This window comes from Pavona decussata, unplaced genomic scaffold, assembly GCF_977016875.1.
Source record: "Pavona decussata unplaced genomic scaffold, jaPavDecu1.1 SCAFFOLD_47, whole genome shotgun sequence".
NCBI classification, from domain to species: domain Eukaryota; kingdom Metazoa; phylum Cnidaria; class Anthozoa; order Scleractinia; family Agariciidae; genus Pavona; species Pavona decussata.
The window spans coordinates 1,938,644-2,005,000 of NW_028145469.1; the positions used below are offsets into that span (position 1 = coordinate 1,938,644).

A 66,357-nucleotide genomic window follows, 5' to 3' on the forward strand; every position below is an offset into this window, starting at 1 on the left:
TTTTTCAGGCTGGAGGTATATAAAAGGGTAGGGACTTCACGAGCTGAAGTATAGAAAAGAGTCGGGAAAAGTGTCATTTAGGTATTTTAAAGGGGGTTTCAAAGTATCTCGAACGGAACAGACCCAAACAGAAAAAGGTAGTAAGAGTGTTTCTACTGTAGGTATGTGAAAGGTACCATTTCCTATGGAAATGTATGAAAGGGTCACCTTTCCTGTCAAAAATGGAAAATAAAAGGTAGGGGGGACCTCGGGGTGGAGCCTGCCCATAAAAAAACTTTCTTGAGTACCTAAGACTTAAGACATACCCTTTCTTGGGGTGTGTGGATGGGTGGGAAGGTGGTAGGGGTTCAAGGCTGAAGAATTGGTATGTGTGAACCCAGATCATTTGGCAAGAAAAGTAAAATCGGTCGATCAGTCGGTTGGTCACCATGTCAAACACCAGAGCTCGAAACAGGTGTTTTGCCATTCCTGGCAAAGAACACAAGTTTGTCAATAAAGAGAAAAGTAGACTTCCGTTTGCTGGCTTGGACGCTCACGATGTCAAAGGACTCGTCGTTTCCGTAATATGGTAGCATTTAAATTGGCCAGCGGGCTTAGAAATTCATTTGCCGCTTTGATCAAAACTTTCATCCTGCATTGCGCATTCATGAATAGGCCTTATCACGGTTTTCGACGCCATTTTGACAATTCGATGTCAAATAATTTCCATTAAACATCGCTTCTGAAAAATTCATGAATTGCAAACTTTTGGCACCAGGAAAAGGATTTTAAGAAAAAAAAAATTGGAGGGATGTAGCTGTGCCAGAAAGCGTCCAGTCGTGTTTTGAACTTTCCATACATTTCCCTGTTTTTTTTCCCCGCGAACTATTTTTAGTAGCAGTTCACGGCTGGTTCGCTATACAGACAAATGTATGAAAAGTTCAAAACACGACTGGACGCTTTCTGGCACAGCTACATCCCTCCAATTTAAAAGTTTCCAATTCCTGAATTTTTCAGAAGCGATGTTTTATGAAAATTATTTGACATCGGATTTCCATACAAACACTGTCATTTCAAGACGCGTTTGCCCACTTGTCAAAAAGGCGTCGAAAACCGTGATAAGGCCTATTGACATTTAACTAATTTTTGTTCAAAGGAAATTAATCGTCAAACCCAGCCTAATGAACTGGCGTTGGCTTCGTTACAACGACGTGAAAGAACCGCTGGCCCTGACCGACATGGCCCGGCTCAAGGGCGCCCAGGAACCACAGTCCATGCCAGACGGGAAGTACTGGGCACTACAATTGGAGTTTACATTGCCCACATCAACGTACGCTACAATGGCTCTACGAGAGGTTTTGAGGTGTGACACGTCATCAGCTTACCAGGCTTCTCTCAACCAAGACTAAGGCCTGGTCACGTGTGTTTTGCACTCTCTGGTCTGAAGAAGGTTTATTTTATCTCAGTTGTGAACTGTGAAACCAGTACATGATACAACATTCAAAAGCGATTGGATTTTGATTGTTAACCACATTTCGTAACCAAATGACCCATTGCTTTGCTGTTTGATAAACTGCCTGATTGTCTTGGTTCTTCAGTCACATTGTATTCGTTTTGTTTTCTTCGTTTCCTGTTGTCGTTGAGTGTTCTGCATAACAGAAAACGAATAAAACTTAGAGGTAACGTGCCGCATGCCCGATAAATTTCCCTTGTAAAAGTGGGTTGTTGGCTCTTTAGCTGATCGCTGAGTTTGCAAAGATGCCAACAAAAAATCAGTCTGCAGCTAGAACGACCTTTGGAGATCACCTTGACAACCCGAGGGGAAGTCGACATTAGAGTCGTAACACTAGCGTCTGATGTTAAAGTGTATACCACATATAACTTTCGCCTTTTGAAATCAGTAACAGAAAGGCCGACTGAAAAAACTTATGCAGCTTTTGTCCTAACATGGTCCGTGAATTGTTTAATCAATCTCAATATGATGTACATGTTGTGGTTGAAAATGTTTTGGGTTTTAAACATTTTCAAACCAGTTTGATTTTTACTTCCCTGCCTCTGATTTTGGTAATGAATACTGCGCAAAGGAAAATAAAAATTAAACTGGTTTGAAAAATTTTAAACCACAACATAGACATTCGAGCTAAGGAGTTAAGTTGGACCTCGACTACGTGTTAAAAAGATCTAAGTCTGACATAATATTGCAGTTGTATTTTTAATACATTTTACAATTGTTTGTACATGTTTTAGATCAAGTTAATTCCTGCGAAATGGTTTGAATAACAAGTACCAGTCGGAAAACTAAGCTTTCATACCTTGTGGCACCTTTCCAGTGTAACACAGTTTGGAGTATAACCTTAAAGTACAAGTCTCATACGTTTCCATGTTCAACAGGCACCCGGGCTCTCAAACCCATTACCTCTTTGTAGGCGCCAATGTAAAGAATCTCACAAGTTTTCTTAAATTTTCGTTAAAACAAAAACAAAAACAAAAAACATAACTTACATGAGACGGGGTTACGATTTTAAGACCCAAAGGCGTTAGCAAAAGCCGGAATTCACATGAATTCAGAGTAATTCCCTGAAGTCTTATTGGTTTGTTTTGATCAGCAGGCGAGGAGCTTACGCCATTTAAAGGCACCTTCACGCAACAAGTTTACAAACTCGTGTTGATTATTCATTTGGCGCGTCTTAATGGGGTAACAAGTGTTGGCAACTTGTTGTGAAAGTGTAGGCTCGAAATAGAAATTTTCTCTTATCTCGTCAACTTTCTCAACCTTTTTTTCTTTGGGGGGGGGGGGGTGGGGAATTGGGGGTTTGACATTTTGAAATTTGGTTGAACATGTGGGTTCAGTTATTAAAAGACAATTTAGACGGTGTTTAACAAAACCACGTTCTAAGCCGTTTTTAATTTTGCCACCAATCATATCTAAACATTGTCTGCTGCTAACGGTAACAAGAACGCTTGCATCCCAGACAAGAAATTTATTTATCTACTTAAAGCACTTATAAACATTTGGAGGCCCACTGCTTGTCTTAAGCCACAGCCTAAGTTAGACTGTTCAAATAACTGACCCGTTATGTTTATTTCAAACGCCAGAGAGAAGGATATAGAGGAATTGCCATCTCGGAATTAAGCAATAAATTAAAAAGTTTTTTTAGGGTTTTTGTATAAAAGCACGGTTTGGCCAAGTAAATAGAGTTTAGCAAAACGGATTTGCTAGCTTGAAAATAAACCTTCGGAAGGTTGACTGCGCGAATTAGAAAACCGTGAACATATTGATTCTACTTTATTTGACATGTCAATTATATAAGCAATGAATTCCGAAATCAAATTACGAGAAAAGTAAATTCAGACCCAAAATGCAAACGAAAGTTCGTTTTTTCCGACTGTAACGCCTTTCAATTATTTTATAATCAAGTGTTCCGTTAGTTCTCATTCGCTTAGTAAATGCCGCGCAAATTTCACGATTTCTTCAATTCTATATCTAACCATAACCTTCAAGGTTGTTCCTTTTGCTGGTCTTCCAATTGTACGTAACTCTCTATCAATTGTAAAACAAAGCTTAAAGGGACTATGTCACACCAGGCGCATGCGCGCGTTTATAAGAAGCACTTTGTGCTACCGTCGGAGACTTCAGGAAGCTGTTTAAATCGCGTTCATCTTCGGAAAGTTAGCGGCTGATTTTTTTATTTACAAACGGTCTTTAGAATCGCATGCAGGAACTGTTTGTTGCGGTATTTTTGAAAGCTTTTGCAATGGTGGAAAACATGAGCGATTTGGAAAAACATTTTATCGAAAAGTTAAACGCCAAAAAATTCTTTAAAAACATTTTAAAAACTCTACAAAGCGGACGACGTTTCGGCGTAACTGTACGCATTATCAAGTCAAAACGGTAAGAGTTAAAACAAGAATAAAAAAGACGTAAAACAATGAAATATTTGTGTGTCCTATGGGTATAATACCCAAAGTATAACAAAACGAACCAATAGAAAAATAAACGAAAGTGTCAAGTGAAAAGTTTGGCGCGAATTGAGCGCGAATTCTCGTGGACAAAGCCTTCGAGGAAGACGCACAGTATGCAACTTCAAAAGCATCAACTAACAGAGTTACAGAAAATGGCGGAAAAGCAAACATCCTGGGACGAGTTGTATGCAAATCGGTCTCGACCGGACTCTACTGCGCATGTGCCCCAGCCGACAGTGCATAGTCCCTTTAATTAAAACAAAAAATACTTAAGACTTACATATACTGTATGCTCCTTGTTCGGCCCTGAGTAACTCGGTTCTTATATCAAAACGGGTCATTATAATATTATGCAGTGTTTCGTTTGAATTGCTCCAGCCTTGAGATTGCCACGGACAAGTCCCGCAGTAGCGAGGCAATCAGTCCGGCTTCAAGTTCACTGAATATGGCGTGAGAACGCCATTAAAGAATGTTGCCTTCTTGAAGACAAAATGAGATTTTAGCGTTCATTTGACCATGTCAGTCGCCTTTAATGTTTTCTCCTTGTGTATTGGTCAACTGATATGGTACTCAACTATGGGGGTCACCAAGACAATACACGTTCTTTCTAAACGGAACTACCAATTTCGTTGGACTGAGATAAATATCAAATAAGCCAAGTGCATGCGTGGAATCGATTTTCCTACATTGTGCACACTGCGCATGTTAGTTCCCAGTCCTGCTTGTAGCGCGGACATGGTAACACGCCACACTTTCCCTGTACTGAAGTGAGTAAAGCCTTGCCAGACTGACTTTTCCTATTAGTCACACTGACTCCAGTCGCGTCTGCGTCCACACATATGTATTCTGGTCTCGTGCTGTTTGAGACGTCAGTCATAAGATACCCGTGATACTCGCGGGTCCACTGACGGGACGGGCAAACATTACGGGCCGGGATCATCAGTAAGGAACCTCTTTTCTCCACTCGACACATAGCGCAGGGTACTCCTAGGTAGTTTATCTGTTTCCCCTGACCAGGGATAGCGAAAAGGTCCTCCACTTGGCCATACTCCACACCAAAGAGGGACGCTTTGGAATAGTCTCCTGGTGTAGGGGGCTTGGAGTACATGGGGGTCAGGGGCATACACAGATAATTGGCTCCTCCTCCGTGGTGCTTGGGTCGCCATCCTGCTACACGACCTAGCACGATCAAAAATGATTTAAAAGTAGTTTTCGTTGGGAGAGACTCTGTCGATAGAGAATTCTTAATAACCCTGGTGCATAGAGGATCAAAGTAGGGGAATACACCCACCGCATGTCTTATTTCAACAATAATCCGTCTTAATTGACTTTTAGCCAGCAGGTGTTAGCTATTAAGTCACTAACGTGGGTATTGATAAACTACCTCAACCCGATGTAATGCTTTTAATTTACTGTCTGCCGCAGGTTACATGTTGTGATTTTGTTAAATGTCCATCGTGGCATTTCAAGACGAGCTCAAACGAAACTTTCTTGAAAGTTCTGTTACTGGCAGATTTAATGCATTCAAATTCATTATCAAATAACTCATTTCTGCGGCCCTGCTAACCTGAGCCAGTACCTCACAAGCCCTCATATTTACTCGCCTTCGTACACGAGAACAGTTCCTCTGTCAGCGGGGCAAACTCTGCTCCCCCATCGAATGAACACAGTGCTCCCAGATGTCTCCTCTTTAGCCGCTGTAGTTGGAGGTTCCTTATGGCACGTGACTGGATCCCCTGGGGGCCCCTTCGGACCTGGTTTTCCCCTGTGACCTCTATGGCCTTTTTCACCTTTCGGGCCTGTAGCACCATCTCTACCTTAAACAAAACAAAACCTGCTAGAGTACCAACTTTACTATTAATGAGGTAAAAGCTCACGCCTCCTTTTGAATTCTATCTTTCCTCCTTCGTGCCTGCCAGCTAGGCTGATTTCACGGTCAGAGAAATATATCTTTCCAGTATTTCGAAAGGCACGGTCTTTCTTCTTCAGGGTATTTTTGAAACTGACCCTGTGGCAAAAGACGTTAAAATTTAAAACAGTTACAATAGATAACATACTAACATAGGCTTAAGCAGGGTCATGGGCTCCTGGCTTAAGTTACAAAAACAAAAACGTTACAAGGGAGTGTGTATTATTTATGGGAAGGGGGGGCTGGCGAATGGGAGGGGGGGCAAGCAAAGTTTACTCCCCTATTTAGGGGGGGGGGGGGGTCAGAAAGGTTTTACTCTGGATCTGGGAAGAGGGGAAGACATTTAATGTACTTGTACCACAGTAAATCAAACCATAATCTCACACCAATAGTTTACACAGCAAATGGGTTCCATTCAATGGATTTGCTAGTTAGATATGTTTGGATTTCACTGGCTGCACCAACAGATAGGCCGCCCTCAGAAATAACTTGATCTAGGTCTTTCACTAGAACGGTTGGGTGAAGGCTGTCTGTGGTTTGCAGGTAGATCATGTCATCTGACAGTGGCAATATAACTTCTTCTGCACTTTGCCCAGTCAAGGACTCCACAACTGCAGCTTGGCACAGTCTTTTTCTCTTTTCTTTCCTCTGTTTTGCCTTTCTCTTGGCCTCACTCCACTTTTTTTTTTTTGAGTGTCTGCCAGTTGCACAAACACCCTCTTTAGCTGCCTTGTGGTATTTTCCAGACTAGTGATTACACTCTGTATCACTTCAACCTGTACATTAACATACGTAATAGTTTCTTATACTGCTAGTGGAGCAAGCAAAAGGCAGGCGAGTAAAGCGCTAAGTGGAGGATGAGAGTATGGTTTGATAATAAATGCATCATTCGGGGGGGGGGGAGGTCAAAAACGTTTACATGCTCTAGTTGCGGGGGGGGGGGGGGCAAAAAAAGTTATCCTTCATCATTGAGGTGGGTACAAAAAGTTCCAAACGTTCCCTTTCCCCATTTGCCAGCCCCCCCCCCCCCCCACCCCTCCGCATAAATAATGAACACTCCCCAATTTAAACTGATTTGAAAATACGACTTGCCAATAGGCATGAGCAAAACAGCAACCGTCACAGGGTAGAAACCAAAAACCAAAAACGCAACAATAAGAAATTTGAGAAAGCAACATAACATAGGAGGATGAAAGACGGGAAAATTTTTCATGTCTCATCTCTCCTATTTATTTAATTAATTAATTAATTAATTAATATATTTATTTATTTATTTATTTATTTATTTATTTATTTATTTGTTTGTTCGTTTATTATTTCTTCATTCCTTCCTGTTTGTTTGGAATCCTGTTGTTTGTGTGTGTCCATCCGGTCGATCATCCGGTGGGGAATATGGAAAGCGTACTTACCCGGTAATCCCTGTCTCCCTGGCATTCCATTTATCCCTGGTATTCCATTGCGTCCATCAGTACCATCTCTTCCTGCACTAATAAACACGAACACTGTGTCATGCGCAGTTCAGACTTCAAACACAGCTGCAGAGTCAACTTTACTGACTCTCAGCTCATAGAAGACTGAGGAAAGTAGCACTACTCTTTCAGTGCTGTGTGCTACGAGCTTTAATGCCAACACAAAACTATTCAGTTTCACTGAGAAACTGAAATTAGCCAGCGGCGAATGTAGGGGCGCGTTTTTTTATTCACAATTCTGGAATGAGAATGGACAGAATGTAAAATGCGCGCGTATTTCTATTCCGCATTCCTATTCCGGAATGGACAAAATGCCATTCCATCCATTCTGCTCCCAGGGGCAGAATGAACAGAATGTTGCGAATGAAAATCCAAGAGGGCGGACGGCGAGATGAGCGCTGAGGATTCAAATACGTCCCTACAAAGGAAAAAATCTGGTTATACTTTTGGACAAAATGAAACATTGCTTCTAATTTCATTGTACCAAAAGTACAAGGAAAATTGCTGCGATAACGGCTGCAATGGCAGCCTCTTTGTCGGCCGCCATATTTGTTACGCAATGTTTACTCGGCCAGGACCGACGGAGGTTTTTTTTATGCAGACAATCCAAATTATTCCTAGCATTCCGTACCAACCATTCTTTTTCCAGAATTGTGGATAAAAAACGCGCCCTAGGATATATATGGTCACGTGGTCATTTCTATCGTTTGCCATTTGCTTTAAGGTGACTCGACCCAGTTATTTTTTGGTGGTACCACCCTACTTTGAAGCTCTCTGGTATCCCCACCTTTGCTTTTATCATAAGTTTAACACACAGAATGTATAACATATAGGTCATTCTACAATATAGCAAAAAAATTTCGGCGATTGGAGTAAATGTCACGTGGTTATAGTGCCACGCCCCTTTGAGGTCTGAGTCGAAATTCTGCTGTTGCCGGCTTTTTTTCGTGAGAATCTCTCAGCTACACATAGTGCACATTAGCGCCTTGCGCTGAACAAAGCTTCAACAAAATCGCAAAGACCCAATTCGAGAAATTTAGCGCTTTCCAAATTTAGGTCATAATTTATGTAAAAATGGTAAGCAAACTTTACACGATTATATGTAATAAACTATGAGATTTATTCCTTTATTTTGGGGATCTTTATAACAGATGGGTCCTTGCAAATCAGCAAAAAGCTTTAGAGCCTTGTAAATACGCCCGATTTCAAGCAATGCAAACATATAGAAATTATAGTTTTAGCTACTTGTTGACGCTTGTCCGCGTTTCAGAGTCCTTCTCACAAAAAAAAGCATTTTCTTAAAAATTCGTAGTTTTTTTTCCTTCAAATTTTTTCAGGGCCACAATTGATTTACTAACTACCTGGATTATGAATTCCATGGTCATTGAAAAACTGTGACATTATTTTCTATAAGCCCAAACTTGAGTAAACATTGAGATTTTTAGCGTTTTGGTTGAGTTTGTGTTTTGGGAGTTTTCTATTGTTTCGAATCTGTCACGATACAGCATTCTTGTCAAGCACGTTTTCAATGTCCAATGAGTACATTCGGAAGTCAGGCAAACGTAGTCATTGCACGCGTGCTGAACAAGAATGCTGTACCATGACAGACTCGAAACAATAGAAAACTCCCAAAGCATAATCTCAGCCAAAACGCTAAAAATCTTCAATGTTTACTCAAGTTTGGGCTTATAGAAGATAATGTCACAATTTTTCAATGACCATGAAATTCGAAATCCGGGTAGTTAGTTAATCAATTGTAGCCCTGAAGAAATTTGAAGGAAAAAAACTACGAATTTTCAAGAAAATGCCTTTTTTGTGAGGAGGACTCTAAAACGTTGACAAGCGTCAACAAATAGCTAAATCTATAATTTCTACATGTTTGCATTGCTCGAAATCGGGCGTATTTACAAGACCCTAAAGCTTTCTGCTGACGTGCAAGGGTCCACCTGTTATAAAGATCCCCACAATAAAGGAATAAATCTCATAGTTTATTAGATATAATCATTTAAAGTTTGCTTATCATTTTTACATAAATTATGACCTAAATTTGGAAAGCGCTAAATTTCTCGAATTGGGTCTTTGTGATTTTGTTGAAACTTTGTTCGGCGCAAAGGAGGAGAAACCAAGCGCCCCATTATGCTTTGCGCTTAAAATTTCACCCGTCTCATGGCTTCAGTCGGTCGAGAAGTGCTTCCAACGAGCTTTTTCAATCGCCGAATTGACAGTGATCAAACTGCGTAAAGGTTAGCTTTTTAGCTTTCTGTGAATCTTTATTGTTTTATTCCCATAAAACGTCTGTCTCTAGCTCAAAAAACAATATTTCTGTCCTTCTTTCAGTTCAATTTTTCGGACCTCATTTTGATTGCAAATTGCGTGATGGCTGAATGACCCCGAACAATCGTGGTAAGTGAACGTTGTTTTCGAAATCTTTTGGCCCATAGATAATAGGAATAGCAAAATGAGATAATTTTGAAGATATTTCGAGTTTGGAACCTCGAAGTACCTCACGATTTCAGTGTGTTTTATCGCCGCAAAGTTTGGTATTTTTCGGCATCAGCATGTGCTCTCGAGGTGTGTTTGTGCCTTGTTGCCGCGGCTTCGCCACGGTTCTCTTTCTCTCTCGCGAAGAAAATAACCTCTGGCACCCCGAGTAACGCCAATAATGCAACCCTGCTCTAAATCTTTACGAGTTTTTCATTTCATCGTTCGTTTTCGAGACGTTCTTATCAGATATTTGGTTAGATCTTTTTATCACCTTTCTTCTCTTATTTTTCTAGATCAATTCATTATGGATGAACGAGAGAAACGTCCATATGTTTGCGAGTGGTAGTACCCCGAACAAAGGCCTTGTGAAGTTGACCTTTGCTGGAACCAGAAAGCGAGGAAAGACCTCCGCGAAGAACGTTGGCTTTTCAGGGAAAAGGAAGCCCTTTGCAAAAGGTACTGTATTTACTTAAACTCATGCATGGGATGTGGCAACTGTTTTGTGCGGTCCTTACTGATGGGCACTGCTTATTGGAGGGAGGGCGTCCATGTATATAACAATATATACCTGTTTAAAATAACATGTTATAGAAAAACGAAATATCTTGTTAGTGAGAGGCCCTGTACTTAAGAGAGTGCTTTTTAATATTCCGGTTGTTTACTGCCGCACTTCTTCAATGCCTCTAGTTATAATTTTAGGGGCAACACTTATTTGAGTGACTGCCATATTTATTTTGTCAATAATTGAATTATCACTATTCTTCTAACCGCAAGTGCAGGTACATATCTGGAGTGCTAATTTTTTTGTCATTTTGTTAATCACTTACTCCACATTGCAGGGAATTTTGCTAAAGGATGGACACAGATTTACCATTTTTTTTAATTGGACTCTGAATGAATGCTGCTCTGAAGAGGCATATTCTTCATTTGATGCAAGACCTGAATTTGAGATGGCAATGATACACATAATCACCGTTTATGTCTCCATGGGCTGTGACTGAATCAGAGGGAAGACAGTTCCATCTTCGTAGTTGGAAGGACCCACTGCCCTGCTTACCACAGGCATACCATCTGTCAGTCATTGTCTTGGAAACTACCTTGCCCCAACCCCCCTGATTTTTTTCCCATGCTAACTGTGTAGATGCTGTGGCTTTATCTCTTTCTGATTTGAGTTTTTCTTTTTTAAAGTTTTTTGAAATATTTTTGTCAAATTGTGGTAACCTACTTTAACAAGTTTTTGTTGTTTAAATAGTATCTAGGAAAATTCAAATAAGAAATTAATCAATAAAAGATAAATAAAATCACAACACATACATCTGGTATGTACTTGCGATCTAGTTTGGATTTGGAAATCCAAGTTCTTACACTTGATACCACTATTTGCACTGAAGTGACTAATAAATTATTATTACAAAGACTTGGTTGTACAAGGTTTATACCTAACAATGGAGTACGTTACACTATTGATGGGAGCTTGCTAATGTAACAAACATGAATAAGTTACTGGAATGAAAACCATCTCTTGATGATGTGAGGATTAAGAGTAACATAAATACCAAACAAGGAAATTATCACTGCATACATGATGTAACACATTTTCACTTTGTTTCTTAATGCAGTTACCCTTCCCAGGTAAGATGTAACCTGATTCAGACATGCTTTGTACACTTTGTTTTGGTTTTAATCCAAAAGCAACGAAAAGTGGAAATATGGCCACTGTCATGAGGTTCTTAACCATCTCAGTTGTCAACACCTCATGTCCCATTAAACATGATTCAATTAAAATCATGGAATATAAAAAATCACCAAAAAAATACATGAACCTGAATGTTGATTCTCATTTGAAAATTCAAATGACTGCCTGTAAGACCAAAATGGGATCTATACCAAATGCAAACAATGCAATCAAACAGAATTCAAGATGATGATAATGTTAAGCATGGGAGCATTTTTCTTCTTAACCAAACACAAAGCAAATGGGGAAATAGTTACCTGAATATCACAAACCAAAGATTTTGTCATTTTTGTTATATGGACAAAACTGAAAATACAACATGAGGCAAACTGTTAAACACTCCACATAACTGAATTTATTGTTATGGAAATAAATATTACAGTGAACTCTAAAGGTGGACACCTCTCTAAGACAGAAAATGATGGTACCCAGCTAGATTTTTTTTTGATAAAGTTGGTGACTAAGTTCTCTAGAAGGTGGCAAACTCTCTCAGGGAGCCAGCTACAAATTTGTGGGTCCCAGAGGACCCAGAGCTGTTCAACATAGTGTTGACATTATTTGCAGTTATTCGAATGGCTTTCGATTTTAAAAGCTTATTTTAATCATAGGTTTAAAAATCTGTGCCATGAAACTATTAAAACGATTGCACTGAATGTTGCTGAATAGCAGAACTGCTCAGCTGTGGTGAACAACACAACCATTCGCCGCTCCGAAAGAGATCCACGGAAACTCACACGTCCAAACACACATTTAGCTTAAGAAAAGGTAAACTAAACACTATGAGTACGGAAATATACTCGGTATCGACGAAATACGAATAAAACATCTTTGATTTCCGAAACATTGGTGCTTGCCGTGCTTGTTCCTCCATCGAGTCCCTTTTGAAATGAAGAGATCATGTGACATCGACACTTTGATAATATAGTTGGAAGCGATGCATTGTGGGCTATGTGGTTTCTCCTCCTTTGTTCAGCGCAAGGCACTAATGCGCACAATGTGTAGCCGAGAGATTCTCACGAAAAAAAGCCGGCAACAGCAGAATTTCGACTCAGACCTCAAAGGGGCGTGGCACTATAACCACGTGACATTTACTCCGATCGCCAAACTTTTTTTGCTATATTGTCAGGAGCCCATGGGCTCCTGATATTGTAGATTGATCTATATGTTATACATTCTATGTGTTAAACTTACGATAAAAGTAAAGGTGGGGATACCAGAGAGCTTCAAAGTAGGGTGGTACCACCAAAAAATAACTGGGTCGAGTCACCTTAGTGTAATATTAAATCTCTCTAGTATCAAAGGTCTTGTCCTCCGATTGGGTGATTACAATTTCGAAGAAAGATACCTAACATCCAAAGTAAAGGATTGGTTTTTGAAAGAGAGTACAACAACAATAGCTGACTGCTCACCGTCTCTTCCTAACAATCCATCCTTCCCATCACGCCCCGGTATCCCATTTTTACCCGGCATGCCATTCGTCCCCTGTGGTCCCTGAACACAGAATGCTCCGCGGTCAACCATGGTCACGTTACCTGAAGCTGCAATGCTGTCAAGCAATAAGTGAAGTTAATTAAACTTTTCACCAGGGGAAACTAAACTGGATAATAGGTAAGGGCTTTTAAATGATTGTTACACTTCTGATCATGCATGAAAATTCAACTGATTGTCTCTGGTTGTAGATAGCTAGGGAGGAAATACTGTGAGTTCCATCTTGAGAAAGTCGGTTCAATCATTCTCTTTCCTTTTTGTGTTTGGTTTAAACTTTTAAAACGTAATTTACTTTTATCTGAGCATTTATTATTCTCGTTTTTATTTCTGATTACTGATTCATATTTTTATACATATATTTATTTTTTAATGAAATGGAATAGAAAAAATAAAATTTGCAGTCATGTGTTTGCCTTGGTGAAACACTGTGCTTCTCCCAATAGACCATATTCGTATCTTTTTATACGTGCAAATACTTTTTATTATTAAAAACGTGATCATTGGATTATAATACAGTTTCAGAGGTTTGATTGGCTCAGCAGCCATGGTATATATCAGCCATCATACCATGCCAGAGAAATAGCGACTATTACATTGTTTTCCGTGGTTGTTATTGCAAAGCGAAATTAGCAAGATCTGGCAATATTTCTTGGTTGTTTTTAATAAAAAAGTTATTCCAATCGCGTTTGTTGGATATGGTATGATTATGGCCCAAATCCAAGGCGCGCCCATGGAATAATTGTTAAATATACTCTCCGGCAAGAGCCTCCATTACAACCTAGATTTAGTTTTATTCCGAGAATACGAGCCAGTCTATTTTAGCACAGGTTTACCGGAAACAACAAGGCAACCCCGTTGAAACCTTTGAGAGTAGCGTCATTCAAACATGATTGGTAAACATTTTCCATGCTATAGTACATAGTATATATAGTATCCTGAAGGGCACAACGCTCGCTACTAGAGAAAATATAGTTGTCACTAAGAAAGGCTCATAACTTATATTTAAATGCGGATCGACATTTTGACACTTTTGGTTCCAATCGTTGGAGACTTTGGGCCGATCTTTGATAAGTTCATTTGACTTTCTCCAAAGTGTGGTAAAAACATTGTGAGATTTTAGAATCATTATTTAACCGTTTGAACTAATATGTCAGTGGGTATATCATTGGATTGAAAAGAACAAAAAGATCTAAGGAATGATAACGCGTATACTTCACAGGCTTTTAATTAACTGTCGAAATTAATTTATGATTTGGTTCTCTTTGGCTTTGATTAACCGCACTTTTTCAACCAGTTGGAAGTAAACCACAAATTGCTATTATTATCTGTTGACAAATTACTTTCAACTATTATCAAACTGTAACTCAATCTCTGGAACTCACGAGGCTCTGTTCTGAAACTCTATAGAATAGTAACAACTTTACAAGAAAGCCTTCATTTAAAACGTAAACGCTTTGGTCTTGAAATCTTGACAATGCAACGTAAATATTTTGTTCATGCGGAGTGTAATTCAGTGATTATTATGATCTTTTTTTTTTATCTGTTGATTTGTTTTTAATCATATCCTGTATTATCCTTGAAAAGCCGGCTTGAGGGGAAAGATATTAACCAGTGTGTTTGTAATTACAACCCACTTCCACGTGTTTTCCCGCTTCTTCGCCCCCATCATGCACACATATGACACAATTGCTACAAGTTTTGATGAATTCATTGTGTTGTTCGATCACGTTCGATTATTTTGAGTTTGGCTTCTTGACAATCACTCTAATCTGTTAAACATGTTTGGGAAAATAATATCTTAAACACGAGCTCATTACAAATACCTAACCACATGGGAGGACTGGGTTACTCCTTAGAACAACGAAGTCGTGCATAGCCCCTCATATGATTGACAGAAAACACTCGATAGACAATTTGCCAATTAAATGTAAGATTATTAGTCCGACTAGCAATTAAATATCACTGGCTTTTTTTATTATTTATAAACGAGATTGTAGTTAAGTCACGTATCCTCCTCAACGATGGGGGGCATGGGACCGCAAAACTAAGATAAGGTTAGCTATGTAGCTAATTCTTTGGGCACTGACATGTCTTTGGAACCGTTCCAGTTTTGCTTAACCTAGTCAGTTACGTTCTACAGGCATGCTGCCCGTGAGGAAGGCAGAATACTAGATCGCAGAGGTAGATACCGCCTTTATTGAGACTCGGAAGTCGGAAATGTCATTGAGAAATCAGCGTACATTCAAACCACCAATGAAGCATTGAACTGTGTCAAGCGTTTTATTAAAGAACAGCCGTTATGGCTTATACACATTCTCTTATATAACTATAAACAAAAATTCTTACTCGTGGGCGGAACACAGTTTATGCTTTTGAGTGAATAGAGTGGTTTACTAAAGATATCAAGTACTCGATTAAAAAAAATCATCACGCGATTAAACTTCTGGAAAATGCGAAAACTTTAAAAGCATTCTTTTAGATATGTCAGTTATGAAAAACTTGCATATGATTCACATCATACTTTATTAACTTTATTATTTTTTAATTAAAACGGGCTATGATTTTGATAAGTCGGCTGAGGAAAATGAGTCAGGATAAGTAGTCATTAGCAATTGCGCTATATTAATTAACAACAGCACCCTCTATTGAGCAGTATACTACGTGCTCTGACATCATATTTACTCGCCAAATGCAGACCTTGTTAACACATGCGCACAAAATAGCAACATCACGCACGGGTTTGTTGGTATATCTGCTTACTCAGTATTCTGTTTACATATCACAACAAGGCAAGGATCATTAATAGCATAATCAGTCATACGTAAGACAAATACCCGGAGACCTTGAAATTAGTTTGAAATAGTTTACTCTGCATGACCTGACACGATTCCGAAAATAACAACATCTCTTAAACAAACCGTAGAGAGTAATAAAAGCGTTTACTTACTGATTTTCCAAGCTTGCAATTCGCTCCCAAAGATCTTGTTCAGCATGCCGCTTACCACGAGAGTGCAGATGAGCAACATTTTGCTTCATGTCATAAGGCTTCATCTGTACCTCGGCGCTGCCTTTATCATTGATTAAATGCTCAAGCTTGTCCAGCCTAGCAAGGGCATCGTTGAGGCGAGTGCTTAATTGTACATGAAGAGCAAACTGAGTTGAAAAGTAGCTGACGAACAAAACGAACTGAACAAACTGCCAGAAAGACAACGAAAGGCAGTGACGAACAAACGACTGTACGACTCCTCGCATCTCGTTTCTCTCAACACATTACCATTAAAATCACGAGTTTATACAGGCGTAAGTATGAATTTCCAACTAGCGGTGACAACATTTTTACGAAGACGGCCGACGTGGTTCACTTCTTGCTTCAACGTGTTTACTTTTTTCTGGTCGATGTATGCATTCCACAGGAACGTCACGTTGATAAAACTCTGAAAAGGGCGAATTTACATTCATTCATGCTAATGAACCACGAGAATCCAAGCGTAACGCCTTCGTTGTTGACTGAATTTCAATCACAAAACAGCGGCACAAATGAAGCTACGAACAAATGGACCAGTACGCCTTCTGGTATTGTTCAAGTTTGCTCAACTGAGTGAGCGCACAAAACTACAGAACTTAAAAGCGTTTTATCTTAATTAACAGATGGCGTCAAAGACGTCATTTGGAGCATATGGCTCTGGCCGGCTGCAATTACCAGGAGGCGCGATATGAAACAAGAAGTGGTCGTCATGAATCAATGGCAATGCTCCAGGGCTTCTGACCGAATGGATAAACTGCCTTTAAACGAGTCTCGTGCCCATTATATTTGTGTTGGCATTGATTGATTTGTTGAACAAACAACTGCCATGTGTGATCATATGTGTGTGATTAACACACAACTGCCACTGATGTTTGTGAAGAAGGGCTTTTCCGAGTTTCGGGAACTTTTGTCTTCTTCTATCGCCGTTAGTGCCTTCTCTGGTATTTTAAGAGATTTTGGAGAATATATTAACAAGAGAGCAAATCATTTAATCTCACTGTCTACATTTGACTGGCTATAATCTAGTTTTTTTTTTTTTTTTTTTAAGTTGAGAGGTGATTTGCCGGAATGTGAGGTAGCCGCCGAAAAACGGAGGCAAAGGAACACGCCTGAAGACCTGAGTGTAACGTGGACACTTTAATAGCACCCTTTAGTTACTGAGTCAATGATGAGGCAGGAAACATTAGGACAAACAAGTCGAGATGCAGTGCATGGTGTCCTCTTCTAAGGACAAACGTTAATACTTGGCCATCAGGGCCCGGTTGTTCGAAAGCCGATTAATGTTAATCCAGGATTAAAGTTAAACGAGGGTTTCATTTCGCTCGTTAAAAATGATTTTAAAGGCTAGTTTCAAGCTTAAGGTGAAGAAAAGTGTAAGTCAAAACTGAGGGACAAAATCTTTTGGAAGAATCTTTATTAAAGAAATAAAAAACGCGCCGAGTGCATTGTTGAGTTATATAAGCACGCGGGAATTTTTAAGAACACGAGAGAAGTGCAGAGAGGCACGAGCCGTAGGCGAGTGCCTCTGCACTTCTCGAGTGTTCTTAAAAATTCCCGCGTGCTTATATAACTCAACAATGCACGAGGAACAAGTTTTTTATTTCTTTTATAAAATATAAACAATCGCAACTCCTCAGACAAGTGCGAATTTTAATGAATCAACATCAAGTTTCTCCTTACAAGAGATAACGCATAATTTAATAGCGCGCGCTCTTCCCGATCACGACAGGGCACGCGACAGCGCAATCCAGTAAAAAGTCAAACTGTTTTCAAGTTCAAGTTCAAGAAGTTAAATTTAGCTCCAAGTCAAGTTTAACTTTTAAGGTGTTGAGAGACAAGTTCAAGTTAATTAAAAGTCTGGAAACATCAGTACAAGAGACTGTTCTTTGCGAATCGCGGGAGTGACAGCGCATTCTGTCTCTGAATTTCTCAGATTTTTCACAGGCAAAAAATCTGACGTGTGCTCCGTGCATATGTACAATTATAATGCACGCACCATACGTATGCTTCGTGCATTGTGGAGTTATACAGAACTCAGTTTGACCAATCACAGTGCTTGCTTGACCCTGGCTATTTTATAAAAAGAAATATTTAATAGACGAGTTTGATTTGTCTTTGGCCTGAGGGCTGAGTCAGTTCTTCCGTTACCGTGATCTGACCAGAAACCTTGCCTAAATAATGTGGAAACACTAACAAACCTGTGGCCCTCTATCTAAAACTATGGGAAAATACAAAGATAAAAACTACAATCTTCGCGCGATACTGGTCGCCATGAAGATAATTGCCATGACTGCAAATTATCTTATATCGGTTCCTTTTCAAATCTGGCGCAACGCAAGATTAAAAAAACCATTGCCAAGCGACTTTGCGAGGACTTAAACATCAAGTTAGTGGTTACGATCTCACGTAGTTTACAAGTTAACTTGTGCGGGCTGTACTACCTGTTTTGTTGGTGCAACCAACAGAAACCTATCCGACGAGTATTCGCAAACATTTGTCCTCCGACAAAACTCGCATATTTTCAAACACTCGCAGATTTGGAAACAAGAGGCCAGCTCTCATCTGGTGATTATTTTAGATCCTTAACTCGCGGCTCCCACATGATTTTAACTCAAGATCAAGATCCATGTGTATTCAATGGAACAGCTTTAGTTGACTATGCAATTAATGCACATCAATAGAACTCTGTCGTATTGGTATTTTTTCTTTGGCTTTTTCTACTTCCTTGTACGTTCTATTCGACACTTTATAGAGCGTTTTCATTCCCGTGACTACCAGCCATATTGGTTTACTGAAACAAAAGAAAGTATTTGCATAAAAATAGAGTTCAATTCCCAGAGGTTTAGTATGGAACACCAACATGGTCTCTATTTCTTTGTTTTGGGACACCAACATGGCCGCCGTGACATCATGTGAAAACACTCTATAGCACTAATTATTGTTATTATATGCATATTTATTTGAGTTAATGCACCACATTCAGCTTCTAATTCGGCAGCTGATCAGATGAGACACTTATTTAGCCCCCCTCCCCCCCCCCCCCAAAGCAGTGAGTCATCCTCGTATTCAAGTGATGAAGAAGGAGATGTCCGCTCAACGACATCGTCAACAAAAGTCTCGTACAGCTACACCGGCATCTATATAACACGCATCATATCGCATCGACATCGTCATCAATTCGGATCATATTTGTTCCCCTTCTTTTTCTTCTCCTGCTTTTCTTCTCCTGCTTTGTCTTCTTCCCCACGACATGGCCTTCAAAATACGGATCGCATTTCTGATCCTCCTCAACGGCTTGGCCATAACAATACAGATCATCTTTCGTTTCCTGCCCAACGACATCGTCATCAAAATACGGATCATATGCCCGCGCAAAGCCAGTCTCCTTCGCAGCCGCTCGGTCCGGAGTCACGCAACGCTCCTCGTCCCCTCGAAACTCTTCTCGCAACGCTTCTCGTCCCCTCGAAACTCTTCTCGCAACGCTCCTCGTCCCCTCGAAACTCTTCTCGCAACGCTCCTCGTCCCCTCGTAACTCTTCTCGCAACGCTTCTCGTCCCCTCGAAACTCTTCTCGCAACGCTCGTCGTCCCCTCGAAACTAGTCTCGCAACGCTCCTCGTCCCCTCGAAACTCTTCTCGCAACGCTTCTCGTCCCCTCGTGTCCCATGCGAAGGAGACTAGCGCAACGGGTGCTGCACAACTGAATGGTGGGCCAGATCTTTTAGTTTTAGGAAACTCCAAGGGAACTTTCAACACGGAGTTAAAATACTTCACCATGTTAAGGACCTCTTGGTGGTTAAGTACTTCACTGTCGAGGACAACGTCAGCAAACTCTTTTTCTTCCATCACAGGAAAACGAACTCCCTTCACGATCCGTTCTCCAAGGATCCTTCTTTTCACCGAGCCTTCTACTACAAGGCCTTGCTTTTCACATTCCTTTTCAGCCCAGCGATCGACAGCTTTGAACAATTCAACTTCTTTGATATTCAACGAATCTTTCTCAATTATTTCCTCCAGTATTGACCTCTCGATTGTCATGAAACCATCCGATTTCACAGCTTCCCCCGTTTCTTTCTCGATCACTTTCCAGCAGAGATTTATCAGTTCTTTCTCTTCGTATTTCTGTGCGTCTGGCAAAACAGTAAACACGTTTGACCCGTTCAAGTTCTCTTGCAGGTAGGCGACACATTTGTCGGCCAGAGAAGGCAGCATGTATTTCTTCGCCAAATACATCAACTGCATCACATTGTCCGGTGTCAAGTTCGCCTCGTTGCTGTAAATGAAACGAAACAACTCCAACATGCTCTCGTACTCACAATCAGAGATCTCGACGGAAACTTTTGTCTCCGCCAGTTCACCGTAAAACATGGCATAAAACACCGGACTGCTGATCGCTAACACAAACTTGTGAGCTGGAATCGTTTTGTTATGACTTCCGCCTTGCGAGTCTCGAACGACGAATTTTACATCACTGAAGAGTTCTTGATTGAAAATGGCCTCACATCTTTCGCTTATAGTATTCCTGGACGTAGATTGCCAAAAGTCCTCCCTGGCTGTATTATTAAAGGACATACTTGACACAGTTTCTGGTGCGCCAGCTTTCAGTTACATTTATCGGTAACAGCAATCTCGCACCCAGAGTCTTCAGGCTTTTTGGTCAGCGGGGCAACGCCGGGAAGACTCCAATCTCGTACCCAGAGTCTTCAGGCTTTTTGGTCAGCGGGGCAACGCCGGGAAGACTCTGGGGACATCGAATTTTATTACCGCAGGATTTCTGCGGTAAAACAATGGAAACCGTTACGGAACAGCCAATCAAAAAAATTGAATTTTTTCGATGTCCCCAGAGTCTTCCCGGCGTTGCCCCGCTGACCAAAAAGCCTGAAGACTCTGGGTACGAGATTGGGAAGACTCTGGGGACATCGAATTTTATTACCGCAGGATTTCTGCGGTAAAACAATGGAAACCGTGACGGAACAGCCAATCAAAAAAATTGAATTTTTTCGATGTCCCCAGAGTCTTCCCGGCGTTGCCCCGCTGACCAAAAAGCCTGAAGACTCAGGGTACGAGATTGCGGTAACAGTGAAAAGTCACTCTATGAGTCACGCATGAATTGTAATATCGCAGGCTCAATTTGACAAACAAACTGTGTGAATGCCCGAGATCTAGAGGGGGACCCATATAAAAAGGGCGGGGACGCTCGTCGTCTCGCATAGGGTGTAAATTTCGGATTTTAATCTCACTTTGGGTGTTCTGAGCAAAACACCATTATATTTAGCTGTGAAGGTCTCGTTTAGGGTTGCACGCGAAGAAAATATTATAAACTAAATTCGATTTTGAGACGGCAATACGACTTTATATTGACGGCTAGTTGGGAGAAAATACATTCCGTATTATATCTCGGCGGTAACAAATTTTCAATAAAAGTTGTTTGTAAAATGTTTAAACCTACTAGCTCGTCTGTTTCATCAATGGTAGGTGCTTTATGGACTGTAAATTTTTGCATTTTCTTTGTTTTGACGTAAAAATTAAAGCCAAAAATTCAAATAACCCGCCCCGAGAAAAAAATTTCGCGCACGGATATTACCATGGCTACAATATAACTGAAGTAAGAATTTCTCTTTCAATCAGCGCAGGATTTGTACTTTATCCGTTTACTCTCTCCAACAAAATGTCAGTATCACGATAAAAAAAAAAACTAAATTCGATTTTGAGACGGCAATACGACTTTATATTAACGGCTAGTTGGGAGAAAATATATTCCGTATTGGGCTCCGTCTCTTCGCGACTCCGCCCAATACCGAATATATTTTCTCCCAACTAGCCGTCAATATAAAGTCGTATTGCCGTCTCAAAATCGAATTTAGTTTATGTGCACATACTTTGCATAATAATGTACCTTAACTTCCTGGACACCAACATGGCCGCATGACGTCACATGCAAACCAACAATAGGTGACAAGAAGAACAAACTGAGGGCAAACGTGACAATAAATTAAAAAAATATGCGCGGAGACTGGTCATGAGTCATTCAAAACGTGGTCCGAACGTGGTCATTAAAAACGTGGGCACTTCCCATGCTTTTTACTTTCGCCTTCGATTTTTTTACTATTTTCCCCTTCCACCACCCTTGAGCGAGTTGGAGGAGGATTGTATGGAGTCTTGTGTTCAGCTTACACTTATCTTTTTTTTTTTTGGTTGTTTTTTACCTTTAGTTTGAAAGAAACTCAGTAACATGTGGCAAACAAATAACCATTAAATTGAATTGTCCAATTTTAAAAACAATTCATCGAGGCAGGAGACCATTAATGGGCTCCTGATCGAGGATGTTTAGGCGGAATTCTTTAAACAAAGAGGGTTGACGTAACCTGACCAAGAAGATGGTTTTCTCCAAATACAGCTTGACGATGAATCAAGTCGAGGATTAATCTCGTACCCCGATCTCAGTCGTCGGTTCGGGGCTGACCGTGGGAGATCTGGGTACGAGATTAGTCGAGGATGTTCAAGACCCCATAAAAGAGATATCAGTGGCCTCACGGGTATCATGCGGGATCAGAGCGTTTTCTTGAACTCGGATTTTTCTATGGATTACTGATCACACTCGAGGGGCTGCGATACATCCTACCGCAAACACTAGGATACGAATTAAGGAGAAACCGAGTTGATGGTCGCGCCAGCGAGTGTAAATAAAAATTTATTCATTCTTTCATTTATTCGTTCGTTCATTCACTTATTCAGTCAGTTAGTGAGGTTCGTAACAAAAAGCCCAGGTCAATACATACACCGCTGTTAAATGGGCTATTCTTCACCAGCACAGCGAAATGTTTGGTCGACCCATGTGGCTGTCGATACCCAAAATGCTGCAGAATCCTCCACAATCATCCAAGTAAACACCTGCGTAGTGAACAAAGAATCATCCCCCCCCCCCCCCCCCGCATACCCTAGTGAGCTCCTGACCTCTAAAACCATTTTGCGGTATCATGTTTACCAAAACCGGGCGTTCAAGAGGAACAACCTAAGCATCATTTAGCAAAGCCCAACCCGCGCATGTAACCCTCACTGGAAGCCCCAACAAAGCAAGACTGGGATCACACGAGCTGAACGTGTATCAAAGTTACTATGGACGGGGTGCTTCAGTTCTTGCTAAGATATCATCTGCATAGCATATGAATAAAAACCCTCGTTAGAATAACATTCGATTATCTCTTCTAAGAAAATATCTTTGTTAAATAGACTCAAGAGATCTCTTTCTATAATGTATATTACCAAGAGAGGAGCTAGGGATCCTCTCTTGATTTTACTTTCAGGTGAAATAGATTCGTAGGCATGATACAGGGGGTGGAAAAAAAAGAGTGCTAAACTGAGGGGGAGCGCTTGGGGCACTATTACAAGTTTCTTAAAAATAATATGAGATTATTTAGGAGCAGGAGACATTAATTAGAAATGCAGATGTGAAGAGGTCCAAGAGCACTCTAAAGGTCTTGGAGGAAAGGGAGAAGACGTACCTTAGATGAAATAACCTGCGAGCAGAGGCCCTTCGATCTTCCCTGATAAGTCTAGGAAGATCGAAGGTCCTCTGCTCGCAGGGTATAGATGAAACTAGAAGCCAGCAAAAAAATTTCGATTCATACGCAATGGATTCCATCCATTATTGTGAGAGGGCTAAACGTCATTTATTTAAGGGACGAAAATAGAGAAATGCTGTTGTATGCCTTTCTACGCAGTCAAGTCAGTGTAGAAAAATCTATTTATTTTTAAGGTTAAAGTTTTCTTTGCAAGGGATTAAGTGAGAATAAAAACTCAAATTCCGATAAGAGGAGGTTAGCAAAGAAGCGTAGGGGAACAAAAGAAAACAATCTATAAAACATGTACAAAAAGTTTGGACAAAGTTAATAAAGTGGAGCTGTCACGGAAATTTTGCTGTAATCTTGGCCAAAACTGCTGAAATATTTGAACCCCTTCCTTAACGTGAAATCACTGTTAGAGAACCGGGAGAGAAAGATGAAAGGATTTCTCTGAGGAAATAAAGAAATAAAATCTGTTTTTTAGCGATTTCTCCAAAATACACATGGGAAACTTGAAAAGAATTGGCCAATTTTTTCAAGTTGCAATCCATTTCCATCCTAGGCATCGGCAGACAGAAATGATTGATACTAGTTTTTGTGCACTACTAGGGTTATTTTTAACAAAATTGTACCGATTATGTTAACGTTTCCATCAAAACAAATTTTTTTTTTGCTATTCAAAGTGAAACTAAAAATAGGTGACACCGCTCCTTTAACAAAATAACGTGATGAGATTGACGACCCAATGTTAAAACCATTAACCTGGTTTCCGTTTGTATGATCATGATAAATTAACAACCAAGCAAAACATGAAGAGTGTACATCTAATTGTTCTCAGACAAGATTCCATTTACAATTAATCTTTTAATCCATTAAAGTCTCTTGAAATGACTCATTCATTAGCTCTCAAAGAAAAGCCGCGAAAAGATTGAAGAAGAACAAGGGGTCAAAACAGGACAACCGAACTGAAATCAGTAACCTGATATCTTAAGACTGGGATGGTATGAGCCGGCTCGGGCAAAATTTTCCCATTCGTATTTAATTTGGAATGATATGAGTGACAGTGAATATTATGATGATGATGATGATGATGATGATGGTGATGATGATGATGATGATGATGATGATGATGATGATGATAATGATGATGTGACAATTATGGTGATGATGATATGTTAAAATATTTCTGTTGATTTCAGTAAAAAGTTATAACGTAGATTTTATTTTCTCTTTCTTCGTATCTTCCCAAACTCGGACATCACTGTCGCCATTGTCTAGAATGGTATGAACGATTTGAAGCAATCGTTTAGTTGAGTCTGCTTGACTTCAAATCGATTGATGGCATCACTGGAATCTAAGACATAGTTTCATTGCGTGCCGAGATGTAAGACTGTGGGATGGTTCGGCCGTCGGTAAAGAAAAAGCAGCTTAGCAAGTCGTTTTAAATTGAATATTTACCCGTTAAGCATGTTCAACCTTGACCCCTTCAACATATTAAAAGCATTAAGGTTAAACTGCTGCACGTGCTTGTGAAAAGCCTTCATTAAAATGGTATCTCCGGTTGCATCAAGTATTATTTCTATTTTTTTGCAGTTTCTCTGATAATCGGATCGAATCTTTGAAATGCTCGAGTTTTGATTTCACCACCGGTAGCGAACTCCCATCAATTTCACCTAAGCTTCCGAGGCGCCATAACATTAGTCTGTGAACAGGCTCCAAAGTTCCTTCTAAGTGAAGTAATGACGGCGAAGAGAAAAAATTGGTTACTGTTAGCCGAGCAAGCCAAGCGCTTGCCGATTTTTCTGTTCGCTCTATACCCCACTTAGGAGCTTGTTCACATCCCAGCTGTACATCAGTGGGGCTGCTTCTTTCAGTTTCAGGGCGTCTTGAGTTTTTTCCGGTTATTGGAAACATTTGGCGCACGCTGGTTGAGCGGTTCTAAAATTAAGTTGCAATCGCCGAAACCACCAAACTTTACTAATCAACACGTGTCCAGCAATAAACAAACTAGACGCCGACATTCTAACACGCGATATTAAGTTGTTGCTTCCCTATAACAGTTTAGTGGCAAATATGAAAACGACCCTGACATTTTTGATAGCAATGTTGAAAACAAAACTGCCAAACTTTCCTCTGGCACTTGGTGTAGAATCCTCTTCTATAATTGTGGTCGCTGTTTGTAGAATGTCGCTCGGTACATAATAGGCCATTTTCGAGTTGCTATGAACCTCATTATGAAAGCGAGGCTAAATGCAAAGCTTTTATTATGAAAATTAGTTTCCATTCATATGCAAACAAAACTAGTTTTCATATGGAGAGCTTTGCACTTAACCTCGCTTTCATAATGAGGTTCACAGCAACTCGGAATTGGCCTATTATATCGTACGTAAAAAAAATGAGCTTGAACGTTTTGAATCCTTATGAACGCCATTTAAGTAGTGACTGAGAATTCATCGTTAAAAGGGTCAGGTCATGCTTGATTAAAGCCACATCTATCACAAACAGAACCTTAAAGCCGCGCCCAACTAATGGTTTGGAAACCACTGACGTACACGATGGTTAAAGGAATTAATAAAATCAGGTGCAGCATGAGCAAAGGCCCGATCCTCAAGTGAAGAGCAGTTGGCTTTTGGAACGAACAGCTGAGAGATTGTGTAGACGAGCGAAGAGCATAATTAGTAGCTGGTTTCAGAGACAAAAGATCTTTAATGTAGAGAGGACTTTGGTTGCGTAATGACGTGTAGACAAGTAGGAGTAATTTAAACTGAACTCTGAACGTTACAGGGAGCCAATGTAGGTCGATAAGTGCGGGTGTGATATGATCAAATTTCAAATTAACAATCACGAACAAGATGCAATGATGAGAGGGTGTCGCAAAGGTTGTGATTTGTTTAGACAAGAAGAAAGAACCCACGATTCTCTCTTTACCAAGGAACAAGATTAGGTACTGATTAACCCACAAGACCTCCTAACAATGAAAATTGCTGCATGGCATAGCCCTGCGAAGAACAGGCATCCCGTTCAAAGGGAGGCCGCGGTGGTAATAACTGCTATCCAAAGAAACCGGGGAAAATTTCGGTTGTGCATCTTTAGCTCATAGTTACGTATGTCAGTAGGTGCCTATAAATTCTAATCAATTCTGAACAAGACTAAAGGCTTTGTGATAAATATAAATTGTTTTCTGTCGGGCTGGAATTCCCATTGATCGTTTTCGGTAAGTTCAGTAAGATCTGAATTGTTTTGACGTTAGCAACAAGGTAACTGAATCTACCACAATCTGCCAACGTTATAACTTTTCAAACAAATTTTCTAATTTGTCTATAACCGTTCCGGACTTGTTCGAAGCGATCTACACAACTACAAAACTGGCTGATCACTTAACGTTGTTAAAATGGTGGCTATCGATTTGAAAGCGATTGTTGCATGCCATGCACATATACTTGCAAAAACCAACAAAATTGCATAAGACATAAAAAAAAAAGTCCCCCTGCCACGTCCGTTCGAATTAAAAACTTTTGTAGAACGTTTGGTGAAGCTTATTTTGCTACTGTAGCTAGTTCAGTACCTCAAGTAAGTTTCAGCAAGCTTTTTAAAATTATGAAAGAAAGCGGTGTCCTAAAGTTGATGTGCAAAATCAAATTTTTACTCAGCCTGTTTGTACTTGATTCCTAAGACAATCTAAACCCTTACAAATATTATATTTATGAATGTATCCATCAGTGCTATATGTAACCAGTTTTAACCAGTTAAGGATGGTATCTTCTTTAAAAAACCGGGTAGAGCTTGGATCTCCTGCCATCGTATATTATTTTTCTGAGCCGGCAGATATACATGTATATCAGTTTGTGTAATGTAATGAACAAATAATTAAAACAAATATCAAAGTATCTCAAGATGAACTTACATTACAGAAAAAAAAAATATATACGCGTGAGCTTTGGCATTGCCTTACAGTGCCCCGCTCTCTCAACCGACGAGAAACGAAGCCAAAAGCAATCGTCACTTGCCCGCACGCGTTTACCCGCGCTTGGCATCGAGGGTTACGATTACATTATTTGCTTCGAGTTTTGATTGGTTCATTGCGCTGTTTACGTCTGTTCTTGATCGAGTTCCAAAACCCATTTCCCGCTGATAGTTTCAGGTGTATTTACATTGTCTCAGCACAACCTCGCTCCCAGGGTCTCTCCCTAGGACGTGAAGAGGAGAGACCCTGGGAACGAGGTTGTGTCTCAGCCGATGTAGACAAAATACAAAAAAGTGCAAACAAGAAACGAGATCTTTCTCTTCAGTCTCTTTTTTTTTTTTGGTATTTTGCAGTCTACATTGGAGACAATGTAAATTCTCAGTTTCCCTTTTTATATCCTTTACGTACGTCTGTCGTGTCTGGACAAACTAATCTGGTTATACGACACTCAATATAAAACCCTCTATGATGATACATTTGTGTTTATAATTAGTGTCTTTAGTAACCCTCTAGTTCTAGTTTCAGCCGTCTCCTTCTAGTTCTGCGTGGTGGACGGCTGTACGTTTTTTGCCCACCCGCCATGAGCTCACGGCTATCCCAGTCACTTATCGAGGGATTGGACTCGTTCCTGCAGCGAGAGAAAACAGAATGATTAGCCCTTCTTGGAGTCCAGTTTTGGCATATAGTTGAAGCTTTGTCGCTCTCTTTCGTGATCATGAATTGTGGTAAGTCTACAGAATTCCGAACACTACGTTGATTTGTATATGAATAGCACTGACGAACTCGTGCCGGCTCAAATTGAATACTTACAAAAAAGATTAGACTGTGTATCCGGAAGGATTACGATGTCAACAGCTTTGTCAATCTCGGGTCATGATCTTTGAGTATCTTATCTGCGATCCAAAGCTATCCAAAGAGTGCCGCGGACAAGACATTTTTAACCGTAGAAATATTCAGTAAGCTCATTACAGTGCTATACAGACTAGACTCTAGGAGCACCGTACACATCATTTAGCAAAATAGAGCTCAATACATTCATTTGATAAATGGCTACTTTTACAATGTTTCACCCAATCAAACCACCCTGCAAAATGCTAATGGCCACAGTTTAGTCTCTCATCCGACAGACTCAAAAGTTTGAACGATCCCCTGAAGTTGCACAGAACATGAACAACATCACAAGAAAATGCTAATGACCGTTTTGTCTCAACGGCTGAAATGGAACATGTTATAGTTACCAAAGAGGTAAGATGGTGAAAAAATAAAATCCGCTAGAAGAGTTATTAAATCTGAGTCTCACCTCGTGATCGTGTGTATGACTTGCACGATGCCCTCTGTCTATGTTGTGTTTCAAGCCCTCTTCCTTGCCAATTGACAGTTATTAATTTGGCCGAACCCTCCAGGATCACTAAGCATGTGTTTCATTTTACACACTTGGAGCTAAAGAAAAACGGGTCAAGGGCTGACTTTCTCAACGAGGAGGAGTGCTCTAAATCCTTGAAATCTTGAAAGTCCAGTGAATGTCTTGGAGTATGCCAGGATAGGGCAGATTTCACATGCAGCCCTGAGTAAACCAAATGATGACAGTTCACTTGGAAACTCAAACTCCCTCATTTGATCGGATCAGATGCAAAATATTAATTTGTGAACACAAAATTTTGATCACTCGAAAGAAATTGTTTTTAGTTTACATTCTAGTATAGGTAGTATGTAGGTGGATACCTTATGTGTATAGCAGTCTACAAAGATGTCATCGCCTGGGTGAAGTGGAGGTACCTCAAGGGGGCTGTGACCTGACGCCTCAGACTAAATAAACACTTTATACTCTGTTTCAGATCTAGTCCTAACAAAACCAAAATTTCTTCAGCAAGCGGAGATATCATATAAATATACATAACTTAAACTAGAGTATTAAATTGAATTTCAGTTGGCGTGCGCCAAAAAGAACAGGTACAAATGCCAAATCATCAAGATCCGTCGCTAAATGTGAACAAAGCATCGCTCTTATAAAGGTGCGAAAAACCTATCGACAGACGTTTGCTTTTGAGGTTCTTTGATTTCCATGCCTTTAAGAATACCGCTGAATTTGAGGACAGCATTTGACAGTTCCTTCAGTTGCAATGACAACTGAACAAACGCGAGTTTCAGCTTCCAGTGTCTGCTTATTATGACAGGTGATCAAGTTTGCTAGCCGGCTGGAGCTCCAATAAGTTGTTCGCTTCCGCTTGCGAGAGGTGCTCCCTTACGAGAGGTTATAAATGAAGAGTAGTGAGTGGAGGAATCTCCAACAGCCCAGTTTGGCGTCAGCTTACGGGAGGTGTCCTCAAACGGAGGTTTGACTGCAGCACTTTAGAAGCCGTCACCCCTACCCCTCTCCTCCTTAGAACGGTTTCTTCACACTGATGTTATCAAAGCTACCTTCTTTGCTAAAGAGCTTTATTGCAGTCTGGTCAGGTGTGTTAGCCCATTTAGCGGAATTTTGTGCGGCCTATTTAATAAAGCTGGAATGGCACACTATCTTGGTTCTGACCCTGGTTCTGATCTATAAAGAACTTCCGTTTTCGTGTTTCAGGAAACCGATAATCGCACAAACTCTGCCGGCGTATTAGCCACTTGGAAATACCTTCTATTCCTCATATCAATGAAGGCTTTTGGAACTTTTATCTTACCAAACATTATCGCAAATAATTCTTTTTATTTGTCAATAGCTGTGTCATATCGAATAAGGTAAAAGAAGCATCCAAATTTCCGGAAAATTAACATCTTTTGCAAAATACAGAAAATAACGACAGCAAAAAATTCGCCCGTCATTTTGAAAATCATTGACGTATGACGTAACGTCAATGGACCAATGTTTACCATAAGGTCGTCCCCTCACTCCTTTGTTTGGATAATAAATGCATTATATGATTGTCATTATTCCACTGAATTTCCTTAAACCAAATAGGAATACTATCTTACATGTTTGTATTAACGTTAGTTAAGTTGTTTAATTATTTTTCAAGTAAACAACACTTTAGATTAAAACCATTTAGTACGTTCTGCGCTTCTCGGGATGAGAAATGCGGGTGCCTGCTAATTCAGCTAAGGTATTTTTGGCGCGGTTTATAGCCATGCGGGAAAAGAAGATCTCAGCAAGAACTCCAAAAAGAAATCCATAAAAGAAAACTGGGGGTAACCGCACATTTTTCAGAAATAAATACCAAACATTTTAAAGCGTCCTGGAATTCTTGTTGCTTAATTATCTCTGAACAATGTGTGGTTACCCCCAATTTTCCTATTAGATTTCAACAGCCCTTGCTATTTAGCTTCGATGAAAAGTTACACAGCTGCAGTGAAACGACCTGGACAAACTCAAGTTTTCAGAATGTTATTGCCCTGTATTCTACCGCACATGAAAAAGTTTAACATTACCGCAAGGCCTATGTCTCGTGAACTGGTCCTTTTTTCAAGCCAACGGGGAAAATAAGTAAATAAATTTCGCAAAGAATGCCACGTTAACTTACACCTGTAGAGACGCTCAGCTAAAAACAGGAAAATGTTGGATCGGTAGACAGCAAGGATCGAATATTTGTACATGGCAAATGACTAATCCTTCATAGAAGAGACCACCCAAAACTGAAGCGATGATGATTTAACATTGACCGTTATATGATAGGTTATGTTTTGATTATGCTCTCTATGCTGTGAACACGCTCTCACCGTGGGGCGAAGAGAGGGGAGATCAGAGAGCCGTCTCTGAGATCGATTTTTTTCCTTTGCCCTGTAGGGTCCTATACCCCACTTGGGAGCCTGTTCACAGGTTAGTTTGACTACTAGACCGCGGTGACTTTACGATTCGGCGGCGATCTCGGATGGCAGAGAAAATATAATCCTGGTTTGCCTTGACTCTTCTCATCTGATTCTGTTATCTTATCAAATTGCACGCAGCACAGTTTGCGGCAGACATCAGACAGGTCATATGCGAAAAGGAAAATTGAAGCAAAATTTCTCCTAATTTCCTCGGAGGAGTCCCGCCGTGAGTTCTGTTTAGAAACGTGGGGTAATAATCGCAGCTATGAAGCCAGGACTTGGCTGAACCAACTACGCGCGATTAGTGATACAGTCAAAAAGATGCAAGCACGGACAAGCACGGCAAAGCGTGAGCTTACAAATGAGGCATTTCCCAAAATGGTGAGTGAAGACAGACGTGCTATCACCAGTTGTCTTTCAACAGATCAGATGGGTATCGATTGAAAGCCGGTTCACGTTACTGATCGTTGTAGAATTACACATCAACTCTACCTGGTGTTAAATTTCTGACCTCAGAAACACTTTATTCACGAACGTCGTCGAAAGGAAACTAAACATCTGAATGGTTGAACAACTTCCATGGGTAAACTTGGCGTCAACGACTACTCATCGCCAATTCATTGCATCACCGGCTTGAACGTACGCAGGAAGTCGACTTGAGTGGTGCGTTCAATTTAGCGAAATGTATGACCCAGGATTTACGTTTTGAAATCTGTGAGGACTTTGTTTAAGTGGTTTAAAACATCAACATCATCAAGGAAGAAATGCGATCTTTACCATGCTCGGAAAATCAGGGATGACTTCGCGATCTCCTAGCATCAACGAAGTGCCAGAGAAACCAGCATGCAGTAATTGCAATTATACGAAGCTGTTAATATTAGTCCTTTTCGTGCTGTATGCTGTGTGCCAAGTCCAAATTCTTGTAAACAGACAGTGTTCGGTGGATGTTGAAAATATCTTGCGCGGATTCCAACAGGCCAGCGAACGCATTGCAGACATGGAATTGTCGCTTGCCAAAGTTGAGGGATCTTTGGACTTTCTCCACGACGAGTGTTTTACAAAAACAACGACTCAAAGAAGAACGAAACGACAGAGTGTTCCTTCCATTCGAGAAGAAATACGACGGATTAAACGGAACTTGAAGCATTTAGAACGCAGGTATGGCATTATCTATTTGTAACCTTGATTCAATCAGTGCTGAATTGCAGCTATCTTCAGCTTAATCAACTTGGCTCAAATTGTAGTTTCAACGCAAGTTTCATTTACGAAAATCCCAACGCTGTTGAAAGCGATGAAATTACCACGTTAATTGTAATCGCCAGATACCATTTGATGTCCAAGGATCTATCAGGGTTGGTTTACACGCTTTAATCCCCTTCCGCCTAGTTAATTTTGATGGCACCCTTGGAAGCGTTTAGATCTCCGATGAAAAATCTTGAGCCAATTGTATTTCCGGCGGTCTCTTAGTTTTTCGTCGTTGGAACGCAAGTCAATTGACCTCAACTCTTGAATTAATGCAATGTTTTTTATGCTATTTTTGAAGACATATTCATTCTTTAATACGATTGAAGAGCCGTGAAAACAACATTCCTGGGCCGTCAAAAGCTAACATCTGCCAGGCATACGTTTTATATCGCTCCTTACGAGCTATGAATGTTAGCACTCGTTTCATCCATTCATCCTTTTAGAATCAGCTGTGCGTGTGGAAGAGTCCGTATATTTCAAAATGTTTGCTAAGCTGTATCGTGAATGCTTACAACTACAAAACGGACTGTTCATTACACAGTTCCTTCTTAAGCTTGGTGTGATTGCGATCGACATGATACTCTGACCGTAGAAAGAGACCTTAGTGAGTCAGTGGCTCGCGATGATAAACAGCATTGGGCCGTCAGAAGATTCCGGTTGAATGCAATGGACTAGTACTTCAGACAAATTCTATAATACACCCTATGAATCGTAAATTGGACACCAAATTGAAAGTACCCGGTACGTGTTTTTTGCAGCACTGGCACGTGGATTTATTTTCACTATTTATTTTCGTCATTTGTGTAATCTTGGCGGGAAACCAAGAATGACGTCATTTGGCGGTAGCAAGATACGATCGCCACCAGCGAATCATTCATGTTATGTTATCAAAACATTAATCTTGTGTCATTCCTTATCGCAACTTTAGTTCTGTTTCGAATGTTTTCGACTTAAAGTGATAATCAAATTCCTTCCGGAGGGATTTAATTTTGAGATTCCAGTTTAAACGTAGTCGGTTCGGCTGAAAAATTAAAGCATTAAAAGTAGCAACATGGACGGTAGTTTGAAAATTTAACACTCTTTTTTCACTGAACTCGGTAGCATATTTGTAACATATTTGCAGCCAAACCGAACTGGGATCGATCAATAATACTTTGGCAATTTCCATACGGCGCGGAGAACATTTCTACAGAAAATGCTTCAACTGCGGGTTATAAAATTTTGCGGCAACATCTACTTTTGGCGGATTGTTAATTCGCAAAAAAATCAGTGGCCTTTGATCCCCCAAAATTTATCCGATACTGTATATCTGACATTTTCCTGTTTGAAGGAATCTACTTTTTGCTTTGACAAAATGACTTTTTACTTTTTTTCCAGAAATCCTATCACTGTGATATATGGCAGGCTGATTAAAAAATATATATACATATATTAATAAATAAAATATGCTGTTTCATTTGGATATTTCGGATCGTTGTGGTGTACATATATCCTTCGGAAAGCATAGCATTGGGATCACCTTGACCACTTTATCACATCTCTCGTTCTACAATCCGCAAATACATCCTTCCCCCATGTGCTTCTAAGACCATGTTGACCGTCATGGAGATATTTTTAACGGACACGTTCATTTTTGAGATTGTTTTGTTAGTTTCTTCAATTGATCGAAGCAGTTATTAGCTTACATCGTATTCCTACCAAAACTACCAAAGTTTCTTAGACATTTTTAAAAATGGCCGCAAAAACGAACAAAAAAGATTGTGAAGATTTAAAACCTTCTCTGGTTAAAAATTATTTAAGATACAAGCTTTTGACTGTTTGAACTACCGTCTTCGACGGGTAAAATGAAATGAAAAGGGCGATAAAAAGTCTAAATATAAAAGAAAATGCGAGATTACAAAACAATAGAATAAATAAAAAGATTATGAATTCTTAACAAAAAGAATGTGTTTTTGTCCAGGGAGTGGACAAGAATTGCGAAGGTACGGCTGAAGATAACTGAATGAAGACAACGGACGGTTTTGCAGTTTTTTAAAGTCAGTGCATTGCCAATAGAAATAAGGTATTGGCTTCTCCTTTATTATACTCAAAACTCAGCTCGTATTTAACATTTGACATTTCGTTTCATTTGTAGAAAATCTACAGCCGCGTTTTTCAGCATGTTTTGTTTTATCCCTGCGGCTGTTAAGAAAACAGTACGTAGATGATTAGTCCTTTCCACCTACAAGGATGATAGGATTTTTCGAATGTTTGGATGTTTATACCGGAATTTGTGGCCGGCATTTGAACACAGTTTACACGTCAACGGCTGTAAAATAAACACGTTTTATAACAATTCTTAACCTTTTACTTCCTTAAGGAAAACAGTTTATTGTTTGTCCTTCCAACCTACTAAATTGATGGAGGATTTTTCGAATACTTAAGATGTTTTATACCGGAAACCGTGACTGTGTTCGGCGTTTGAACACAGTTTACATGTTTTAAGTGGTTTGAAGATAAACATGTTTTTTGTATAATAATTCTTTACCTTGTACTTCCTGGAGTTAATCCTCTTCTCATCGAAAGAGTAGTGTATTCTGATTTTTGAGTCTGCACTTGAATCGTAAACGATGCGATCATTGGAACTATCGAGCTGTACAGTACATGGTTTTACCTCTGTTGTTGTACCGTATTTATTCCGTTAACCGCCCTAAGCTCTTATTTAATCTTGGGCCCATGAAGGTGGGCGCTTATTCGAGGGTGGGCGCTTATTATTTCCCCAACATTTTCAGCAAGCGAGAACCGTTTTAGAGAGTAGCAAAACAAGGGATAACCAGTCTATTTCGCTTCAACAAGACAAAACAAAGTGCAAAATCTAACATAAACAATATAAACGTTCATTGACTACCGTATCTATTAAAAACCAAATTTTGCAACATCACTGACGCTCCCCTTACTTCAAGCTGGGCCAGTACAGACACTTTTTTGTTGTTGTTGGGAGAGGGTGGGGTGGGCGCTTGTTAACTTTTTAGGCTTTCAGGGTGGGCGCTTATTCGAAGGTGGGCGGTTAATCGAATAAATACGGTATTTTTTGTAGCCTCCTGGCCTACGCAGACGTTAGTTGGCTTGTCACGTCACGCGCTTCTCCCATGTGTTCGTGTGGAGGAGTGCGTGACGCGATGATCCAAAGAACGTAATGGGTAGGAGTAATGCTCATAATTCTGTTTTCAGTTGAGTGATTTTTCCAACGGGAATTCTACTGAACAGTAACTTGTGCACTTAAGATGCTCATTTCACCGTGCTCCACGAATCAATATCTAAAGCCTCCCCTTAAAAGGATTTACTTTTGACCAATTAGTTGAAAGTTATTGAGTATTACTCACCTTTGAAAAGGCTACAGATAGTGAGCAGTACTTTCCTGGAGTATTCTTTCCGATGCTGCACAGAGTGGTTCTTTCTTTTCGGTCCTTAGATGAAATCATTTGCGAGCCATCAAATTAAGCTGTCGAGTTAAACCTGTGGTGCTGTTGACAGTACTGTTAAACTGGTTCTAACTTTTGATTTTGTGGATGAAATCTTTAAGCGTGACTTTTCAAGTGAGAGCTATCCTGGGTTGCTTCAAATTCAAATATGCTTTACAACTAAAAGGTTCTAACATGTGGGAATAAGGTAATTGTACTAAAGTGTGACCATTCAAATGAAAGCTACTAAAGCAGTACTTTACCGTGGTGCTGTTCATTATGTTGTATTTGGTTGTTCTGGCTTTTGAGCTGAGTCTGTGGATAAAATCCTAAAGTAAATGACCATTGAAATTAATTGCTATTGAGCAGTATTCTCCGGTAACGCTGTACAATTTGGTCCAAAAACGTTTAACGCGGCCTTGCCAGGGTGATTTTGCTTTGTTTTGGTCAAGATGGTACAAAACATTTGACCTTTGTTCTCCCATCGCTCTGAAGTGAAAACGAAATATCATCAGACGCAGACAAGAATCAGGAATAGGCATCTCGTTTATTGTCAGACATCAAATTGCTCTCTCAGAGATAATTTTAAGGTGGGGCTCTACCTGAATTTGAGTGAAATTTGAAGAGGTTTTAAGAATGGATAGAAGAAAGAAAATGATTTTTGGAACACTAACAGACAGTCGATAACCACGCAAGAGCACCCCAGGTTGCTAGTGGACTAACTTGGTATCCGTCTATTAATTATTAACTACAAATTCTAATTTTAAAACTTCACTAAATCTTCAACATTTCTTATTTCTTTCAATTTTACCCATCCTTCAAGAAAAATTATTTCCTTCCAAATATACCTAAAAATCACCCGAAAATTCATAAAACACCCCAAATCATTGATTTGTGTTATGAATGGAGGGTTTTTGTATTGCTTGAAATGCAAACAAGATATTTCCATTTGACCGATTTTAAGCGGCGTGAAAACGGCTTTCAGGTGAACCCCCACCTTAAGAGAATATCACGTGATTTCTTGAGGAAGAACAAATCATAATCAACCCTAAGCCATGTTTTTGATACACACAAGAAGAACTTGAAAACCTATCGCCAAATTTTTCAAGTTGCAATCCATTTCATCCTGGCCATCTACAGCCGAAGATAATTAACACTGGTTTCTGCGTACCATGCAGTGGAATAATTGATACATGCAGTTTTTTCAGTCAGTGACAGACAAGCGTACTCGGAGAAAAAAACTGTGAATTCTCAGTAGGAGTCGAACGTAAGACTTTCCGATTATTAGTTCGGATGCTCTACCACTGAGCTACAGGTGTTAACAAACTATCAGAAATACGTACACTTTGGGAGAAATTCGAGAAAGGAGTCCCTGATCGTTCGATTGCAATAATGCCTAAATCTGATTTCGGATTGTGCGCTGTTTTTTCTTTCTTTCCGTACGCCCATTGAAAGTAATAACTTCAAAGTTCTAAGAAATGTTAAAAAATTGAACGCTTAGATTAGAATCACTTGCTTCCATTTGAATGCAACAAGTAAGGATTTCATTTAGAACAACTTTCTACCGCACTGATAAGTCTCACATGAGAGTTTCCTTTAGATGGTCACAGCTTAGGATTTCATCCACAGACTTAAAATCTAGAGAAAAAAAAACCTTACACAGTACTGATAAGCAAATGTTCAACAGGAAAGTTTTCTTAGATCGTCACAACATAGAATTTCATCCACAGACTAAAAATCTAGAAAAAAAACCTTATACAGTACTGATAAGCAAATGTTCCGCAGGAGAGTTCCCTAAGATCGTCACAACTTAGAATTTCATCCACAGACTTAAAGGGGGCAATGTCAGCAATCTTTAGTGTCACTTTGAAGTGGCGCCTCCCATGCAATGAAAGCAGCTAATAAAAAGAAAACCTGATCGTTATATGTCGTTTCAAAAGATATATTTGTGATCTACTTGGATTCTTCAACTGAAAATTTAAGTCCCAGGAAATTTTAAGGGGCTCGAATTCCGAAGTTACTAGTTGGTTTTACGAATTCGCTTTTGCTCCCCTGAAAACAACAGTTATATGTCTTTCGGAGTTACGAACGTTTTGAGGTGACATTTCCACAAAGTTTATGCCTGCACACCCCAAGAGACAACATTAATTTTGAAAATGGTGTGTTATTCAGTGAGTGACTTAGGCATACTCGGAAAAAGGAAATCCGAGTGCTCCTATCAGGAATCGAATGAAAAGACGTTCCGATTACTAGTTCGGATGCTCTACCACTGAGCTACAGGAGTCGCATGGGAACTATAACGCCATTAAACTAGGTTCATGGGACAAACATCTTGCAAACTGCTAGGATTTGAATGGCAATTTTGCCATATGTGCAATGGAATAAATGTGATGGTATATTTTAAGCCTGGTGAATAAATGAGAATGATGTGTTATTCAATGAGTGACATCAACTATGAAAAAAAAAAAAAACACATAAAACAAAACTATTACAAAAAGATCGATTACCTTTGTTGTAGTTCGTGTCTCTTCCACGAGCGGCTGCCATTTTGAAAAATTTAGGCTTGGCCTTCTGTAGCAAGCAATTTTGGTCCCTCTCCTCCCGACAGTTTACCGAGAGGTTTCCGAAGAAAACTCGGTCCTAATCCTCATGCTAGTCGACCGCGCGTAAATTATTCAAAATGGCCGCGTTCTCAGAAAAGACGCGAAGAAATTGTATTTTTAAAATTCATAATTGGTGCGAGGCCCCCTGTGACTGCAAATCAAAACATGAATTTTTTAGGAAGGAGAGGGTGGTGTTTGTTCTGGCTAACTCGTAATCCGAATTATCCCAATCTCGTACCCAGAGTCTTCAGGCTTTTTGGTCAGCGGGGCAACGCCGGGAAGACTCTGGGGACATCAAATTTTATTACCGCAGGATTTCTGCGGTAAAACAATGGAAACCGTTACGGAACAGCCAATCAAAAAAATTGAATTTTTTCGATGTCCCCAGAGTCTGCCCGGCGTTGCCCCGCTGACCAAAAAGCCTGAAGACTCTGGGTACGAGATTGGAACCATCCAATCTCGTACCCAGAGTCCTCAGGCTTTTTGGTCAGCGGGGCGGCGCCAGGAGAGACTCTGGGATAATGGAATTTCTTATCCCAGAAAACGTGGGATTCCGGTCTTAGTGCGCATGCTTTCGATTAAAACGGAAGTCAAATGCCCCAAAATGGCAGCCGTGTTATTGTTATTGGGCCTGAAGGTTTTATCGGGCCTTGAAAGTGCTCGAGAAAGCCAAAATTGATTCTTCCACGCGATCAAAAGGAACTGGATTTTTTTCCCGTAAGAGCGGGTCAAAGCAACTGGATTTTTTTTCATGTAAGAGCGAGCGAAAGGTGGACTTGATTCGACGTTGCTACAACAGACAAGTAACATATTTCTTTATTACTGTTTATACTTACAAATAAAAAGGAACCATCACTTCTCCTCTCACAGAACTGAGCAGCTGACTGTGTATTGAATTTATGTTCAAATTACCTTCTCCCCTTCCCTTAACAGTTTACGTCCAAATGGGATTCAATGAACACATACATGTTACCATTTGACAATGATTTAAATCACCTCTTAATATTAGTAATATTTACTGTTGTAAATTAAGGGTTTTTTCTCCTAAAAATTGTTAATTTTATTAGACTGAATTGTGTGCACGCTTTTCTTAAAGTGAATTTAAGAAAGTCATATGTGTTCGAGTGCAAGCTAGTACAATTTCAACATCAGCATATTTAATACATGCCATGAATTCAAGAGCAGCTTTGAAGTTTTTCTTTTTGAATAAACATTCCTTTTGCCTAGCTTTTGGCAAAACTGATAGAGAAGGTTCACATATTGCATGCTTTTAGTGCTGTAGAGTTGCTCCCAGGTATACTAATAATGTATCTAGAAATAAAATGAAGTAGTATAACAGAGATTGGATAATTGTGCCAACAAGCTTTGAAAATAAGGATAGTGAGTTGTGTTGAGGTTTAATTTGTTAACTATTCTGCCTTACCATAGAGTAATTATATGAGAACTGTATGGAGAGTGGTAATTGTGCCACCTCTCATCAGTAAATTGGTTATAATGTGATTGTTGAGAGACTGTTGATAACCTGACTATAATATTTCATTTAGTCAGTAAATTTCTATACCGTGCATATAATCTCCTTAGTCTGTTCTTGTATACACGTAATCAAGGTAAAATAATTTAAAACTATCTTATGTGAGTTCTCTTGTAATTTTGGGTGCAGTGTAGGAAGCACAGGGAAGGGGTCGAAAGATTGGGGAAATTGTGTTTATATTATAAATTGAAATAGTGACAATAATTTTGGTGGGGCCTGACTTCATCTGGTTGTGGAGTGCACACTTTAACTAAGAGCTGAGTCAGATAGCTCAGATAGTGACACACATTACCTAATGTATTCTGATTGATTAGGGCACATTACTGGTAAATTGATAATTTCTGAAGGATTTGCCATTTCTTTTGAGTACTGGATGGTGATGTGATTTGGTATCACACGTTTAATTGACTTCAGGCTAGGCGAGGGAAGTATTATACTCAACCAACACTCTGCTGAATTGTATAATATAATCTCCTCTCTGATCTTGCAGCTCTTGCTTTGACGACAGATGATTACTATTGTCAAACTCCCCAATATCCTGAATGATTGGCACAGTGTTGTGAGACCTTTGCTGAACTGTGTAAATTATCCAGCACTTGTGGGAATTTGTGGTCCCTTGACAATAATGTTAGCTATAAAACTAAAACTGAAAATTGTCAAACGTGACTCTTATTTCAAGCCCTTCCTGGGCTCTGATTGTATATTAGGCCACAATGTAAGTCATCCAGCATATTGCATAATGTTTGTGGGACTGGACCAAGCCTTATCAGCTGCATTGATCAAATGTCTAGAACAATAGAAATACACATTCAAAATAATAATTCAAAATCATTTAAATTTGTCATACCATCAGTTACAAAACAATATCTAAAAAGATGTTTCAAATTTCTTTTTAGCTGGTTAGCAGAATAAACAATAAGGCTAGTGATGTTTCTTTAACCAATAAGATAGATTGAATAGTAATTCTTTTTTTTTTTTTTTTTTTTTGGGGGGGGGAGGGTCTAACAAGCATTGACTGTAAAACTCCATATTTCATCTATAATCACTCTATAATTAACAGTTTTGTTAAATTATACTTAAAAATTCTACATACTTGATGAGATAATGGTTACACATAATTTTATTAGTTACCCCTTAACAGGGAAGGGGAAGGGAGTAAAGGACCCATTGGAATCCTTGGAATGTTCAACATATATATTTTATAGACTTGTCATTCTTTAATAAATATTGAATGCAGTTTTTTTACAAGCTACTATTGTAGTGTCTGAAAGTTTTTCTTTTGTTTGATTATCAGTGCAAAATAACAATAAACGGTAGGATTCACTGAGAAGTATAATTTTTATGCTTAAACCTGCTGGCTACCACAAATTTCTTGCTAATATTTACTTGCAATAATAATTACATGAATGAATATTACATGAAGAAATAATAGACGGGGTTGTTTTCTCCAAATTATTCAGTAAAATCCATCCACTGCCAAAATAATTATGTCAGTAAATTTACCAATTACAAGTGGAGTGTTTGATAAGGATATAATTATGATGAAAGTGGTCACTTTCTGCACAAGGCTGCATGTGCAAGCATTATCTGCAGGTCATATGCCACACAAACTTGGGGTACTTGGCTTCCATGTTTATGTACAACGGATACACTTGCAGTGGAATGAAATCGAGCAGGGGCCTTCTCTTGTATCTCCTCAATATAATAGCGTCCCAATTGAGCCCTTTAAGGGAAGACTTGGTGTTCTTCCTCATAACATATAGCACAGAAAGTCTCGAGAAAGTCACACCCGCTCATCTATTTTTTTTTTCAACAAGTGGTACTTTAGGCATGATTGCACACTTGTCTACAAGGGAACCCACAGTTTCCTTGTCTCATACTTCTTCAAATATGAAGTATTTGTATGTTTTGTCAGATGAAGGGAAAAATAATATTTTAAAAAAGTTAGATTGTTTTTACTTACATAATATTAATGTACAGTACATTAACAGAGTACAATTAAACTATCATTACCTTCAAATTTTTGCCATCTTTATTTTAAACTCAGTGTACATTATTTGTTTAGTTATAAAAAAAACTCCAAGCAATATATTATGTAATAACTTTTGTATATTTTTAAGATTGGGGAGGCTTAATATTCATAAGCCTCATGGTATCTTTTATTGAGCCTGATCCTCTCCACTACTTGAGTTTTTTTTTTCTTTTATTTGTTTGTCTGTGTACGTGTGGGAAATAAATAAATGTAAAGATTTTAAGGTACTTCTGCATTTCGAAGTCCAGCTTTAGGCTTCAGTATTATCTACACCTGTTTTTTGACTGGTCAAGTTGGGTGGCTCTTCACTGTCACAGTGTGTTGACTTTCTTGAAGAGAAGATGGTTGTGAGTAACAGGCAACAAGTCTTTATTCTCAACTGCCCCTATACTGTAAAAGTAAACTTCAAATCTCTATGTACTATTACATTTGAGATTAAACTTTCATCTGAAGGTAACCTAAAACCACGGCCTTATACACTTTTTAGGACAAATAATTAATTGTTCTTATATTGCATGGAATATGGAACAGTGAGAAAAAAATCTGACAAAATTTCTCAAAACAACTCTCAAAATTTAAGAAAAATGTTTAACACACCATTACCTCCGCCTGAAAGGGGGAATTTTTTCTGAATTTTTTTCTTTGGCAAACTGGCCATGGGCCGTGACTGAAAAAAGTGAAACTTTTGCTCTCGTGTGCGGCGTTTGATCATCGTGGAGATGTCTTCAGCGTTTCCCTTGTGGCAAAACCGAAAGGGAATTAATCGAAACGGCAACCTGAGATGGACTCCACTCCACAACAGATCAGTCATCTCCAAATTTTTATCCACAACAAAATTTATAGATGTTAAAGAACTTCTCTATTTTTCCATGATGACCTTCACTACTAAATAACATGTTCGAATTATTCGATTCAGAACGTTGACGACACCAATGTCCTCTCTATTACGTTTAATGTTTCCATACTTGCGAACGGCTTCACCAATTCGCTCTCCTACCGCTTTTTCTCCCAAACTGACTGATATAATGATATTTTCCGAAAATAATTTTTCACAACAGCAACAGTAATCAGTTTAGGCTGTTTGCATTTTGCCGTGATTTACCGTCGTATGACAGTAGTGGCAAACTTCCTACGATAAAACGGCTGATGTTTAGCCGGCTAGAAATTGTTTCACTGACATAATTCAAAACCTGTCTTTGAATTGGAGTGTTTCTAATTTTTGGTGTGAAAAAAATAAAATAAAATAACCGTGACACACACATAAAAATTACAAAACTCCGAGTTTGACATTTCAAATCTTCCTCCAAAACAAGGAAAGTTGGTAGGGGGGTTTCCGGTTTGGTAAACTTCCGCAAATGACCAACGGACTTCCTGTCGGTCTTCCATTGTTATGCAGACGACCAATCAAAAAAATGATATTTTTCCATTATCCCAGAGTCTCTCCTGGCGCCGCCCCGCTGACCAAAAAGCCTGAGGACTCTGGGTACGAGATTGGGAACCATCCTGATGAACTGACCAAAAGATAAAAATATGTCATTTTAAAATTTTCATAAAACGTTTTAAATATTGCTTTTCTTCTCGCTGCCATGTTGCCCTTGGGCGGTTTAAAGTTATTTCACGGATTCACACAAGCCTTTCATTAGCGATATTTCCAACAACCGTCTGCGCTTCATTCAAACGTCTCAGAGCCTTGTGCTATTTTGAGTAACAAATAATATTGTTTGAAACCCATGGAAAGTTGTCAAAAACAGTGTGTTGTGTAGTTGCTACACATGTCATTTTGTATTCTCTCAATATGTTTCTTCCGGTTATCCACAACATTTCGAACTTGAAACGCAGCTGAATTAATGCTGAGCTCTCGCTAAATGTTTTTTTAGTCATTTGATTTCAATAAATGACAAGTACTACCTAATGCACACAGACGACACGTTTATCTGTCAGAAAATGGCACATGTAACCTCGTTTAAATCTCTCCAGTTTAATTTACGCACAATGATTCAAAAGGCTAAAGGCGGAACCAATTAAACCTGTAGCAAGGAATACCAGCTGGCAAATTTTTGAACAATTAGCGGCTTTTTTCATTTAAGCCCCCTCTTTAAAAAGCAATAATTTCTCCAATTACCTCTTTCCGGCTTTTTTAGCTCACGATATTAAAGGTTTACAATGACATTGTTTCAATCATTTGAAGTCCCCAATCTTTAATTTGCATCAAGGAACTGACAATCAAGAATAATTTGAATGCACCTTTTTTTTCTTCTGAGCCACGATTATGACCATTTTTCACTACTTTGAAATGTTACGGGGTTTGAAATCCATTATAAAAGTTAAATATAGTGTGTTTTCAAAACCACCCGTATATGCAAGTAAACATGCGACCGCAGCTTTAAATAACTTCTCAAACTCGCTGTATTTGGATCACGTGGAAACCACAAGCGAGCTATTATTACGCTGTAATTGTAGTGTAAAGAGAGAAAGAATAGCCAAATATTTATCACCAAAACGCCGGAAGAGTGACGAGAAACGACCTTTCTTATACTTCCCTTTCTATGTCAGCGAATTTGTCGGGGAAAGTTACAGTTTAATATCACCAACAATACATCGAAAGTCGCCAGAGTTTCACTTCCTTTATATTAAAATCTCATACAGTATCTTTATATATGAGTTAAAGATGTCTGTTTATCGAAAGTAAAGAGGTTTTTTAGGAGATAAAATTTTTATCACCAAGCCGTTCGCAGTTAATATATTTTAGAGAAGACGAATGTTATGTCATCATAGCCCACTCGCGTGCTCGTGCGGTTTTTAGGTTTATGCCCGCAAAGGCAACAAAATTTTAGAGTCTCCTTGATTAAGGACTTAATCAACAATAACTATCAAGTTGTTTCAAATCAGTTCGTGAATCTACGAAATATCTTGCTGTGTTCAAGTTGTGTGGAAAACAAAGCCGTTTTAATAACAACCCGAAAACCACCATACGGTTTGTTTACCGTTTTCGTAAATTATCGAAATTAGTGGAAACTGACAGAAAACTCTTGTTACCACAAGCAACGTTTAAATTGAAGTGATGGCATAAAAAGCGTTGTTGTAAGGTTGGCCACCACGCTATGGGCGTTTATTGAATGCTGTTATGTGTGAATGTCTTCAATCATTCCGTGATTCGCCGGGCATTTTATTAGAGACAGGTGAAACTTTTGCAAGAATCGCGCGCGTGACCAAGTCTTGATTTAGCAAAGACATTCCTAATGTGGCTCGCAACTGGGTGTTTTATCCAAGGAATTGATCTTCCGTGCGGAAGTCTTAACCCATTTTTTTCCGATTATTTTGAGTCGTATGTTTACACGTCCTTCCATCACCTAAGCGTGATTTTTGCGTTCAGTGTTAACGATGTTTAAAAATTCTGTCTGATTTCAAACGCGTTCCCGAGCGGAATTTTAACATGAAGACCGAAGAATCGAAGTTAAAGGCTACTTTTACGAAGGAGATGTCGCTTGACTCAGGAACATCACCCAACTGTACTGCCAAAGTACCGATGCTTGTGCACAGTAGTCCTAAACCAACTATACGACCTTGCGTTTATCAAGCAAAACTCCCTAAGCCGAGAACCACACCGTCGAACTGCACAAACATAAAAAATCCTTGGGTTATGTGGAGCGCCGTGGTTTTTGCTGCTGTCGTTGTCATAGTCGTTTTCGCGGCTCTGCAAGGAAAAACAAGCGCCGATTTGAAAAGCACTAAGACGAATCTCCAACAGCTTGAATCCATGGTCGCTGCACTGCGCAAGAACATTGCCGAATTGGAAATAAGGTAAGACATACCCTCCGTCGCAAAAGAAAACGAAAATATGTTATGAAAAGCGCTAGTTTGCGTAATACCAAAATCTTTTTAATTCTCGCTCGTGACTAATAGATCTCAAGCATAACAATTTGACCTCCGTTTAAATTTTAAAATTTTTCCTCACGTTTCAACGATTTCGGATTTTAACGTTTTCTAGCAGAAATTTGAAAGCTAGAAACGGAATTTTTGGACTTTTTTGGCGACTTCATTTAAGGCTAAATAAATCACTTTAAGCTTAATATCTCCGTGCAATAAACAGCTTACTTATGATGGCAAATTTTTAATATGCTTCACAGGAGGCGTCCCGAAGATTCACTAAATACTGTGGTTTTAGTACACGTTTGCATTCAATTTTTTTTAACATATATTTTATCCAGTGGATTAAATTGACCACTCATTTACCCTGCACCTAAGATTTATAAAAACCATGGAATTAATGTGTTTGTTAAAAGCTAAGGGACAGTGCAAAATGAACTTAAAGAATGACGCCTTATGTAGTAATAATAGTGGGTTTTGTGGTCGTGTTGGTGAAATATATGATCTACATTTATATCAATCACTTTAAAGACATGCAGCTGTTCTCAGTGAGACTTGCGTCCCTCATCGTGTTGTTTTGAGCGATTTCCTGTCGCAATACTTTCCATTCTAAGCCTCTGTGAATACGTTGTTTGTAAAAGGAGCTTTTAGGTATAATTTTTTTTGTATTTTTCCGGACGCTCTAACTCGTATATGGTTGTCGTTTCTTCGTGCACCGTGTTCGTCAATGAAAGTTTTATGACTTCATCAATGTTTTTATGTCGTTCTATAAACACATCTAATTGCCAGTCGAAAGCTATGAATGAAAGGTGAGATTTTTATTTTGCTTCGTAGGCGCCAGAAAACATTCATCATCTCCATTTCTTGTTCATCATTAGAAGGGAGAAAAGTCGAAATCTAAAAAGGATCCCTTACGCATATTTAGCTTTTTAAATTAGACCCTTTCACTTGTCACAAAAATAAGCAGTTTGTATTCAGAAGGAGAAGCAAAAATTGCTAAAAATCACGGCAAATATATCTTCAATTAATGTCGTTATTTAGTTTAGCAGTTATTTTCAACACACGCTCTCATTGAGCGTGAAGGTTGGCAGGTGAATCAACAATGTAAAACTTAAAATTACTGGTTCAAACCTTCACAAATATCTGACTCGTTTGAATTATCAATTATTGATTTCCTTCATCAGGGCACACACGAAGTATCTCTGAGCTCTTTCATTTTGTTACAAAATAATTTTCTGTACTTGATTACAGGCTAAAATTCTTCCAAATATCTTCAAAGTCATATCGTGACAATAGGAACGAATTTACGTGAATTATTCACCGATGACAAGTGAATTTAGCCAGCAGTATACAGTCTGACAAACATACACGATTCGACAGAGTTCGGAATCAATCGGATTCATCGGCTATTTTCTGATTGGTTAACAGCAGTCGAAACACCTCTAGAGCGCTCCGAGAGTCTCAACTGTTATTGTTTTTAGATCGGCGCAGGCCAGTTGCCTCTGTTAATTAGAAATTTTTCGTTGAGATGAAAGTTACAACCGTAATTGCTAAAGTTATTATTTTCATAACAAGTTGGCAATAGCGAAATTCAAGACAATCCGCGGGGCAGTGCTTTGATTTCCAATATTTCAATGATCTAGGAAGATATCAGTAAGAACATTTTGTACAGTTAATATAAATTTCTCTTTTAATTTTTTCTTCTGTTTTTTTTTTCTCGAGACGAAGAGTAAAATAAATCAGGTATATTATTTGTTAGAGAGTAATACGAAGAATTATTCGCCGTATTTGTAGTTTAGGTTGCAGTTATGGAAAATTATTCTATGCAATAATGGATTTTATAGGTCTCTCTCAGCCAATTTTGTAGACTTTGGATACCTTTCGTTCGTCCTGTTACCCTGACAACATTAAGAAAAACAACACGGAAATGAAAACCGTCCAGAGTAGTATAAAATGTTATTAATTTATTGGGTGATTGCAATTACTGCTAAATCCTGTTTTGACATCTTGGCACGTCATTGTAATCACAAAAGCATTATCATTAAAATCTCTTTTAAAAATCAAGATCGCCTATTGTGAGGATGGGAGAATGCACTCACCCCGCCTCATACAGTAATTCTCTAATCCATAGGTAATAAGTGTATTTTTTTTTAGTGGGGATCAAATCACAGCCAGTAGACATTAATTATTTATTCATTAAACTGGAAGCTTCGCGACTTGATAAAAGGAAGCCTAGGGAGTATTGTCAGCCGCCTAACATGATTTATACTGTAAACATCCCAGCATATATTCGATCATCCAAGACTTTGTTTTATATTTTCACGTATGGCTTTTTCTGAGGTCTTGGGGAAAATTTTGCATTTCAAATTTGTTTGAGTGTTACATTAACAAAAGCTTTTTAAAAGCACTGAGCTAACTTCTGAAAACGGTTAAACAAAACAATGTATGGGTTTATTAATTTTTGACCAAAAATGAGATTGTCACCATAACTCTACCCCTAAAGAAGGATTCGCTACGAAATAGAGACATGATCTATATACTCTGATCTTCATATTCTACCTTCATATTCGTTCGTTTTGCGTGTTTTAGTTCGTTTGTACGTTCGTCGGTTCGTTCTTCTTTTCATTCTCACCGGACGTTCATCTTGATTGGAAATACTTCGAAACAACAGCTGGAAATCGTACATGTTATATCGAGTGAAGTTCCTATTCCGTGGGGCCTTGTCATTGATGATAAATGATCATGACGTAGCTATTTTTTGGACAAGCTAATTCAGTAATTGGATAATTTGGCGACAGAAAATTTAGCGACTCCTAGTTTGCGGGATCTTCAAGATCATGACCATGACCATCAGTGCCGGATGGTCATGTCCGAAGAGTTAACTCACTCGCTGGTGTCTCGAAGCCTTAACCATAAGTTATTTGAGTGAGGTAACCACAACTTCCAGAGTAATTTTCATTTTCATAAACTTCAAACGTTACGCTTCATCTAAGGCTCCGTACAACGAAGAAGCGAAGATTTCAATCGTTCATCACGAATTCACGAAAATAGACAATAAAATATTCGTACCAATTTTTTGTCCATATTTCCTCTTGTTAAATTAAATTCCCAGACGTGTTAAAGACAGGCCCTAATCCTTTGTCACGAAAGGTTGAAAATATTTTAAACCCAGGAGTCACGTCATTAGTACGAACATTATGACCGTCTTGATCTGGGTGAGTGTAGTCCTGAGATGGACTGTTTGGAGTCACATTGGCTGACGTTTCGACACCTTGACATCTTGAATGGAAGTCAAGTAAATTGTTGAACGTCAGTATAAGATAGTATAAATGCCTCTGGCTACTGACTTACATCTTAACTCATGCAGGAGGGCTTTTAATTGTTAAGCTGGCCCCAGTTTAGTCATCGAAGTCACGATGTTATTGGTCGTGGTCGTCTGTCGGATTAGCCGTCTCTTCAATCTTTCTACTCTCGCCCAGATGATCATAATCTAGATACTTGTACTACGAAAGATTGCCAACTACCTTTATATAGTAAAACCATTATTGAAATGTGTTTCATATCTTTATGGAATTCCAATACATTTATCATTGGATTTTGAAAGTAAATATATTTGAAATCCATATATTTGAATTGATCATCGCAGTTATGTACGCAAGTTAAGCAGCTGCGAAAAAAAATCAGCCTTGCAAATTAGGTTCAACCCTGACTGTTTTTTTAAGGTTTTCTTTTCGCCGTTACGTTCATAGCGGCGATGGTCTCTCATTTATTAAGAAAAAGCGACTTTGTCCACTTTGATCATAGAAGTTTATACAATAACGAAGATTCTGCGGGCTTTATGATTGACCCTTGCCTACAATATGTATTACAGTGCGACTACTATTACTGGGGTCATCTAAAACTGGCCAATCAGATCAAATTATGAACCGAACAGTGAATAATTCCAAACTTTTGGGTTTTAGCTGTTGTTTTCCGTCCACTCGTGATTGTTTCAATCGGCTTTGGTTGAAATTAATTGTTATTGTCCTGTAATCTGATTGGCCAGATTTGTTTAAGTGACCCCGGTAATAGTACTCGCACTGTAAAGACCAAACACGTAGAAATAATAACTCTACGTTAGCCCCCTCTTGCCCCCTCCACCCCCTCCCCCCATGGATCATCATGATCTTAAAAGCCTTTTCTAGGAAAACGTATATAGAACGTAAGCCGAGCTTATGCCTCTGTGCTTGGGCCTGTCTAAAAGTCATTCCTTATTTTCAACAATTTAATGTAAACAAGGAGGCTAGAGCTAGCCTTTACTTGTGCTGTACACATAATTCAAAGGGTGCGTTCCTTTGGTTCAGGATCAATGAATGATCCAAGATCACTCGGATCATGGTGCATCAAAGGAGCCGACGAATATTTGCCCAGAGCGGATTTGCCAGTTCCTTTGATGTACCATGATCCGACTGATCTTGGATCATTTATCCTGAACCAAAGAACGCACCCAAATACTATTTATAAAGACTCATAAAGCTTTGCGTACCTGTGGAAATTCGCGACACGAAAACGAATTGGAACGCGAGCCATTTCTAGCCTTGTGGCCTCACGGCACAAGTAATTAACTGCATCAGTGGAGGTTCCCTGTAAGTAATTCAAAAGTAGGATCAGAGCGAGCATTAATATTAGTACCAGACTTGTTTGTACAAACACAAAGGACATTCATCGCCTGTTTTGAGCACTTTGTAAGTAAGAGCGGCGGTCAGAAAATATCAAGCATTTGGTGGCAGAACTCGCGAAATCAATTTCGCTCATTTTTCTGGCTACAAAAAGCCCTTAAGTAGAGAACAAATTAGATGCCTTTAGTTTTCTTTAGGAGCGCTTAACGTTCTAGAAAACTGAGATAAACAAATTTAACCCGCGAGGATCCCGAAAGTACCCGCACGGCAGTGTGAAATTAATATTCTGAACTGACTCTTCCGTCTGGAAAGAAAGGAGATCCATGGTATTGTTATACTCGGTATTGACAGAGGAAGCACCGCACGTTTATAGCAGAGTTTGAACAGGACTTAACCATTATTAATTAAAGCAAACAGAGCTTAGGAAAATGTCCCTTTTCTAAACAGGAAAAATCCCGCAAAAACGGATAAATTTTAAAGATGGTTTTCGATATGTGGTATAAGGCCGATTTTTCTTAAACTTTGCCTTTTAAGTAATGTAACGTTGTTCTTGATAATGTATTAAAATCACCCTGGGTTTTGAATTAAACACTTCACACGACCGTTTTGAAGTCACCGTAATTCGTTTAAAATTCCGACAACGGCTAAATAAACAACCGTTGTTGCGTTACCGTGGCAATGAACAGACTAATTTTACATATATCAAAAAAGCGTAATGAAAACGCATTTCTTTTAATCTTTACATCTTTTTTAATTACAATAAGGAAAAGTCCGGTTTTGGAACCGATTTTTCTCTTTTGCGCTGTGAGATTTTTGCTTATAAAACCATATCTAGTAAGGACCAGTAAGCGTCTCGATGTCCATTTCTAGAGTTCGCTCAGGTGTCAGATTGCCAATGAAACTGCATCAAAAGGAAATCTGTGGGGTTGAAGTTCTCCCCTATGGCTATGGTAAAATGCTCGCCGAAATAAAAATTGGAGACCGGTCAAACTTTCCTATTCTGTTTTTAATTCGCTAAATAGTTAGGGTTGCGTTTTACAAATTCCGAAATCAACAATAATCAGTGAATGTTAAATACCACGCATTGGTGTTTACTAAAGTAAATTGAATTAGTAAAGTAAAAGTAAGATAAATCCAATTACGGAAACTTGAAAATTTGTCACTTTAAATTTGGTTTGATATTCTTGTGTTGTCATGGAAGCATGGAGGTGTTCTTTTAGCTCCTTAGTCGTAGGTCCTTGCTCTTACGACCCCAGAGACAGGAGCAGATCAACTGAAGTAAACTAATGCAAAAGGAACATCGCCGGTCACCAGTTTTCCTTGTCAATAGCCGATGTAGAAACCGAAATTGAACTTATTCTGACAAGAATGTGTATCTCCTTCACCACGAATGTTTATCTCCTTCACTTTTCGGAATTGACGATTTGTCTTCGACACCGTTCGTCTCTGGGCATTGGCTGGCGTCGAGGTCAGTTCAAATAAGTGTCAAATTTCTCCGCCGGTATCGAGCCATGACAGCCAGGCGCAAAAAGTTGCAAAACTAGAACGAGGACTTGGAAAAAATTCGTGGCATTTGCTATGGAAGAAACTAGGACTATTTATTCCAGTTGGTTCAGGTATGCATTTACATCATTTCCATTATCTTTTATGTATAGTAAACTGAAAAAACATTCGGTCTTTTCCAGCACAAAATATTAGTATTCAGATGTATTTTCAGTTCATCAGATGCGGAGAAAGCCGTTAATTAGATTACACGTGAAGTTTTCAGTGCTATTTATTTATTATTTTTATTTTTCTGTGCTTGGAACCCTAGTTCTAGTGCTACTGACTGTGGTGGACAACTTTTTGTTCACTACCTCGTAAAAAGGATTTTTTTCTTGAGCAAAGTAAGACATCATAGTTAGAGCTTTTCAGGCTTGTGTAACGTCCACGCTAAGACTTATTTTCCTTATTAAAGGAAAGTATTGAAAACTTTTCAATTGACGGAAAAGAAGCCTGATCCCAGCTCTAAAAACTGAGTGTGAGGTTTGTGTCTTCGCCACGCCCTAAAGAGGCCTAATGCTAGGAGTGTTAGGTCTGCATGCACCGTCCTTTAATCTTTAGAACAAAGGAAGCAGCTTATGATGGTCTAAGTGAAATGAAGAGGCTGAAATTAAAAAGAAATAAGGTTATGTATCTAATTAAGCCACCCCCACCCCCTTCCCCCTCTATCTTAGGAAGAAGTAAATTTTCGCTCTACACTTCAATCAGTGAGTGTAGGTTTTTAAGTCTGTTCCTCCGGTGTATCTTTCGCATTGACGGTTTTTGTTGCTGGTCGCTACGAAAAAGAAACTTCAAAAAAAAGAACTACGGGTATTAGTCATTTGCGCAAAAGTTGTCACAAAGAGTTCGTTATTCTAGATAAGCAGCTGGTAAACGCTTCCGTAACAAGGGGAGGGGCAGGGGAGCTCGAGCCCTGACCCCCCCCCCCCCCCCGAATTTTAAGAAGTATAAAAAAAAAACAATGTGTCCAAAAATAAATAATTAAAAAACAGTAATAATGTACAACAATCAATCTTAAATTCTGACGCTGCAAGTGCCTTCTCACAACCTTTAATAAATTGTTTATTACCTGACAGTTTCCTCCGCTAACATCTGGCTTTTATACAACAGCAGCAAAGGCAGTCCTTCCTTATGAATCGGAAATAAGAACCAAAATCCTCATGACCGATTTGTGTTAGTTAGTAGGGAGTTAAAGATAAGATGACGGTGATGGTAGCGAATTCGAAAACATCATAAAGAGAATTCGCGTTCTTTTAAACTTCATCGCGATAATTCCGGCTCCCACCATTTTTTTTTTTTTTTTTTTAATTTTGGGCGAATCTTCCTGCGGACGGATTCTTACTGCCTGATTCCAAGTTCACTGGAAAAATAGAAAGGGAAATTTGTCGTCGTCTTTTTACGTTTTCCTTCAAACGTGAACAAGTTAGGCAATTTCACGTAGTAGTCCGTACAGTGACGGCAAAGGGTCGAAAAGAAATGTACCACAAAGTGTGATGCAAGTGCAAAGTTATTGTTTTGCTTACTATATCTGCTCTTTTTTTGATGTTCCCAACTTGCTTCCCCCCCCCCCCCCCCCAATCCCAGTTGTTTTAGCCTGACTACGGGCCTGTTAAAGCAATTCTTCCCGTCCCCCACCCCTTCCCTAGTGCCTGCTGCCATATCTCAGTGACGATCTAACTAATTTGCATATTTGCTGTCACGCAACATTGTTAGACATGTCTGAATCTTTCCGATTTCTTCTCTTCCCGTCGATAATGGATAAAAGGAAGCGAGGGGAAAACAGAAATCTTTCTGATAAAGCAAGATAGGAGCATTATTGAAGGCCTTGAAGCTGCAATTGGCAGTTTGCCCGTCGCATCGGGTTGTTTGCACGGGCAGTTATTTGATTCCGCCAAACGATGTCGTGGTCGAAATTAGCCAACTTTAACGACCTTTTGTGAAACTCTCAATGGAGAACCCAGCCTGATATTAAGGTACGAAGTACATGAAGGCAATTGTTACTGAAAGCCAAAGTGTGAGAATATTTCGAGTTATACCACATACTAAAACGTGTGCTTGACCTTTGGCACCACATTACAGAGTTCGCCAGCTGTAAAAATATGTCGCAGGTTTTAAATTGTTTAAATTTGCCAGATAACATTAGAACCACAAATTCATCGGTTATCATATCAGAAAGAGATTGTCTTTCGATATAAGGAATCCCGATTGTCGTACGCTTCTTCTAAAACAAACGCCGAGACAATTAAAAGTGGTGATTTTCCGGTTTTAAATTCAATCAATTTTCAGGTCACAAGGCTTCGATCGATTTTCCTGATTTTCTCAAAACGCAAATGTTTCTGGCCAATTTAAGCCACACCATGATTCTTACTTTAGTAAAACCTTATTATGGACAAAAGATGAAAGAAATCGACTCTGCTAAGTTTCGCCAGAAAATTCAGATTTTGCTTGATTTTTCCTGACCGCCGCTCGTAAATGCTTTGACATTGTTACAATTCTCAGAAGATAAGCACGGAATATCCTGTAGGAAAATAACGCCGAGAGGCTGTTACTTTAATCCTCCCTCTCCCATACTCCATGGGTCTCTCCCGGATTGAAAGTGATAATTTTTTACCCGGGAAGCAGGGGTGGCGCAGTGGTGAGAACACTCACCTCCCACCATTGTGGCCCGGGTTCGATTCCTAGACTCGGCATCACTGGTGTGGGTTGAGTTTGTCTTTGTTTCTCGTCTTTTCTCAGATTGAGCTTTCTCCGAGTACTCCGGCTTTCCTCTTTCTTAAAAACTAGTATTTCCAAATGGAAATTAGATCCGGAGAGTGATTTTATATTAACCTTCATCTCAGGGGAGATTTATGAGTGACGATGTTTTGTCTGGAAAGAATTCCGCAATATTTGTTTGCATTTGTTTAAATGTGGTTTCCTTAAATGTTTAATCAAATTCCATGTTGTTTTTGTTTTAAATTTTGGAAATGCACTTTGACTTTTATTCGGCATTTTATATCATAAAACTCGTTCTCGAATTTGTTTTAGAGTTCAGTGTGCAGCGTCGGATAACGGGACAGACGGTCGAGGGAACCCATGTCCCGCAAGTGGAGGAGGTATGTTTAATGTTGTTGTTCGTGAACTCAAAACAATACGTTGACATTGACTACATCACCAGCAATCTACTGGTTTAGGGACAATCTCGTCCTTAGAGTCTTCAGGATTTTTGACTAGCGGTTGGTCAACGGGAGAGAATGTAACTGACAGCAGAGCCGTTGCGGGACAGCCAATTCTAATAAATTATAATTTTTTTGGTTTTCCAAGTCTCTCTCCTGGCGATCAACCGCTGACCAAGGAGTTTGAGGCCTCTGGATACGAGATTGGTTTAGGGATGGAGGTGTGGGGATATTTTTATAAAAGAAAAGTTGAAACTTTATAGAGGTTGCCATTTGTGTCCATGCGTGGGGTTCATAGGGGAGACGATAGGACGGTGCCTCCATTTGCTACTGCGCATACGTTTTGCGCATCTTGGGATGGTACATGAAACTCTGATTTCTTTTGGACGGCATGGACTAATTTAAAGGTGTTTTTGCGCGGTTTATGAGTATATAGGAGAAGAAGATCTTAGCGCAAGTGTCATTGAAATCCAAAAAGAAAATTGGGAGTAAGCACGCACATTTCAATGATAATTGAGCTTCAATTAAAAAAAAATACATTCGTAATTTAGTATTTTAAAACTTTTGAAAACATTGCTGCGTAATGATCTCCAGAAGCTGCTGGTTACCCGTAATTTTTTTTTTTTCGGATCCCAAAAGCCCTTGCTAAGATCTGCTTTTCCCGCATTGTCAAAAACCGTCCTTAATGACAACAGAAATTTTGTTTTAGTATTTAACCCATATCTTTTTTTTTTTTTAACAGGCAGACTAGGATATTTAAAGAACAAGCGAAAAGGTACAAAAACTAATTCCTCGGGGAACCCAACACTTAAATCGAAAAACAACAATCATCGTACCAACCCAAATGGCGACACATCAACTACTCAAACATGGAGTCAAACTGGATCAAGGAGCACAAAGCGAAGGCAGAGTACAGTTTATACGATTTGGGGAAGCGCTAAATGCCCGAAAGATGACGAAGATGATAACGTAGCAACTTTGTATTCCGGTAAGTTAAACTTTTCGTAGGTCAAGTACGTGAAAAATTCTCACTTGCGAAAAAATCCAACAAATCTGAGTTAAACAGACGCCTGGAGGCCTTCAACTGAGATGTTTTGGTACTTAGTCAATGTAAGCGCAAGACGCTTATAAGCGTTCACGCCGGATGTGTTGATCGATGCTAGCACCAAGTTTGAATGGCTACCCACAGTGAGAATTTGTTAAAACGAACAAATAAATGGAAATGAAAATTAGTAAACAAAAAGAATAGTATTACAATCGGTTCCTGTCTCCAAATCGAAGGTGATATATAACGTAACGATAAATCTTCTGTGTGAAGCACGAGATAGTCTTCTTAACAAATATTTTCCCCTGTATTTATAAATATAACAAAGAGGTCATAAAGGCTTAATTAGCCTTGCAGATTTTGTAAACCTTTTCTCCTGTGTGATTGAACGAATTGAATAATTTTAGTCAGAAAGATAGCGTGAAATTGTTTTGTGATAAGGTAATGACCAAGCCACACAGATAGAGACCTGACTCACGTTTACTATACTTCTATATGTTCTATTCTATCTTCTTGGAAGGCGTTCTTTCGATTTACCGATTCAAAAAGGTTTATTTTTTATCTGAAAACGGCATATTGGAGTATTGAAATTTACAACAACATGACCCTCAATTTGAAAGATCTTTTTACGCGTAGGACAAAAGCTTTCCTTTCTAGGCCTCACTAAGACCTATAAATATGCACGTAGATGAAAGATTCTGATTGGTCAGTCTTTAGTGAAAACAATTAGAACAATACAGGACAAAAATAACCCTTCTAGGGAAGATGAGGGTATTAATCCAGGTCTTTAATGAATAAACAAGACGCCTGGAGGCGTTCACGCGGGATGTTTTGGTAGTTGGTCAATGAAAGCATTAGGTTTATTAATGTGAATGGTTAGCCACAGTCAGAATTTGTTTAAACGTACAGACTATTAATTTTCCGCTCGGGGTTACCCGTTGCCCGTTCGCTCGGTGTCGAAAGTTTGATGCACGAACATATTAATCTCTTCTTCAATTTTCGTGTTGTTCTGGGGGCAAACGTTCGCAAAAATGTTCGAAAAACTGTCAACAGTTGCCTAACGAAAAGGAAAGGGATATGAAATTATCTTGCTATAGTTTTTTTTTTTTTGAAATAGCTACAATGAATGTGACGTTGAATCGGTGAGTTGCTCTGTAATGTCAGATCTTACAAAGGTTTTTAAATAATCAATTTGTAAAGCTTGTTAACCTTGTACCTGTCAGTTAATTTGTGTCTCACTGAAGTCGAATACTATGTTAATTAGTTCTCCCACTTTGCAACGACTGTATTTAAATCCCAACGTTGTTACTCTCATTTTGTCTCCATCAGGGAAGGTAGCCACGCTTTATTCCCGCTCCAACCCTAGAGTTGGCTCAGAATATCTGTGTGTTCCTTACCGCGTTGAATATACGGATTACAAGGACATGACTAGCGGACTTTTCTTGTCGCCTGTGAAATACGGAACAAATATGAGCATTTTCAGAAAGATTGGTCCTGAAACATGCAAAACCTTTGGTTCGATCTGCGACGAGATGAAGAAAAGAGCACCAGAATTGTTCAAAAATCTCGATTACTTTCAAGTGCCGTGTGCTGTGTGCATGCGCGAGAAACGAACCACAACGCTGGTTACGCCGGCTCGTAATATATGTCACCCTGGTTGGTGGAAAGAGTATTTTGGATTTTTAATGACTCATTCTCATGGAGAGGCTACGCAGCACATTTGCGTATACGCGGACGCGGACGGTGTGCCAGGAAGTAATACTACTGGAAAACAGGGACCCCAACTTCAACCTGTTTCGTATAACTGTAATGGACCCAATTGCCCCACAACCCTGGATAGTTCATCTAGCAAAGCCAAGGCGTTAACTTGCGTTGTCTGTACGATCTGAGTAAATAAAACTCACTGGTATATCTACATCAAGCATCGTGAGCATAGAATATCGGCTTGCTCCCTCTGCATTCAAGCGGAGAGGAGAACGAGTTCCATCAACAACGCCAGTTCCTTTGAAAATAATCGCCACGGCATTATGGTTTTGCAGAAGTGGACGCCTCAAAATGTCAAGCAGTGGGCAAATGGAAATTCCTACTTACAAGAGAGGAAATAAATGTACAATTTGTGACCCGGGAAAAGGTAAAAGCTTTACAAGCTAAAACAACAGGCGAGCTTCCTGTTGCACAGACAAAAATACGTCCTCATGACATAGTGGCATCTAATACCTCCAATAATTATTCACCTAGCTAAGGTATAGTAACTCAGTTTATGTTTCATTTAGGGTTTTGTTTCTAGCCACAACATGAGAACACGATTGAAATATTTGAAGACGATTGCAAATGGTTTGTCGGCGTACTTGGCAATATTAAGTTATCTTATACAATATTCGATAATCAAATGTTTACTGTGATATTGGAGCTGTTCTCTGTAAGCACTGACCGAAAAACATAGAGTACAGATCATACCTTGAGAATTACAATTATGATTTTCATTATATCTCTGAGGTTAATCGGGGCGCGGGAAAGAAACAACTTTCAAATTTAGCAGGCGGTACAGTGAAATACGGCCCGCCAAATTGACCAATCACACTGCACGTACTAACTGAGAGACATAATAAAAGGTGATACTGCACTCCAGAAACATAAGGAGTCTGGTATGAGTGAAGGATTGTGGGATCGTTTTGGGGGAGGGCAAGAGGGCGGTATTTTGCGAAGGAAACATTACTTATAAGCAAAGAAACAATGTTGTGCAAAGTGCCATGTTTGTCTTTCCCACCCAAATCATCTCACAATCCCTAACTGCCACTTGTCTTTACATAGTCTCTAAATTCGAAATATCGGCTATCTAATTCGTGGATATTTTCAACCTTATTTATTGCTGGAACTTATAATTTACAAATGATATTTCATACCAAGTCCATTTTTATATGTGTTTGTTAGAATTAGAAGCTAAGTGACTTATTCATTTGCACTGCAACACCAAGAAAATACGTACCTAATAAAACAATATTGAGCGGGAAAAATTCAGTAGACTTTATTGCGGTTTTTTTTTTCTGCAGAAGTTTTCGGTCAGTTTTAACCGGAAACTGCAGAAATGAAACCCCGCCGCCAGTCTCCTACCTAAGCCTAGTATTGTCGTCGGGCTAGTTTGGTCCGCAGAATGTGTTTTACATGACTGTACTGTTCACTAACTGTAGTTATTTACCTCAATGTCGGCGTATATCCACTGATATTTACAGGCTTACACGTAGCCGGGTTCAATATATTTGTTTCTAGTTCATACCAAACTAGTCAACAGCTGGAGCGGAAATCGATGTACATGTAAACGAAACTATAAACCACCTAGTATTATTCAACAATTAGACGGAAAGCTCGAGGTGTTGGTTTCGGTCAATACTGAATTAATATTCCCGTACGTGCTAGCAAAGTCGTTGGACACCGGGAGCTAGCTGTCTGATTGTTTTAGCCAAGCTTGCTGACCGAGCTATTCAACAAAATTGCTCTGAATTTGGCCATTTTTCTCAGTCATCCGCTCTCAGGGCAGTTAATCGAAAATGAGCCTCCCTTGCAAAACCAATAAGAAATAGCCAGTCACCGTATTTGCTAACAGTAAATAGTAGGTTTGGTGCATAAACTAAATTATTGTGTTTTTCCCACAACCCATCCAATGAGCCTGTTGACGTTAGGTACAAAGATAACAAAAAAATATATATTATGCCAACATCAATGTTATAATATAACAACTGAACCCGCCTAATTCTAAGTTTATCAAGTTTCTGCGATCAGGAAATGAATAGTATTTTTGGCAAAATGTTTGCCAAATTTACTTTTTTGATATTAACGTCTCGTCGAAGATTTGTATAATAAACTTCTTTGTATATAGAAAAACTTCTGGTGGTATTATTTACGAGTGGAATAGAGTTCCCAATTAACGAATTAAAAGGATATTTTTTGCAGTTGAAATAGAACCCGATTTCTCTGAGTTGTAATTGTAACTAGAGACATCCCTTAGTTCACCTTGAAATTTGGTTCAATTTTAATCCTTAAGCTGTTGATTCTGTGCGCGAATTCCGCGGAAATAGGTTTCTTGGTAGTACCTTTCTCTAAAACTGTTTGATTTATTACAGTGGTGAGAGCACTCGCCTCCCACCAATGTGGCCCGGGTTCGATTCTAGGACTCGTGTGAGTTCAGTTTGTTGTTGGTTCTCGTCTTTGCTCCGAGAGGTTTTTCTCCGGGTACTCCGGTTTTCCCCTCTCCTCAAAAACCATTACTTTTAAATTCCAATTCGGTGTTTAAAGTGTCTCCAATTAGGGCTCTGCGCTAAATACATTGACCCTTAAATAAAGTGATTTTTTTATTATTTTATTTTTTCAAAAGGTAGTCCAACTTTTGAGATAGCTTATGCATGACCCTCGCCATGCAAATGGAAGTAGCTAAGGGACGGACCATTAGAAAAGTGATGGAGGGAGGGTGGGGTGGGGAAAATACAAAAAAAAAATTCGTGCAAGCCAAAATGCCCGAAAAAAAAAATTCTTGCAAGCCGAGACGGAAGAAAAAAAATTCTTGCAGAAGGAGATTAAGGAATTATTATAGAAAATACCTTTTAGTGTTTTAATGACAGAAAATTTCTTCCAGAATGCCCCAAAATGGCCTTTTTAATGTTTTGAAAATCTAAATTTTTTTGTGGAAGTTTGTTTTGAATGAACAACAAACCAACCCCACATTTTGTGTCGTAGCTGGAATTTACCCTTACTACAACTCAGTATTTTGTTTTGTGTTTGTTACTGGTAGTAAACCCAATAATCACGAGCAATAGGTCAATTAGTTTTGAAGAAAAACGATTTTGTCAGTAAAACGCTTCCAGCATATCTGCTTGTCCATAAAGCGCTTTGTAGTTTTATTCGTTGGGCCACAGAGTGCTTTATGGTTACAAAATTTAAAAAACTGAGTCATTTTCAAGAAGTACTGTTAAACGCTTGTAGGAGCATCTAGATTGAAGGGCAAGTGTTCACTTTATTCACCACAAAATGCTCTGTGGCTCATTGTCAATACCACAAAGTGCTCTGTAGGCAAATTAAAACCGCACAAAGTGCTTTGTGATCTGGTGATCGAAAGTACCTTGTATCTTGTGAATGACTTGCTGTTTACTGAAGGATTAAGGCGGTCAATAATCGACATAGTTTTAAAATGATTTATGTTCAAAGCTTTTACTGCAAAAATCAGGATGTACGACAAATTTGCTTTGAATATAGTACGGTAAACCCTTTCTATTAAAGACGCACATCGTCGGGACCGACTCCAACTGTCTGGCTTAGAGAGATTTCCGGCTTATAGAGAGTAGAGGTATTAAGGTGACACCAGTAATACTGAGATAACAAGCTGAACCAATGCAGGGGGTTAAAGGTATCATTCCAAGCCCACAAAGTACAACTTTTTTAAAAAATCCTTTATTTAAAGTTTTTTTTTTCTGGAAAACAACAGCAACAAAAATTCGTGCAGAGGGTATCAACCGAAAAAAAAAATTCTTGCAAACTGAAAATCCCCCACCCCCCCCCCCCAACACTTTTCTAATGGTCCGTCCCTAAGCAGTAATTTCCCGTACTGCCATTTACCATGCTTTGCAGGTGGTGTTTGCTTTTGAATCCGTGGATGAAATTCTAAGTTGGGCGTTCCAAAATAAAAGCAATTTGAGCAGTACATTTTTCAAGGAAACAAATTAATATCTCTTAAGGACAGTCCCTACTTTTGTTACTGCGCATACAGTTCTGGTTCTGCGCATCTCAAGATACTCGGGTTTCTTATGGGTAGTGCCTTCTTATACAGGGATATTTTTTGCGCGTTTTAAAACTATGCTTAGAAAGCAGAACGTAGCAAGTTCTCTTGGTATTCAAAAAGAAAATTGGGAGTAACCATGCATTTTTCAGAGATAATAGAGCCTCAATATGGGGAATAATACCATACATCTCTTTGTATTTTAGCACTTTTTAAAATTAATAATTGTTGCTTAATTATCTCAAAAAAATGCTCGGTTACCCCCAATTTTCTTTTTGGATTCCAATAGCCCTTGCTAAGATCTGTTTTTCCCGCATAGTCATTACTGCGCAAAAATACCTCCGTATTAGTAGGCATCGTCCTTAAATTTTCCCTTTTTGCAACATGGAATATTTACGAGGTTGATATGCACGCAGTTTAAAACCCGCGATAAGTTAGCCTTGCCATTGGGACTGGCAAATGACACGGAAATGATCAAGGTCAGTATTTAACAGCAAAGACTGCGGCCAGTCGTCCTGTTTTCCTCCGATTTCTCGGCGCGAGCTGAAATGAGTTACTGAAGCAAATTAACGGTCAAAACGAGGAGAGGTTGGGTAGAGGAAGGAACCGCACTTCTCATATTCTCGTACCCAAAGGCCTCACGCTCTTGCCGAAGCGGTTGATAACCAGGAGAGAGACTGGGGAATTAGAAGAAATTGATATTTTATTGGATGCCCCGTAACCGCTTACATTATTTTTACCGCAGAAATCCTGCGGTAATAAAATTAGACACTCAATTAAAGCAAGTGGCACACTCGGACACCAGCCCACGGCCTGGCCAGTAGCTTACGCATAAGCATGTCACATACGTGACCTTATGCATATGCATAAGGTGCGTATGCATACCTTATGCATACGCATCTTATGCATACGCATACGAATCTCCCCAGTGCATGCCGTGGGAGAACTGCCGTGCGGTTCCCAGCCAACAGCTACCACATGTGTGCTGTGGAACTGTCACTTAAAGGGGTGTTTTACACCTGCCTCGGCAGTAAAGGGTGCCTGATACACGGCAGGTGCCCGACGGCTATGCCATGCTGATGAGGCCTAACAAGGCCGAAACAGCTGTCCATGGCTGCCACTGCCCGGGTGATATTGTTGTGCGTATGATAATGTACTGGCCAGGCCGTGGGTTGGTGTCCGAGTGTCTCATTTGCCTTACTTGATTGTCTTGGTAATAAAATTCCAGTTTTCCAGTTCCAACACGTGTGTTGGTGTCACAAGCCACCGTCACACGTAATCTCTAGGTGATCTACCTACATCTCCACACTCATTGCCGTGGACTGTTCAGAGTGCCCTTTTTTCCGTGGGATTTTCGAGACTCGTACGCTGTGATCGAACTCACGCCATCTTGTGTTTGTAAAAACGAGCGGCGGGGTACGTTGAGTATTCCCGCTCCCCTCGGTAGCCTAGACATACCCTGACTAGGTCCCCCCACCCCCTCGGTAATAGTTAAGACACTCTCCTTAGATTGCGCTTGTTTTTAAAAACCAACTGCAGTGGCGGGAGTTCGATCGAAGGGTACGAGTCTCGAAAATCCCACGGAAAAGTAAGGCACTGTGAACAGTGTAGCATTGTATGTATGCTTCGTATTATGTTATCCTTATTTCGTTCTTTTCTCGTCAGTTCATTTATTTATTTATGTTTGTTGGTGGTGATAAAATAAGTGGTTCCATGGATTGTGGTCAATGTTTTCACGTTGCTGTAAGCTTACCAATAAAAAAATAATAATGATAACAAAAGCACATGGATCGAAAGTCGAGATCTGAAATTTCGATGTGTAATTAATATTATGGCCTAACTCTGTGCCATTTTTTGCAATTTATTAATTTTTCTTGTTTTTAAGGAAATATCCTGTTAAATTACTAGTTTCGAAGTGGTTGGTTTCCTTTCGTACCTTTTTTAGATTCGGACCAAAAACTGAGCCTGCGATCAGTATCACGATGCATGCGTGACATAAAAATTATATACCGTGACTTTCTCCTTGAAATCGAAAGCTACAATAGTCGCTATTCGAAGCGAAGGAAAAAAAGAAACGTTCAAACGCAGAGTCGTTTTAATCATGTCTGTTGGTGCAGTCAAGAAAGATTTTTCGGCAATCAACAGCCAGAAGTAAGTCAAGTAAGCAAGTCCATATTTAACCAAGAAATCTTGAGCGATGTGAAGTTCGTCGTGCAAGACTCCAATATTCCGGCTCACAAATTTGTGTTGGCGATCAGCAGTCCAGTGTTTTATGCCATGTTTTACGGTGAGCTGGCGGACACAAAAGATTCCATCGAGATCTCTGATTGTGAGTACGAGAGCCTGTTGGAGTTGTTTCGTTTCATTTACAGCGATGAGGCGAACTTGACACCGGACAATGTGATGCAGTTGATGTATTTGGCGAAGAAATACATGCTGCCTTCTCTGGCCGACAAATGTTCCGCTTATCTGCAAGAGAACTTGGACGGGTCAAACGTGTTTACGGTTTTGCCGGACGTGCAGAAATACGAAGAGAAAGATCTGTTGGATCATTGCTGGAAAGTAATTGAGAAAGAAACGGAGGAAGCTGTGAAATCGGATGGTTTCGTGACAATCGAGAGGTCAATACTGGAAGAATTAGTGGAGAAAGATTCGTTGAATATCAAGGAAGTGGGATTGTTCAAAGCTGTCGATCGCTGGGCTGGAAAGGAATGTGAAAAGCAAGGCCTTGTAGCAGACGGCTCTCAGAAAAGAAGGATCCTTGGAGAACGGATCGTGAAGGGAATTCGTTTTCCTGTGATGGAACAAAAAGAGTTTGCTAGTGTTGTCCTTGAGTGTGACATACTAAGCAAGAAAGAGATATGCGACCTGGTGAGGTATTTTAATTCTGTGATGAATATTTCAGTGGGTTTTTGTGTGACTAAAAGAGCTGGGCTATTTGAGAAAATTAGTAGGTTTGGCTCGTTAGCTACTGGGTGGCATAATGCATCTAATTATAGTGACGACTGTTTACAATATTTAGGTCTTTCTGTAGACAAAAACATAAAGCTGCATGCAATTCGTCTTTTTGGTAGCGACAGCGGTGAATATTCAGTGACTTTGAGTGTGGACAGTTACAAGACATACGCTCAGGTCGCAACTAAAACCGATTCGTTTTCGTCGAAGCTCATGAAGTGTACAATAGGAGATTATCAAGGCTTTGAAATTGGGTTTGAACCTTCAGTTACTTTAGAAGCAAATACCAGGTACGAAATTAAGGCCGCAATAACTGGTCCACCTTCCTGGTATGGCCAGGGTGGTATGTCCTTTGTAGGATCCTCCGGGGTGAAATTTTCATTTTGGGACATTGCAGCAGGACAAACCACAGTTTCAAGTGGGCAGTTTGCTGAATTTGTCTTTGCACTGGATTGAACTTTTACGCTGAAATTTTAGTTTTAAGTTATTTGGTAGCAACAGCACTTGCATGCTATTGTCGGCAAACATTTCGTTTATTTTGTGAACTTGACTGAATGCTTCAACATCATCAAGACCGAAGCACTCGGTTGCTTTACTGAATAATTTCAACTTTGTCATAGTTCATTGCATAAATCCTTTCTTTACATGGCATCAGTACATGCATTGGCTATGTAGCTTTGCAGTGACTGAAATAATTTTTAAGGAACGTTTACAAGTATGGTTATTTGTATTTACTCACTGTATTTACTGTTTTTACTTACTCATTGCACTTGATTGAGCCGAATTGCCGAAATTTTAATATAGAGTTATTTGGTAGTAACAATACTTTCCCTGCTACTGTTGTGGACGAACTTTGTTTATTTTTTGGCTCGATTGCTTGAACATAATTTATTATTGATCACCACTGAAGCACTTTGTTGCTTTATACCTTCAAATGTGGCATGCTTTATTGAATAAATCATTTCTTGAAATGACATCAGTGCACGTATTTGTTATGTAGTTTTTATGGAGACTTTTCAATTGTTAACATTTGCTGAAGTAATTTTTAAGAAACGTTTACAAGTATGGTTATTTGTATTTACTTAGTGTATTTCTTTAACTATTGAGCAGAAAAGAATAAAGGAGTAGAGAACTGTGAATCGTCATTTACTT

At 39.3% G+C, this 66,357-nt stretch overlaps 5 protein-coding genes and 2 long non-coding RNA genes across 9 annotated transcripts in view; 4 read left to right on the top strand and 3 right to left on the bottom strand.

Annotated features, from left to right (window-relative positions):
- LOC146482234 (pseudouridylate synthase 7 homolog) overlaps positions 1 to 2,742 on the top strand; it is an 8,501-nt gene extending 5,759 nt beyond the window's left edge. Inside the window, exon 6 of the mRNA XM_085107516.1 lies at positions 1,136 to 2,742. Coding sequence (XP_084963642.1) covers positions 1,136 to 1,388 — 253 coding nt within the window. The 3' untranslated portion in view covers positions 1,389 to 2,742. The remainder of the gene's footprint in view (positions 1 to 1,135) is intronic.
- A 504-nt stretch (positions 2,743 to 3,246) lies between these two features.
- On the bottom strand, positions 3,247 to 17,404 carry LOC146482235 (uncharacterized). The gene is made up of 5 exons (XM_085107551.1): positions 15,975 to 17,404; positions 12,949 to 13,085; positions 7,261 to 7,332; positions 5,547 to 5,759; positions 3,247 to 5,121 (listed from the first exon to the last, which is right to left on the bottom strand). The coding sequence occupies exons 1-5, from the start codon at positions 16,277 to 16,279 to the stop codon at positions 4,625 to 4,627; spliced, it is 1,224 nt and encodes a 407-aa protein (XP_084963677.1). The 5' UTR covers positions 16,280 to 17,404; the 3' UTR covers positions 3,247 to 4,624.
- LOC146482236 (uncharacterized) lies at positions 9,436 to 11,221 on the top strand. Its single transcript, XR_014864159.1, has 4 exons — positions 9,436 to 9,563; positions 9,658 to 9,727; positions 10,098 to 10,260; positions 10,644 to 11,221. It is a non-coding gene; the product is annotated as an uncharacterized LOC146482236 (long non-coding RNA).
- A 274-nt stretch (positions 17,405 to 17,678) lies between the features above and the next one.
- On the bottom strand, positions 17,679 to 20,672 carry LOC146482237 (BTB/POZ domain-containing protein 6-like). Its single transcript, XM_085107349.1, has one exon. It carries the CDS (start codon positions 20,620 to 20,622, stop codon positions 19,204 to 19,206), a length of 1,419 nt encoding a protein of 472 aa, XP_084963475.1. The 5' UTR covers positions 20,623 to 20,672; the 3' UTR covers positions 17,679 to 19,203.
- Positions 20,673 to 30,272: 9,600 nt separating this feature from the next.
- LOC146482238 (uncharacterized) lies at positions 30,273 to 60,432 on the top strand. 2 transcript variants are annotated; one of them, XM_085107534.1, is made up of 4 exons: positions 30,273 to 32,526; positions 55,314 to 55,381; positions 56,184 to 56,429; positions 57,816 to 60,432. In XM_085107534.1, exons 1-4 carry the CDS (start codon positions 32,147 to 32,149, stop codon positions 58,373 to 58,375), a joined length of 1,254 nt encoding a protein of 417 aa, XP_084963660.1. In that variant the 5' UTR covers positions 30,273 to 32,146; the 3' UTR covers positions 58,376 to 60,432. The 2 variants fall into 2 exon arrangements, with proteins under 2 accessions (XP_084963660.1, XP_084963661.1); XM_085107535.1 differs by lacking the exon at positions 30,273 to 32,526 and adding an exon at positions 44,410 to 46,020.
- Positions 35,646 to 55,302, bottom strand: LOC146482239 (uncharacterized). Its single transcript, XR_014864200.1, has 3 exons — positions 54,747 to 55,302; positions 50,612 to 50,806; positions 35,646 to 36,059 (listed from the first exon to the last, which is right to left on the bottom strand). It is a non-coding gene; the product is annotated as an uncharacterized LOC146482239 (long non-coding RNA).
- A 3,784-nt stretch (positions 60,433 to 64,216) lies between the features above and the next one.
- Positions 64,217 to 66,357, top strand: part of LOC146482240 (BTB/POZ domain-containing protein 6-like) — a 56,186-nt gene continuing 54,045 nt past the window's right edge. The window contains exon 1 of one of the 2 annotated variants that reach the window (XM_085107517.1): positions 64,217 to 65,681. In XM_085107517.1, coding sequence (XP_084963643.1) covers positions 64,237 to 65,661 — 1,425 coding nt within the window. In that variant the 5' untranslated portion in view covers positions 64,217 to 64,236 and the 3' untranslated portion in view covers positions 65,662 to 65,681. Of the gene's footprint in view, positions 66,205 to 66,357 lie in introns of both variants that reach the window. The other variant, XR_014864193.1, reaches the window with a different exon arrangement.

Excerpts from the sequence above, each read along its gene's own strand:
- LOC146482235 (XM_085107551.1), bottom strand. The coding sequence starts at position 16,279 with ATGCGAGGAGTCGTACAGTCGTTTGTTCGTCACTGCCTTTCGTTGTCT. Across the intron at positions 7,333-12,948 it reads TGGATTGTTAGGAAGAGACG|GAAGAGATGGTACTGATGGA; the intron begins GTGAGCAGTCAG and ends TTATTAGTGCAG. Across the intron at positions 5,122-5,546 it reads AACTGTTCTCGTGTACGAAG|GTCGTGTAGCAGGATGGCGA; the intron begins GCGAGTAAATAT and ends TGATCGTGCTAG.
- LOC146482237 (XM_085107349.1), bottom strand. The coding sequence starts at position 20,622 with ATGTCCTTTAATAATACAGCCAGGGAGGACTTTTGGCAATCTACGTCC.
- LOC146482238 (XM_085107534.1), top strand. The coding sequence starts at position 32,147 with ATGCTCGGAAAATCAGGGATGACTTCGCGATCTCCTAGCATCAACGAA. Across the intron at positions 32,527-55,313 it reads TTGAAGCATTTAGAACGCAG|AGTTCAGTGTGCAGCGTCGG; the intron begins GTATGGCATTAT and ends AATTTGTTTTAG. Across the intron at positions 55,382-56,183 it reads ATGTCCCGCAAGTGGAGGAG|GCAGACTAGGATATTTAAAG; the intron begins GTATGTTTAATG and ends TTTTTTTAACAG.